The sequence below is a fragment of the Mytilus californianus genome, unplaced genomic scaffold, assembly GCF_021869535.1.
Source record: "Mytilus californianus isolate M0D057914Y unplaced genomic scaffold, xbMytCali1.0.p SCAF_9, whole genome shotgun sequence".
Lineage (NCBI taxonomy): Eukaryota > Metazoa > Mollusca > Bivalvia > Mytilida > Mytilidae > Mytilus > Mytilus californianus.
In genome coordinates, this window is record NW_026262745.1 from 49,986,878 (window position 1) to 50,058,966 (window position 72,089).

At 34.2% G+C, this 72,089-nt stretch overlaps 3 protein-coding genes across 3 annotated transcripts; 2 read left to right on the forward strand and 1 right to left on the reverse strand.

Annotated features, from left to right (window-relative positions):
- The first annotated feature begins 19,858 nt into the window (after positions 1–19,858).
- On the forward strand, positions 19,859–34,478 carry LOC127714831 (uncharacterized). The gene is made up of 5 exons (XM_052220863.1): positions 19,859–19,920; positions 29,074–29,229; positions 30,038–30,119; positions 32,808–32,992; positions 33,684–34,478. Exons 1-5 carry the CDS (start codon positions 19,918–19,920, stop codon positions 33,771–33,773), a joined length of 516 nt encoding a protein of 171 aa, XP_052076823.1. The 5' UTR covers positions 19,859–19,917; the 3' UTR covers positions 33,774–34,478.
- Positions 34,479–36,145: 1,667 nt separating this feature from the next.
- On the reverse strand, positions 36,146–45,790 carry LOC127714842 (ceroid-lipofuscinosis neuronal protein 5-like). The gene is made up of 5 exons (XM_052220878.1): positions 45,693–45,790; positions 41,337–41,514; positions 40,299–40,521; positions 39,002–39,091; positions 36,146–36,754 (listed from the first exon to the last, which is right to left on the reverse strand). Exons 1-5 carry the CDS (start codon positions 45,788–45,790, stop codon positions 36,303–36,305), a joined length of 1,041 nt encoding a protein of 346 aa, XP_052076838.1. The 3' UTR covers positions 36,146–36,302.
- LOC127714845 (COMM domain-containing protein 6-like) lies at positions 45,692–58,075 on the forward strand. Its single transcript, XM_052220880.1, has 8 exons — positions 45,692–45,879; positions 46,780–46,838; positions 47,706–47,771; positions 53,038–53,114; positions 53,857–53,968; positions 55,943–55,993; positions 56,877–57,029; positions 57,817–58,075. Exons 1-8 carry the CDS (start codon positions 45,849–45,851, stop codon positions 57,865–57,867), a joined length of 600 nt encoding a protein of 199 aa, XP_052076840.1. The 5' UTR covers positions 45,692–45,848; the 3' UTR covers positions 57,868–58,075.
- The last annotated feature ends 14,014 nt before the right edge of the window (positions 58,076–72,089 follow it).

Here is a 72,089-nt window from a genome sequence, read left to right on the forward strand (position 1 = left end):
TAAAAATTTTCCTACGGCAATACTTTTTTCCACACTAGGTGCAAATGAAAGTTGGGACCCTTAGGCGTGCTTGACTAAAAAATCCAGGTGGGGTATAGCACGGATTTTTTTTAAAATTGGTCCAAAGTTGGGGTCCGACACCCTACCCTACCCTAACTTTCAAAGTTAATAAAAATTTTCCTACGGCAATACTTTTTTCCACACTAGGTGCAAATGAAAGTTGGGACCCTTAGGCGTGCTTGACTAAAAAATCCAGGTGGGGTATAGCACGGATTTTTTTTAAAATTGGTCCAAAGTTGGGGTCCGACACCCTACCCTACCCTAACTTTCAAAGTTAATAAAAATTTTCCTACGGCAATACTTTTTTCCACACTAGGTGCAAATGAAAGTTGGGACCCTTAGGCGTGCTTGACTAAAAAATCCAGGTGGGGTATAGCACGGATTTTTTTAAAAATTGGTCCAAAGTTGGGGTCCGACACCCTACCCTACCCTAACTTTCAAAGTTAATAAAAATTTTCCTACGGCAATACTTTTTTCCACACTAGGTGCAAATGAAAGTTGGGACCCTTAGGCGTGCTTGACTAAAAAATCCAGGTGGGGTATAGCACGGATTTTTTTTAAAATTGGTCCAAAGTTGGGGTCCGACACCCTACCCTACCCTAACTTTCAAAGTTAATAAAAATTTTCCTACGGCAATACTTTTTTCCACACTAGGTGCAAATGAAAGTTGGGACCCTTAGGCGTGCTTGACTAAAAAATCCAGGTGGGGTATAGCACGGATTTTTTTTAAAATTGGTCCAAAGTTGGGGTCCGACACCCTACCCTACCCTAACTTTCAAAGTTAATAAAAATTTTCCTACGGCAATACTTTTTTCCACACTAGGTGCAAATGAAAGTTGGGACCCTTAGGCGTGCTTGACTAAAAAATCCAGGTGGGGTATAGCACGGATTTTTTTAAAAATTGGTCCAAAGTTGGGGTCCGACACCCTACCCTACCCTAACTTTCAAAGTTAATAAAAATTTTCCTACGGCAATACTTTTTTCCACACTAGGTGCAAATGAAAGTTGGGACCCTTAGGCGTGCTTGACTAAAAAATCCAGGTGGGGTATAGCACGGATTTTTTTTAAAATTGGTCCAAAGTTGGGGTCCGACACCCTACCCTACCCTAACTTTCAAAGTTAATAAAAATTTTCCTACGGCAATACTTTTTTCCACACTAGGTGCAAATGAAAGTTGGGACCCTTAGGCGTGCTTGACTAAAAAATCCAGGTGGGGTATAGCACGGATTTTTTTTAAAATTGGTCCAAAGTTGGGGTCCGACACCCTACCCTACCCTAACTTTCAAAGTTAATAAAAATTTTCCTACGGCAATACTTTTTTCCACACTAGGTGCAAATGAAAGTTGGGACCCTTAGGCGTGCTTGACTAAAAAATCCAGGTGGGGTATAGCACGGATTTTTTTTAAAATTGGTCCAAAGTTGGGGTCCGACACCCTACCCTACCCTAACTTTCAAAGTTAATAAAAATTTTCCTACGGCAATACTTTTTTCCACACTAGGTGCAAATGAAAGTTGGGACCCTTAGGCGTGCTTGACTAAAAAATCCAGGTGGGGTATAGCACGGATTTTTTTTAAAATTGGTCCAAAGTTGGGGTCCGACACCCTACCCTACCCTAACTTTCAAAGTTAATAAAAATTTTCCTACGGCAATACTTTTTTCCACACTAGGTGCAAATGAAAGTTGGGACCCTTAGGCGTGCTTGACTAAAAAATCCAGGTGGGGTATAGCACGGATTTTTTTTAAAATTGGTCCAAAGTTGGGGTCCGACACCCTACCCTACCCTAACTTTCAAAGTTAATAAAAATTTTCCTACGGCAATACTTTTTTCCACACTAGGTGCAAATGAAAGTTGGGACCCTTAGGCGTGCTTGACTAAAAAATCCAGGTGGGGTATAGCACGGATTTTTTTTAAAATTGGTCCAAAGTTGGGGTCCGACACCCTACCCTACCCTAACTTTCAAAGTTAATAAAAATTTTCCTACGGCAATACTTTTTTCCACACTAGGTGCAAATGAAAGTTGGGACCCTTAGGCGTGCTTGACTAAAAAATCCAGGTGGGGTATAGCACGGATTTTTTTTAAAATTGGTCCAAAGTTGGGGTCCGACACCCTACCCTACCCTAACTTTCAAAGTTAATAAAAATTTTCCTACGGCAATACTTTTTTCCACACTAGGTGCAAATGAAAGTTGGGACCCTTAGGCGTGCTTGACTAAAAAATCCAGGTGGGGTATAGCACGGATTTTTTTTAAAATTGGTCCAAAGTTGGGGTCCGACACCCTACCCTACCCTAACTTTCAAAGTTAATAAAAATTTTCCTACGGCAATACTTTTTTCCACACTAGGTGCAAATGAAAGTTGGGACCCTTAGGCGTGCTTGACTAAAAAATCCAGGTGGGGTATAGCACGGATTTTTTTTAAAATTGGTCCAAAGTTGGGGTCCGACACCCTACCCTACCCTAACTTTCAAAGTTAATAAAAATTTTCCTACGGCAATACTTTTTTCCACACTAGGTGCAAATGAAAGTTGGGACCCTTAGGCGTGCTTGACTAAAAAATCCAGGTGGGGTATAGCACGGATTTTTTTTAAAATTGGTCCAAAGTTGGGGTCCGACACCCTACCCTACCCTAACTTTCAAAGTTAATAAAAATTTTCCTACGGCAATACTTTTTTCCACACTAGGTGCAAATGAAAGTTGGGACCCTTAGGCGTGCTTGACTAAAAAATCCAGGTGGGGTATAGCACGGATTTTTTTTAAAATTGGTCCAAAGTTGGGGTCCGACACCCTACCCTACCCTAACTTTCAAAGTTAATAAAAATTTTCCTACGGCAATACTTTTTTCCACACTAGGTGCAAATGAAAGTTGGGACCCTTAGGCGTGCTTGACTAAAAAATCCAGGTGGGGTATAGCACGGATTTTTTTTAAAATTGGTCCAAAGTTGGGGTCCGACACCCTACCCTACCCTAACTTTCAAAGTTAATAAAAATTTTCCTACGGCAATACTTTTTTCCACACTAGGTGCAAATGAAAGTTGGGACCCTTAGGCGTGCTTGACTAAAAAATCCAGGTGGGGTATAGCACGGATTTTTTTTAAAATTGGTCCAAAGTTGGGGTCCGACACCCTACCCTACCCTAACTTTCAAAGTTAATAAAAATTTTCCTACGGCAATACTTTTTTCCACACTAGGTGCAAATGAAAGTTGGGACCCTTAGGCGTGCTTGACTAAAAAATCCAGGTGGGGTATAGCACGGATTTTTTTTAAAATTGGTCCAAAGTTGGGGTCCGACACCCTACCCTACCCTAACTTTCAAAGTTAATAAAAATTTTCCTACGGCAATACTTTTTTCCACACTAGGTGCAAATGAAAGTTGGGACCCTTAGGCGTGCTTGACTAAAAAATCCAGGTGGGGTATAGCACGGATTTTTTTTAAAATTGGTCCAAAGTTGGGGTCCGACACCCTACCCTACCCTAACTTTCAAAGTTAATAAAAATTTTCCTACGGCAATACTTTTTTCCACACTAGGTGCAAATGAAAGTTGGGACCCTTAGGCGTGCTTGACTAAAAAATCCAGGTGGGGTATAGCACGGATTTTTTTTAAAATTGGTCCAAAGTTGGGGTCCGACACCCTACCCTACCCTAACTTTCAAAGTTAATAAAAATTTTCCTACGGCAATACTTTTTTCCACACTAGGTGCAAATGAAAGTTGGGACCCTTAGGCGTGCTTGACTAAAAAATCCAGGTGGGGTATAGCACGGATTTTTTTTAAAATTGGTCCAAAGTTGGGGTCCGACACCCTACCCTACCCTAACTTTCAAAGTTAATAAAAATTTTCCTACGGCAATACTTTTTTCCACACTAGGTGCAAATGAAAGTTGGGACCCTTAGGCGTGCTTGACTAAAAAATCCAGGTGGGGTATAGCACGGATTTTTTTTAAAATTGGTCCAAAGTTGGGGTCCGACACCCTACCCTACCCTAACTTTCAAAGTTAATAAAAATTTTCCTACGGCAATACTTTTTTCCACACTAGGTGCAAATGAAAGTTGGGACCCTTAGGCGTGCTTGACTAAAAAATCCAGGTGGGGTATAGCACGGATTTTTTTTAAAATTGGTCCAAAGTTGGGGTCCGACACCCTACCCTACCCTAACTTTCAAAGTTAATAAAAATTTTCCTACGGCAATACTTTTTTCCACACTAGGTGCAAATGAAAGTTGGGACCCTTAGGCGTGCTTGACTAAAAAATCCAGGTGGGGTATAGCACGGATTTTTTTTAAAATTGGTCCAAAGTTGGGGTCCGACACCCTACCCTACCCTAACTTTCAAAGTTAATAAAAATTTTCCTACGGCAATACTTTTTTCCACACTAGGTGCAAATGAAAGTTGGGACCCTTAGGCGTGCTTGACTAAAAAATCCAGGTGGGGTATAGCACGGATTTTTTTTAAAATTGGTCCAAAGTTGGGGTCCGACACCCTACCCTACCCTAACTTTCAAAGTTAATAAAAATTTTCCTACGGCAATACTTTTTTCCACACTAGGTGCAAATGAAAGTTGGGACCCTTAGGCGTGCTTGACTAAAAAATCCAGGTGGGGTATAGCACGGATTTTTTTTAAAATTGGTCCAAAGTTGGGGTCCGACACCCTACCCTACCCTAACTTTCAAAGTTAATAAAAATTTTCCTACGGCAATACTTTTTTCCACACTAGGTGCAAATGAAAGTTGGGACCCTTAGGCGTGCTTGACTAAAAAATCCAGGTGGGGTATAGCACGGATTTTTTTTAAAATTGGTCCAAAGTTGGGGTCCGACACCCTACCCTACCCTAACTTTCAAAGTTAATAAAAATTTTCCTACGGCAATACTTTTTTCCACACTAGGTGCAAATGAAAGTTGGGACCCTTAGGCGTGCTTGACTAAAAAATCCAGGTGGGGTATAGCACGGATTTTTTTTAAAATTGGTCCAAAGTTGGGGTCCGACACCCTACCCTACCCTAACTTTCAAAGTTAATAAAAATTTTCCTACGGCAATACTTTTTTCCACACTAGGTGCAAATGAAAGTTGGGACCCTTAGGCGTGCTTGACTAAAAAATCCAGGTGGGGTATAGCACGGATTTTTTTTAAAATTGGTCCAAAGTTGGGGTCCGACACCCTACCCTACCCTAACTTTCAAAGTTAATAAAAATTTTCCTACGGCAATACTTTTTTCCACACTAGGTGCAAATGAAAGTTGGGACCCTTAGGCGTGCTTGACTAAAAAATCCAGGTGGGGTATAGCACGGATTTTTTTTAAAATTGGTCCAAAGTTGGGGTCCGACACCCTACCCTACCCTAACTTTCAAAGTTAATAAAAATTTTCCTACGGCAATACTTTTTTCCACACTAGGTGCAAATGAAAGTTGGGACCCTTAGGCGTGCTTGACTAAAAAATCCAGGTGGGGTATAGCACGGATTTTTTTTAAAATTGGTCCAAAGTTGGGGTCCGACACCCTACCCTACCCTAACTTTCAAAGTTAATAAAAATTTTCCTACGGCAATACTTTTTTCCACACTAGGTGCAAATGAAAGTTGGGACCCTTAGGCGTGCTTGACTAAAAAATCCAGGTGGGGTATAGCACGGATTTTTTTTAAAATTGGTCCAAAGTTGGGGTCCGACACCCTACCCTACCCTAACTTTCAAAGTTAATAAAAATTTTCCTACGGCAATACTTTTTTCCACACTAGGTGCAAATGAAAGTTGGGACCCTTAGGCGTGCTTGACTAAAAAATCCAGGTGGGGTATAGCACGGATTTTTTTTAAAATTGGTCCAAAGTTGGGGTCCGACACCCTACCCTACCCTAACTTTCAAAGTTAATAAAAATTTTCCTACGGCAATACTTTTTTCCACACTAGGTGCAAATGAAAGTTGGGACCCTTAGGCGTGCTTGACTAAAAAATCCAGGTGGGGTATAGCACGGATTTTTTTTAAAATTGGTCCAAAGTTGGGGTCCGACACCCTACCCTACCCTAACTTTCAAAGTTAATAAAAATTTTCCTACGGCAATACTTTTTTCCACACTAGGTGCAAATGAAAGTTGGGACCCTTAGGCGTGCTTGACTAAAAAATCCAGGTGGGGTATAGCACGGATTTTTTTTAAAATTGGTCCAAAGTTGGGGTCCGACACCCTACCCTACCCTAACTTTCAAAGTTAATAAAAATTTTCCTACGGCAATACTTTTTTCCACACTAGGTGCAAATGAAAGTTGGGACCCTTAGGCGTGCTTGACTAAAAAATCCAGGTGGGGTATAGCACGGATTTTTTTTAAAATTGGTCCAAAGTTGGGGTCCGACACCCTACCCTACCCTAACTTTCAAAGTTAATAAAAATTTTCCTACGGCAATACTTTTTTCCACACTAGGTGCAAATGAAAGTTGGGACCCTTAGGCGTGCTTGACTAAAAAATCCAGGTGGGGTATAGCACGGATTTTTTTTAAAATTGGTCCAAAGTTGGGGTCCGACACCCTACCCTACCCTAACTTTCAAAGTTAATAAAAATTTTCCTACGGCAATACTTTTTTCCACACTAGGTGCAAATGAAAGTTGGGACCCTTAGGCGTGCTTGACTAAAAAATCCAGGTGGGGTATAGCACGGATTTTTTTTAAAATTGGTCCAAAGTTGGGGTCCGACACCCTACCCTACCCTAACTTTCAAAGTTAATAAAAATTTTCCTACGGCAATACTTTTTTCCACACTAGGTGCAAATGAAAGTTGGGACCCTTAGGCGTGCTTGACTAAAAAATCCAGGTGGGGTATAGCACGGATTTTTTTTAAAATTGGTCCAAAGTTGGGGTCCGACACCCTACCCTACCCTAACTTTCAAAGTTAATAAAAATTTTCCTACGGCAATACTTTTTTCCACACTAGGTGCAAATGAAAGTTGGGACCCTTAGGCGTGCTTGACTAAAAAATCCAGGTGGGGTATAGCACGGATTTTTTTTAAAATTGGTCCAAAGTTGGGGTCCGACACCCTACCCTACCCTAACTTTCAAAGTTAATAAAAATTTTCCTACGGCAATACTTTTTTCCACACTAGGTGCAAATGAAAGTTGGGACCCTTAGGCGTGCTTGACTAAAAAATCCAGGTGGGGTATAGCACGGATTTTTTTTAAAATTGGTCCAAAGTTGGGGTCCGACACCCTACCCTACCCTAACTTTCAAAGTTAATAAAAATTTTCCTACGGCAATACTTTTTTCCACACTAGGTGCAAATGAAAGTTGGGACCCTTAGGCGTGCTTGACTAAAAAATCCAGGTGGGGTATAGCACGGATTTTTTTTAAAATTGGTCCAAAGTTGGGGTCCGACACCCTACCCTACCCTAACTTTCAAAGTTAATAAAAATTTTCCTACGGCAATACTTTTTTCCACACTAGGTGCAAATGAAAGTTGGGACCCTTAGGCGTGCTTGACTAAAAAATCCAGGTGGGGTATAGCACGGATTTTTTTTAAAATTGGTCCAAAGTTGGGGTCCGACACCCTACCCTACCCTAACTTTCAAAGTTAATAAAAATTTTCCTACGGCAATACTTTTTTCCACACTAGGTGCAAATGAAAGTTGGGACCCTTAGGCGTGCTTGACTAAAAAATCCAGGTGGGGTATAGCACGGATTTTTTTTAAAATTGGTCCAAAGTTGGGGTCCGACACCCTACCCTACCCTAACTTTCAAAGTTAATAAAAATTTTCCTACGGCAATACTTTTTTCCACACTAGGTGCAAATGAAAGTTGGGACCCTTAGGCGTGCTTGACTAAAAAATCCAGGTGGGGTATAGCACGGATTTTTTTTAAAATTGGTCCAAAGTTGGGGTCCGACACCCTACCCTACCCTAACTTTCAAAGTTAATAAAAATTTTCCTACGGCAATACTTTTTTCCACACTAGGTGCAAATGAAAGTTGGGACCCTTAGGCGTGCTTGACTAAAAAATCCAGGTGGGGTATAGCACGGATTTTTTTTAAAATTGGTCCAAAGTTGGGGTCCGACACCCTACCCTACCCTAACTTTCAAAGTTAATAAAAATTTTCCTACGGCAATACTTTTTTCCACACTAGGTGCAAATGAAAGTTGGGACCCTTAGGCGTGCTTGACTAAAAAATCCAGGTGGGGTATAGCACGGATTTTTTTTAAAATTGGTCCAAAGTTGGGGTCCGACACCCTACCCTACCCTAACTTTCAAAGTTAATAAAAATTTTCCTACGGCAATACTTTTTTCCACACTAGGTGCAAATGAAAGTTGGGACCCTTAGGCGTGCTTGACTAAAAAATCCAGGTGGGGTATAGCACGGATTTTTTTTAAAATTGGTCCAAAGTTGGGGTCCGACACCCTACCCTACCCTAACTTTCAAAGTTAATAAAAATTTTCCTACGGCAATACTTTTTTCCACACTAGGTGCAAATGAAAGTTGGGACCCTTAGGCGTGCTTGACTAAAAAATCCAGGTGGGGTATAGCACGGATTTTTTTTAAAATTGGTCCAAAGTTGGGGTCCGACACCCTACCCTACCCTAACTTTCAAAGTTAATAAAAATTTTCCTACGGCAATACTTTTTTCCACACTAGGTGCAAATGAAAGTTGGGACCCTTAGGCGTGCTTGACTAAAAAATCCAGGTGGGGTATAGCACGGATTTTTTTTAAAATTGGTCCAAAGTTGGGGTCCGACACCCTACCCTACCCTAACTTTCAAAGTTAATAAAAATTTTCCTACGGCAATACTTTTTTCCACACTAGGTGCAAATGAAAGTTGGGACCCTTAGGCGTGCTTGACTAAAAAATCCAGGTGGGGTATAGCACGGATTTTTTTTAAAATTGGTCCAAAGTTGGGGTCCGACACCCTACCCTACCCTAACTTTCAAAGTTAATAAAAATTTTCCTACGGCAATACTTTTTTCCACACTAGGTGCAAATGAAAGTTGGGACCCTTAGGCGTGCTTGACTAAAAAATCCAGGTGGGGTATAGCACGGATTTTTTTTAAAATTGGTCCAAAGTTGGGGTCCGACACCCTACCCTACCCTAACTTTCAAAGTTAATAAAAATTTTCCTACGGCAATACTTTTTTCCACACTAGGTGCAAATGAAAGTTGGGACCCTTAGGCGTGCTTGACTAAAAAATCCAGGTGGGGTATAGCACGGATTTTTTTTAAAATTGGTCCAAAGTTGGGGTCCGACACCCTACCCTACCCTAACTTTCAAAGTTAATAAAAATTTTCCTACGGCAATACTTTTTTCCACACTAGGTGCAAATGAAAGTTGGGACCCTTAGGCGTGCTTGACTAAAAAATCCAGGTGGGGTATAGCACGGATTTTTTTTAAAATTGGTCCAAAGTTGGGGTCCGACACCCTACCCTACCCTAACTTTCAAAGTTAATAAAAATTTTCCTACGGCAATACTTTTTTCCACACTAGGTGCAAATGAAAGTTGGGACCCTTAGGCGTGCTTGACTAAAAAATCCAGGTGGGGTATAGCACGGATTTTTTTTAAAATTGGTCCAAAGTTGGGGTCCGACACCCTACCCTACCCTAACTTTCAAAGTTAATAAAAATTTTCCTACGGCAATACTTTTTTCCACACTAGGTGCAAATGAAAGTTGGGACCCTTAGGCGTGCTTGACTAAAAAATCCAGGTGGGGTATAGCACGGATTTTTTTTAAAATTGGTCCAAAGTTGGGGTCCGACACCCTACCCTACCCTAACTTTCAAAGTTAATAAAAATTTTCCTACGGCAATACTTTTTTCCACACTAGGTGCAAATGAAAGTTGGGACCCTTAGGCGTGCTTGACTAAAAAATCCAGGTGGGGTATAGCACGGATTTTTTTTAAAATTGGTCCAAAGTTGGGGTCCGACACCCTACCCTACCCTAACTTTCAAAGTTAATAAAAATTTTCCTACGGCAATACTTTTTTCCACACTAGGTGCAAATGAAAGTTGGGACCCTTAGGCGTGCTTGACTAAAAAATCCAGGTGGGGTATAGCACGGATTTTTTTTAAAATTGGTCCAAAGTTGGGGTCCGACACCCTACCCTACCCTAACTTTCAAAGTTAATAAAAATTTTCCTACGGCAATACTTTTTTCCACACTAGGTGCAAATGAAAGTTGGGACCCTTAGGCGTGCTTGACTAAAAAATCCAGGTGGGGTATAGCACGGATTTTTTTTAAAATTGGTCCAAAGTTGGGGTCCGACACCCTACCCTACCCTAACTTTCAAAGTTAATAAAAATTTTCCTACGGCAATACTTTTTTCCACACTAGGTGCAAATGAAAGTTGGGACCCTTAGGCGTGCTTGACTAAAAAATCCAGGTGGGGTATAGCACGGATTTTTTTTAAAATTGGTCCAAAGTTGGGGTCCGACACCCTACCCTACCCTAACTTTCAAAGTTAATAAAAATTTTCCTACGGCAATACTTTTTTCCACACTAGGTGCAAATGAAAGTTGGGACCCTTAGGCGTGCTTGACTAAAAAATCCAGGTGGGGTATAGCACGGATTTTTTTTAAAATTGGTCCAAAGTTGGGGTCCGACACCCTACCCTACCCTAACTTTCAAAGTTAATAAAAATTTTCCTACGGCAATACTTTTTTCCACACTAGGTGCAAATGAAAGTTGGGACCCTTAGGCGTGCTTGACTAAAAAATCCAGGTGGGGTATAGCACGGATTTTTTTTAAAATTGGTCCAAAGTTGGGGTCCGACACCCTACCCTACCCTAACTTTCAAAGTTAATAAAAATTTTCCTACGGCAATACTTTTTTCCACACTAGGTGCAAATGAAAGTTGGGACCCTTAGGCGTGCTTGACTAAAAAATCCAGGTGGGGTATAGCACGGATTTTTTTTAAAATTGGTCCAAAGTTGGGGTCCGACACCCTACCCTACCCTAACTTTCAAAGTTAATAAAAATTTTCCTACGGCAATACTTTTTTCCACACTAGGTGCAAATGAAAGTTGGGACCCTTAGGCGTGCTTGACTAAAAAATCCAGGTGGGGTATAGCACGGATTTTTTTTAAAATTGGTCCAAAGTTGGGGTCCGACACCCTACCCTACCCTAACTTTCAAAGTTAATAAAAATTTTCCTACGGCAATACTTTTTTCCACACTAGGTGCAAATGAAAGTTGGGACCCTTAGGCGTGCTTGACTAAAAAATCCAGGTGGGGTATAGCACGGATTTTTTTTAAAATTGGTCCAAAGTTGGGGTCCGACACCCTACCCTACCCTAACTTTCAAAGTTAATAAAAATTTTCCTACGGCAATACTTTTTTCCACACTAGGTGCAAATGAAAGTTGGGACCCTTAGGCGTGCTTGACTAAAAAATCCAGGTGGGGTATAGCACGGATTTTTTTTAAAATTGGTCCAAAGTTGGGGTCCGACACCCTACCCTACCCTAACTTTCAAAGTTAATAAAAATTTTCCTACGGCAATACTTTTTTCCACACTAGGTGCAAATGAAAGTTGGGACCCTTAGGCGTGCTTGACTAAAAAATCCAGGTGGGGTATAGCACGGATTTTTTTTAAAATTGGTCCAAAGTTGGGGTCCGACACCCTACCCTACCCTAACTTTCAAAGTTAATAAAAATTTTCCTACGGCAATACTTTTTTCCACACTAGGTGCAAATGAAAGTTGGGACCCTTAGGCGTGCTTGACTAAAAAATCCAGGTGGGGTATAGCACGGATTTTTTTTAAAATTGGTCCAAAGTTGGGGTCCGACACCCTACCCTACCCTAACTTTCAAAGTTAATAAAAATTTTCCTACGGCAATACTTTTTTCCACACTAGGTGCAAATGAAAGTTGGGACCCTTAGGCGTGCTTGACTAAAAAATCCAGGTGGGGTATAGCACGGATTTTTTTTAAAATTGGTCCAAAGTTGGGGTCCGACACCCTACCCTACCCTAACTTTCAAAGTTAATAAAAATTTTCCTACGGCAATACTTTTTTCCACACTAGGTGCAAATGAAAGTTGGGACCCTTAGGCGTGCTTGACTAAAAAATCCAGGTGGGGTATAGCACGGATTTTTTTTAAAATTGGTCCAAAGTTGGGGTCCGACACCCTACCCTACCCTAACTTTCAAAGTTAATAAAAATTTTCCTACGGCAATACTTTTTTCCACACTAGGTGCAAATGAAAGTTGGGACCCTTAGGCGTGCTTGACTAAAAAATCCAGGTGGGGTATAGCACGGATTTTTTTTAAAATTGGTCCAAAGTTGGGGTCCGACACCCTACCCTACCCTAACTTTCAAAGTTAATAAAAATTTTCCTACGGCAATACTTTTTTCCACACTAGGTGCAAATGAAAGTTGGGACCCTTAGGCGTGCTTGACTAAAAAATCCAGGTGGGGTATAGCACGGATTTTTTTTAAAATTGGTCCAAAGTTGGGGTCCGACACCCTACCCTACCCTAACTTTCAAAGTTAATAAAAATTTTCCTACGGCAATACTTTTTTCCACACTAGGTGCAAATGAAAGTTGGGACCCTTAGGCGTGCTTGACTAAAAAATCCAGGTGGGGTATAGCACGGATTTTTTTTAAAATTGGTCCAAAGTTGGGGTCCGACACCCTACCCTACCCTAACTTTCAAAGTTAATAAAAATTTTCCTACGGCAATACTTTTTTCCACACTAGGTGCAAATGAAAGTTGGGACCCTTAGGCGTGCTTGACTAAAAAATCCAGGTGGGGTATAGCACGGATTTTTTTTAAAATTGGTCCAAAGTTGGGGTCCGACACCCTACCCTACCCTAACTTTCAAAGTTAATAAAAATTTTCCTACGGCAATACTTTTTTCCACACTAGGTGCAAATGAAAGTTGGGACCCTTAGGCGTGCTTGACTAAAAAATCCAGGTGGGGTATAGCACGGATTTTTTTTAAAATTGGTCCAAAGTTGGGGTCCGACACCCTACCCTACCCTAACTTTCAAAGTTAATAAAAATTTTCCTACGGCAATACTTTTTTCCACACTAGGTGCAAATGAAAGTTGGGACCCTTAGGCGTGCTTGACTAAAAAATCCAGGTGGGGTATAGCACGGATTTTTTTTAAAATTGGTCCAAAGTTGGGGTCCGACACCCTACCCTACCCTAACTTTCAAAGTTAATAAAAATTTTCCTACGGCAATACTTTTTTCCACACTAGGTGCAAATGAAAGTTGGGACCCTTAGGCGTGCTTGACTAAAAAATCCAGGTGGGGTATAGCACGGATTTTTTTTAAAATTGGTCCAAAGTTGGGGTCCGACACCCTACCCTACCCTAACTTTCAAAGTTAATAAAAATTTTCCTACGGCAATACTTTTTTCCACACTAGGTGCAAATGAAAGTTGGGACCCTTAGGCGTGCTTGACTAAAAAATCCAGGTGGGGTATAGCACGGATTTTTTTTAAAATTGGTCCAAAGTTGGGGTCCGACACCCTACCCTACCCTAACTTTCAAAGTTAATAAAAATTTTCCTACGGCAATACTTTTTTCCACACTAGGTGCAAATGAAAGTTGGGACCCTTAGGCGTGCTTGACTAAAAAATCCAGGTGGGGTATAGCACGGATTTTTTTTAAAATTGGTCCAAAGTTGGGGTCCGACACCCTACCCTACCCTAACTTTCAAAGTTAATAAAAATTTTCCTACGGCAATACTTTTTTCCACACTAGGTGCAAATGAAAGTTGGGACCCTTAGGCGTGCTTGACTAAAAAATCCAGGTGGGGTATAGCACGGATTTTTTTTAAAATTGGTCCAAAGTTGGGGTCCGACACCCTACCCTACCCTAACTTTCAAAGTTAATAAAAATTTTCCTACGGCAATACTTTTTTCCACACTAGGTGCAAATGAAAGTTGGGACCCTTAGGCGTGCTTGACTAAAAAATCCAGGTGGGGTATAGCACGGATTTTTTTTAAAATTGGTCCAAAGTTGGGGTCCGACACCCTACCCTACCCTAACTTTCAAAGTTAATAAAAATTTTCCTACGGCAATACTTTTTTCCACACTAGGTGCAAATGAAAGTTGGGACCCTTAGGCGTGCTTGACTAAAAAATCCAGGTGGGGTATAGCACGGATTTTTTTTAAAATTGGTCCAAAGTTGGGGTCCGACACCCTACCCTACCCTAACTTTCAAAGTTAATAAAAATTTTCCTACGGCAATACTTTTTTCCACACTAGGTGCAAATGAAAGTTGGGACCCTTAGGCGTGCTTGACTAAAAAATCCAGGTGGGGTATAGCACGATTTTTATTTCAAAATGGTAATATAGCTTATTAGTAACGTCCTTGCACACCATACTTTGATTACTTAAAATAAACCCTGCTTGTCATGAAAACTAAGCGATACCCACTGCTACAGAAAGAGAATAATTTGCGAAAACAGATTTTTCTGACATGAAAGTATTAAAGTACGAACGCAACTTTGTATTCTTGAAGCGTAGAAATATTTTTACTTTTTAGGAACTATTTTACAGGATGCCGAGAATATGGAAAGCTATTTCACACAATATCGCACAAAATTTTCTGATGGACAAGTCGATACCATGTAAACAGAAAATTTGGCCAACATTTAAATAATGTGATGTTTTCAGTGTTGACAGTTGAAGTAAAGTCTTAAAGCGTGCAGCACCTGCACGATGTAAAAAGGACATACTATTGTTTTTAAAATATTGGAACAGGAAATGAAATTTCCAAATTCATTGAAGAGTGTTTTCGACGGCTAAATTGAAGTTAAAACAGATATTATAGTGGTAATATAAAATAAAAACGTTTTAGTAAGTTTGAATCTTATGCAACTTTTGGGTTTATAGACATATCTGAAAACTGGCTGCTAGCGGAGTGGCTGCTAGCGAGTGGCTGCTAGCTTGAGTCTAGCATAAATCGTCCAAAGTCTATAAAAATTATGAACAGATTACAAAGACACAATAAAAGATCTGCCTTTAACACATTTCTTTTAACAAAAAAAATTTAACATATGACATAGAATAAGCATTGACAGAACTCTTGACTTAGGACAGGTACATGAATATATGGCTGTGTTAAACATGTTAAACTAGATATTTGATACCTCAATCCTCGATCGTCTTCTTTTTATCTCGATCGGTGAACTATATGTATGTCTTCTAATCACATTGTACAATCGGGCAGAGGTTAGAACCGAGATTTATGGCAAGTCGTTTTACTATGTATTCTAACTTCAAGATATCTAATTAACTTTATAAGATATCTCATATAAACTATATGAGATATCTTTTAAACTATATAATATATCTTATAAACTATATAAGAAATCTTATAAAAACTAAATTATACAAGATATCTAATAAACCTTGTAAGATATGTTATAAACCTTAGAAGATATCTTATAAAGTATATAAGATATCTTATAAAGTTTATAAGATATCTTATAAAAACTAGATTATATAAGATATCTTATAAAGTTTATAAGATATCTTATAAAAACTAGATTATATAAGATATCTAATATATTTTATGAGATATCTTATATACTATATAACATATCTTATATATTATATGAGATATCTTGAAGTTATAATAAATAGTAAAAGGGCTTGCCATAGAGATTACCCGAAGTTAGGTTGCTATTGCAAAAACTACAATGATTATTTCCTGCATGTACCCTATAAGATGCTAAGTTATACATCTTTTGCAAGTTTTGGGGCGTCCTGATGAAGGTCCAGAAAAGCGCCTCTGATCTGAGATTACTATTACACATTGTGTTATAGTAATCTCAGGTCGTATGTACCCAATTTATAAAGTGTTATTTTCATTTCCAAACTTGGCTTCTTGTGTTGATATATGAGGGTCTGGATGGAGTTTACAAAATAGAAAATAATGGGTAAAATGTAAAGAATAAAGGGCAATAATTTAAAGAAGAGAGAAAATTAGCAAAAAAAAAAAGAATATATATATGCCAGTTGTTTATATATACTTCCGTTATATTGACAAAATTAAATGAGCAACTCAAACAGATATAATATGTTATTGTGACAATAATTGGGATCCAGTAGACAAAACTGTGTAAACATACATAACAGACATAAAACACAACTGACTAAAAAATTCAAAGAAACCTACAAATTAATCTAACAAAGACGCCAACAAAAAAGTTGTTGTAGTTGATAGCACATAACGTATATAGTAAGCGCTTTCTTGCTGAAGTGCAAATTTAGTAAAACATAAATACAAGGATAAACAAAACGAAAACAACACTGTAAAATCCGCTTGCGTCCGAATTGCACCTTAGGATGCACCTGCACCAGCAACGCCCAGAGTCAAAAATTAGATAGCGAGATGCATAAATACCGAGTCACGCCAAAAGAAACATATTAGCACGAGGACAAATAAAGGAAAAAAATGTCAAGTAAATGAATAGATACACAACTTCAGCACCTTGAATCTATAACTCAAGACCATCTTGTATTACTTGTGAAGTAGACACTGACTATTTATCTATTAGGTCTTGGTACTTTCCCATGAACTTTTTGAGAAAAAGGACGAGACGTTTCATAATTGAAATAGTCTCATTTGTCATAGATTCTGGTACTGAGATGACCGCTGTTGTCAAATTCGAGGTAAATGTTTAGAAATAAGGCTGAGGGAGCTGTATTTGTGGTTTCTTTATCTCTAGTTCAGGAGGATACATTAATTGATCAATAAATCAGAAACGTTTGGATTGGTAATGGAAAGAATATCATCAACATAACTGTGTGTGAAATTAAATGATCTGACTTTTTTTATCTTCTTGTTTTTTTTACAAGTGTCTGAAGGAACTCCAACTAATATGAAAATAAGAAAGGTCAACCAGGAGAGGTGTACAACCTGCAGGAAAATTCTACTTCCAAATTCAACAAAATAGGTCATCAATGAGAAACTCCAGCATACTGATCACTTGTTCTTCTGTGTAACATGTTTAAATGAAAAGCAGAAATCATGAACGTTGAACGCTAAATTTATAAATAACGAAGTTGAAACATGATCACTGAATGTGCCGAAACATGATCAAAATCCGCATTTCATTTCTTCTTCTTTGGATCAACAAGGCTTCAATACTGAAGAATACATGTTGTTGCGCATGCGTGATTGACGAAAAATTATACCAATTCATAAAAATATTTAATAACAATTTATTTAAGTGTTTGTATATACAGATTGTAATTAAAAATATAACTTTTATGTACATATTTTGGTTCGAACTTGTTTATTTGAAGCTGGAGAGAACAGCTGATGTTAGCTGATCTCTGAAGCTGTCAACAGAGATGGTTTCGATAATAGTTTGAGGTAGCAAATTCCATTGTATGATAGTCCGCGGGAAATATGACCATTTGTATGTGTCCTTGGAAGTTTGGATATGTCTGAATATCTGTGTATGGTTTTGTCTTGTTCTGCTTTCTGTTTGCTCAAAAACATGCGATGGAATGGCTACAAGATAGTGTATTACTTTATAAAATAAAATAAGTCTGGTTTTTAAACGTCTCTCAGCTAGTGGTGGCCATTCTAACTGATTTAACATGTGTGTGACACTGCTCGTGTAATCGTAGTTGTTGTGTACGTATCGAGCTGCTCTTCTCTGTACCTTTTCTAATTTTATTTGTTGGTCTTTCATATGCGGGTCCCAGACACTACAACTATATTCTAGTTTGGGTCTTACTAGTGCCTGGTATGCTCTTGATTTTATTTCTGTGTTTGCAACTTTTAAATTTCGTTTTAAAAAACCAAGTGATCTAGTCCCATTTGATACTATATTGTCTATATGCTTGTTCCACTTTAGATTAGATTGTAGGGTAATGCCGAGATATTTTACAGATGTTACTGATTCGAGAATGTGGTTGTGAAGGATGTAATTGTGCCTGTAGTTATTTTTCTTTTGTGAGATAGTAAGGTTGGTACATTTATCAGGGTGAAGTGCCATGAGCCATTCTGATTCCCATCGTGCTGCTGAGTCTAGATCGAGTTGTAGTTTATGGCAATCATCTTGTGTTTTTATTTCCCTGTAAATTATGCTGTCATCCGTTGATTTTTTGATTATTGATAATCAATGTTATCAGTTTTACCTTTATCGTTATTTATGTTTTATTATTCGAAAAAGTGATAATGTGTTATCATGTTTCATTTCTTTTTTTTTCATCTTAGATGATCATGTTTTGAAAAAAACTATCTCATTTTCTCATTTGCTCGCTTGTCTCTCCTTCTCCCCCCTTTTTCTCCTTTCTCTCGCCCCTTTTCTCCTTTCTCCCACCAATTCTTCCCTGTCTACCTTCACCCTGTCTGCCCCTCATCTTCCGTTATCTTCAGGGGCGGATCCAGGATTTTGGAAAGGGGGCGTAGTATTAAAGTTCGCCGAGCGGAGCGGGGCGAATAATTTTTTGGACTTTTTTTTTGGCTAAAAAACATAAAATAAGTGAAAAATGCATTTTATAGTTAAAGTGTAGGGGTTGGACATTTTTGGTGCCGTATTCTCTCCATTAATTGTCTATTATAGAATGATTGGATGGATCCAAAACTATGTACTAATTAATATATCTGATGTGGGATTTGTCAGTAAAAAATGGAGATGGAAAATTCTCGTTTGTTGTATGGTTAGTTAGCATAACCTCACAGATTTCTTGTTGTAAACAAGATATACGGCTATTCAATGAAATTTACAATACGACCGACACGAAGAAAGACAAACAAGCAATTTTTATCCAAATGTTTGGTTGAAATGTTTCAACCAACAAGGGAAGTGAGGGGTTCCAAATCAACCAAAGGCTATGAATGAGTTGGAAATGACAATGAAGTTGTGAATAACGGTCGACACATGGAGACATATAGGCCACACCCAGCAGGCAGGTTGCAGTCGGGCCTTGAAAAAAGTATTCAGTATATCAGTTCGGCGAAACAGACATTCCGGTCAGATATGGGATTCACATGCAACCCCCCCCCCCCCCCAAAAAAAAGAAAAAAATTACGCCCGTTTTTTATTCATCATGTTCATTTAATGCTAAATAATTTTGTTGAAAATATTTTTTTCTAATAGCAATAAAGTGGACAAGATTATTGTTTTCAATCCAGATACGGCCCGAATTTTTGTTTAAGGCAAAAATTAGGGTCAGAAATGTTTCTCTTAAATATCTCAGACTGCCCCCTCAAATCAAATCGTCCGTATACCTTAGACTTTAAATCTATATCTAGAGCTTACTGACTGGGGATCACTATTCAGCAATGTTATCAATGGGCTGGGGCGTGTGGGGTTAAACATGTTTTCGTAGGTAAATAATATTGCTGTGGAACTTTTTTTTTTCATGAGAGTGTAATAGAGTATTACTTTCTGTTGGGTGGAATTGTGAAATAGAAGTCAGTACGTTCTTGCTCAATACTTTGTCGCTTTGAAGGCGTCATGCTTGTCATCCTCAGCCTAGAGCAATGCACGTGTTACTGTAATTTGAATTTCAAAATGACTGAGTGACGTTTTTTTCGACGTACTGGTCAACTCCACCGTAGCGAATCACACGACTTTGACATAATCAATAATATATTACAGTAAATACGAGCGAAAAATATTTTTATAAGTAAAGACGGGAAATGGCAAAGTTCGCGAAGTCTAGTCTGATTAATAATTTTACCAAAAAAAAAAAAAGTGCAAGCAAAGGGGGCGTACGCCTTCTACGCCCCCCTCTGGATCCGCCACTGATCTTTGTAAGAACATTACGACACGGATAGCACTGTTACGTTTAAAAGAACCGCGCCTGTAACTTAAATTACATAAATTTTAAACCAATCAGATTTCTCAAAATAATTCAGTTCGTTGTAACATCCGGGAAATCAGCGCTTGCCCGTTTCGAAGATCAACAAAAACAGATAATGGTATGTTATTTATATAAAATGGACAATATTATACACTATTTTGCCTTTTTTCTTTCCATAATATTCATCTCCGAACATGTTAAAAAAGAACAGATGATAAGAAATCTATGAGACAAAAATAATGACTAACAAGACATGAACTTAATTTTGAGCAAGACTGAGCTTGCATGAGCGGCACAATGTAATTTTGTGTGTGTCAATTAACCACTTTTCACTTTCTGTAAAAAAAATATTGTATGATGCAGGTGTTGCTTGTAAAAGAGGAAGAAGGCTGTAAACTTGCTATGTGCAACAGTTTTACCTTTTTAACAAGATTGAAGAACATATATGCATTTTTTAAAACAAATAATTATTCAAGTTATTAAACTCTCAACATGTAGAAAAGAGTTTACAAAGCTATATGATATAGGGCATTAAAACTGGTATATTTATGGTTTTCTTCTTTCTCCCGTTCACGTTCGCACCCTTTTTATTGGTTTTGTGTTGAATACATTTTTAATTGTGTTTAAATAAGGGTAGTGCTATAAACAATTTTATTTTATTGTTTCCTAAAAATAAAGTGACATTCTTAAAACGTAAACACGTTTCCTTTAGCGTTTTATTAATTATTTTGAAGAAATGAATCATGAATAAAAGATTGTCATGAAGATTAACTGATTAAGGCAAAGTTCATTCATCTAACAGTCTTAAGACTTTTATTAAAAAGAAAGGCAGAAGATACCAAATCTTCATTGAGTTTACTCATACCAAGCTAGCTACAAAATGTACATGAAGTATTTACATCAAAGCTAGTTATAACAACAATCATGATTTTCAAACACAACAAAAAATACTAAATTTGTCTTTGTCAATACCAATTTAAAACAAATCAGTTTCATACATAATAAACATTTAATAATTAATCATCAAATCACAAAAAAAAAATATTTCATTTAAAAATTCCAGAATTTTTATTATTACAGGGTTGGCAAAAACCCGGGTTTTATGAGTATTGCCCAGCCCAGTGGGAAATACTGGGAAAACCGAGTTTTACTGGGTAATATGAAATACTGGCCTGAATTTTAAAGAGGATTCAGTGATTAATCACAAACGCAATACATTAAAGTCGAAGAATTCAATTTGGTTTTTTTAATCATGTTAATAAATATAATTAATATTAAGAATTAACAATTCTATGTAACATGTGTAAGGAAAATTACTTTTAAACATTTTTTGTTCATTACTAAAAATGTTTACTAAGTCTTAGCATACATGTATGTTTATGTACATCATGTACATCACTAATTAATAAGTAATTATTCAGATTATAATACATATTTGTTTATATAACAATAATCAGCCTTTTGATTTCTATAAGTGTTCATGGTCTGTCCCCTTAGGGTGTTAATTTAGCAATATGATTGTATAACAATTAAAATTTACAATTCAATAAAACACTGCAATAAAATGCATTTTTTCAACTTGGATTTAATATTGAAACAAGCTTGGAAATTAACAAGATATCCTGAAATGCCCAAAACTTGTATTCTGCCTACATAGAATTAGTGGAGGAAAGGAAGAAATTGAATTTTCAATCTTTAGGAATGACTCTCAATGGTTATCTGTATAAAATGTATATATTTAGCTATAATACTATTAAACTACAACATGTACAACAAGTCTTTGCTATTTTGAGTAAAAATTAGCTTGAAAAATCATATTACCCAGTATTACCCGTTTCTAGGAGTATTGCCCAGCCCGGGAAACCCCAGGTTTTCCCGCCCGGAATATTACTTTGCCAACCCTGATTATTAATGAAAATTAAAATTTTTTGATAAATACATCTAAAAACATCTAATAATTCAACCAGTATTTGAATAAAATAGGGGGCGAACGTCTATTGGGAGCGAACAGACCCGATACCGAGCACTACCCATAGGGTATATTGTCATGTGTTACTCATTGATGTGGCAATATTCTTTTTTCTTATCTTAGCTGTCAGGACCCCTTTTTCTCTATGTATTTGTTAATACACATTTTTTGATACAATTTAGGCTTAAATTAAAATATTGTTTGTTTGCAGTTTACCGACCGACCTTCGAAAATCCGCCCGACTGTGAACCTTTTATTGCTTTTAATTTGAAGAAATTATTTTTAATACTTCTATTTACTCGATCCGGAATTTCGGGTCGTTTCCGGAATTGATTTCGAGTCTAGGTCAATTACATGTTTGAAGTTTGGTTTTTCTTCCCTTTCTGTCAAGCGTTCATCAGACCCTTTAATGGTAAAGCACATGGAGATTGTTTACAGGTACAGTACTACCTGTGACATTATCTTAGGCTTAAATTAAAATATTGTTTGTTTACAGTTTACCGACCGACCTTCGAAAATCCGCCCGACTGTGAAAATTTTATTGCTTTTAATTTGAAGAAATTATTTTTAATACTTCAATTGACTCGATCAGGAATTTCGGGTCGTTTCCGGAATTGATTTCGAGTCTAGGTCAATTACATGTTTGAAGTTCGGTTTTTCTTCTCTTCCTGTCAAGCGTTCATCGGACCTTTTAATGGTAAAGCACATGGAGATTGTTTACAGGTATCCACGAAGTCATGGCCACAGACCACAATTAAATTCCCCTATTAGTTCTTTATAACGTTTTGTTTCATTGAAAAAATTGCACCATGCATTTTTGTCAAATCTTTTGTGTGTGTAATGTATAGAACTAGTCCAAAAATATATACAAAATTCAGAAAGATTGAACCAATGACTCTCACAAATTTAGCCAATACACATCCATACCCCTATGGACAAGTCAAGAGATGTTCTGAAAACTGTAAATATCACCTTTTTGCACCTGGCCTAATCACTCTTTCCATATCAAAATCAGTTTAAATACAACATCCAAAAGTTTATTTCACCTCTCTTCTTTTATTTCCACCAAAAAAAAACTAAGAAATGAGTGAGGAAAGGAAAGAAAAAAAATTAAGAAAAAATACACTCTGATTAAAAGGAACTATATTCGTAAGCGGGATCATTAATTGTGGTCTTGGGCCTATCATGGAGGAGTACTTTATTCTGTCGTCTTCTGTCAAGTTTAAGACAAATAATACACAGAAAAGTTTCATAGTAAACTGTTTATACTGATTCAGGCAGAATTGCACACAGAATGATGTCTTCGATGATATCATTGACGATGATGCAGCGGATATTCATAAAACCGACACGATAACCGTTTCTGTCTCAAACAAATCGGATACAGAATCTTTTGAGACTGACTTTATGGAACCAATATCAGTGGTTCAATAATTTGACAGCATCTTGAAGTATGCCATATTTTCTTTAAATCGTTGTGAAGACGACTAAGAGGAAACAGACTCCTCCGTGACTTCATGGATAACTGTAAACACGCCTGTACGGTGGAAGGACGCATTTGAAATGTTAAATCAATAAGAAGCCACACTAACTACACAAAGATGTACATGATGTAGAGAAAATGAATGGTTGGCTTGAGAAATAAATATATTCTCTCTGTATCAAATCTATCTTCGATTGCAATGAGTATGCTCCTTTAGGATAAGGGGGGCTGTCCCACTCATTGCAATTATTCTCTCTCTTACAATATTAAATATACCCAAAATGTGTGGCCTGTGTGAATTGAATTGAAATATGTCCTTAGCTAGGAGCTATGATGCCAATTTTTTATGCAGTCAAACATTTCAGTACAGACCATTTACTTTTAATGGGGTGCTATGAATTTCACCCCAAAGCTAGACTTAAGATTTTTGTTTGTTTTAATTAAAGCCTGGCATCAACATATCTTTCCAAATATAACCTTTATGTCAGATGTCTTATATATTTTTTTTTAAATTGTCTTTTTTTTATAATTGAGGAAGATTCAATCTTTTTTTAACACACTCCTAAATTGTCTTTTGAATCTTTAATATCTACATTTTTCTGATGCAAATACTCTACTCATGAAAACTTCTAGTAAAGATGCATATATATGTCAGTGAATATGTTTCTTTACAACAATTCTAGTCATTCCTTGTTTATAAGTGTTCCAGTATTTCATAATACCATAAATTTATGTCATAAATTGTATAATGACACTATGTTAAGTTTCAGTTTTGGTTAAAAAGGTGTTAACCTGAAAATGCCTGTTCATTTCATGTTGGTTTTCAGTGTTTGTTGTTTTAAAATTTTTTTTTCTTCACAAGAAACTTTGTTTGTGTTAAACTACTTGTTTAAACTTTATTCTGGCTGATAAAATAAAATATTTTTCCTACCTACCGACCCTGCAGTCTGAAGGTACAGTCGGAAAACTGCAAACAAACATATTTTTAAGGTTGGCCTTATTAATGGTGGCCATAAAAAATATGGTCACCATGATGGCCCTAAATGTCCATCATTATACCTCCTGTTGCTTAATTAATACACAAAAGGGTGATAAAGGGAAATCATGACTGCATCGAAGTGTTAAAATTATATAACTCACAGGTAAAGTGTCTCAGGTAAAATATATGTGTTTGTCAAATTTAATAACTGTGATTATGACAAGAAAATTCTAAAATAAAATGAAATAAAAAAACTAGTTGAACATATAGCTTCCTAACTTTTTTTTGGTAAAAATTTTCTCATGACTGTTTGTTTTGATGTTATACCTTTTAAATAATTCTATTAATTAAAGTTATTTTTTACATGTATTTTTTGGCAAGTGAATAATAAATGAGTATCATCTTCTAATATAATGCAAACTTTCACATCGCCTGCCTTTTTCCATTGAACGGGTGTTTCTCAAATTAATTTTCTAAAATCAAAATTGTTTATACTTACTGCATTTAACATGGTTAAACAAATGTTTAAGATGATCTTTAGGACTTATTCTAAATAAAATTTGGGCAATTCATTATTTTTCTATTGAATAAATACATGTATATTCAAAATATTCATTACAGAAAAAATTGATAATATTTTTGTTGTCATATAAACATATTACAATTTAATCAAGTTTCTGACAAAAAAACCAAAAACAATCATTATAATGCAAAGAAATAACAATTTTATAAGAAATCAAAACACATGGAAAAAATAATTAGGTTTTACCTTCAGTTCTAATGACTTTTTTTTTATAAAGGAGAAAATATTTTAAACATGTTCCATGTTATAGAGGTTTAGCATTTCTTTTACTTTTTGTTCTTGGTTAAGATTTTATTCATAAGATTCAAGATTTTATTCATAAGATTCAAGATTTTATTCATAAACTAGTCAGAGACATAATTATGAGAAAGTAAACAATTTTCAAATAGATTATCTCTAAGTTGTTATGTTAATTTTACAAACAATTCTATCCTTTATAGGAACTTTTATCCACCATTTTCTATTTCTAAATTATGACCACTAATTCTTTACTGAGTGAAGCATTTGAGTTTACTGTTTTCATCATAAGTTTTTATTTTATTTTCAAAAATATTCTTATTTTTTTTCTTAAAATTCATTTTTAATCAAGGGCTTTAAAGAATCTAATTCATTCAAGTCCCTGCAATTATTAACTTTCTCTAAAAGGCCCTAGTTGAGTGAAATATTCTTTGCAAATGTATACCAAGAATATGTATCATGGATATGCCAGCCATGCAGTTTAGACAATATAATACACAGAACACAAAAAGTGATTTAATTAATAGACCATAAAAATGTCACAATCTATATAGAAGTGTACTTTATTTTTTCTGGAGACAAATTTTGCCTGTTAACTGACAAAATTAGCCAAACTGAAGATAACATATTTGATAAGTTTACAATTATTTCAAAAAGCAAGACAATTTTTTCTTTAAATAATTTCTTTTCATAAGATTTACTTTATTCAGATCAATATACAGATAAGAAGATTTTTCATTATGAATAGCATATATATCAAAATTTGATGATAACTAGATAGCCATTTGGAAAATTTAAGTCTCTAGTGATTCTTCATGCACAACTCCAGTTTTGAGATTTTGAAAAATATAAAAGATAAACAAAGATAGTTTATTCCTATACATGTACCATATAAATGATATTTTTAGTTTTCCTGAATAATAATCATGAAAATAGATTGTACAACTTTGTTAACAAAATTTATTGTAAAAGGATTGATATTCATGATATTGATAGTTTTAATTAGTTAAGAAACAGGCTTGTTAAATTACTTGCTTCATGGTTCCTTTAAACATATCATTTGCATGATTATAAGTTATAATTAATAATAATTCATTTAGTAATGCAAACAAACAATTGAATACCATGTACATCATGTACAATAACTTTTTTTTACTGTAAAAATAATTATTTAAAGGATTCTCTGTTTTGTTTTCAAATGCTAGTCAATAACTTTACTTTTATCTTTGAATTTTTTTCATTTCTACTCAAGATTCTTTCCAAGAAGAAATTAAAAGAATAAGAAGCCAAAAAAAACAAATAAAACATAAAAAATGACATTATAAAAAAAAGGAAAATATGTAAATTTAAAGACAGAAAAATCAACAAATGATATGAATAAACAAAGTCTTAAACAACATTCTATTCTACATTTTAAAGAAAAGGTGATATGTCAATTTGAGAAAAAACCTGAGTTACCTGTACAGGTAAATTTTAATGAAACATACAAGCTGAAAACCTAAACCCTGATTGATTTCAACAGGTAACATAATTAGATATAACATTAACCTATGTTTTATGACCCCAGTAAATGGCCAACATTCGATGGTGACCATACAAGAGGGTGGACATAACTAAGAGGAAGTCACAGGTTGTACTGTATCCATGAAGACATGGAGGAGTACTTTATTCTGTCGTCTTCTGTCAATTTTAAGACAAATAATACACAGAAAAGTTTCACAGTAAACTGTTTATACTGATTCAGGCAGAATTGCACACGGAATGATGCCTTCGATGATATCATTGACGATGATGCAGCGGATATTCATAAAACCGACACGATAACCGTTTCTGTCTCAAAAAAATCGGATACAGAATCTTTTGAGACGGACTTTATGGAACCAATATCAGTGGTTCAACAATTCGACAGCAGCCTGAAGTATGCCATATTTTCTTTAAATCGTCGTGAAGACGATAAAGATGAAACCATTCCTCCGTGACTTCATGGATACATGTAAACACGCCTGAACGGTGGAAGGACGCGTTTCAAATTTTAAATCAATAAGAAGCCACACAAACTACACAAAGATGTAGAGAAAATGAATATTTGGCTTAAGAAATAAATATATTCTCTCTGTATCAAATCTATCTTCGATTGCAATGAGTATGCTCCTTTAGGATAAGGGGGGCTGTCCCACTCATTGCAATTTTTCTCTCTCTTACAATATTAAATATACCCAAACTGTGAGGCCTGTGTGAATTGAATTGAAATATGTCCTTAGCTAGGAGCTATGATGCCAATTTTTTTATGCAGTCAAAGCATTTGATTTCAGTACAGACCATTTACTTTTAATGGGGTGCTATGGATTTCACCCCAAAGCTAGTCTTAAGATTTTTGTTTGTTTTGATTAAAGCCTGGCATCAACATATCTTTCCAAATATAACCTTTATAACAGTCAGATGTCTAATTTTTTTTTTTTTAAGTTGTCTTTTTTTTCAATTGAGGAAGATTCAATGGTTGATTTTTTTGTTTTTAACACTCCTTTGAATCTTTAATATCTACATTTTTCTCTCTCTACTCAAGAAAACATTCTAGTAAATATGCATATTTGTCAGTGAATATGTTTCTTTACAACAATTCTAGTCATTCCTTGTTTATAAGTGTTCCAGTATTTCATAATACCATACATTTATGTCATAAATTGTATAATGACACTATGTTAAGTTTCAGTTTTGGCTAAAAAGGTGTTTACCTGAAAATGCCTGTTCATTTCATGCTGGTTTTCAGTGTTTGTTGTTTTAAAATGTTTTTTCTTCAAAAGAAACTTGGTTTGTGTTAAAATGGGTGTTTAAACATTATTCTGGCTGATAAAATAAAATATTTTTCCTACCTACCGACCCTGCAGTCTGAAGGTACAGTCGGAAAACTGCAAACAAACATATTTTTAAGGTTGGCCTTATTATATGTCACTGCTGAAGACAAGTGTAAACTATCAGTCTGCACCGTTAGCCACTAGTCTGATGCCCCAGACTAGTGAAATTTTATTCTGACTAATAAGTTTTTGCTAAACTTTGTTCAGCCACATAAGAAAAATGTTGGAAATTGAAGTTCCAACATTTGTGGACAAAATGTTGCTTGAATCAGTGATTTAGAAATCATTCATTTAAGTAAGTCCCCTGACTGGTAACTACTATTGTTGCATTACTCTAAAGGAGAGACTGACAGCGATCCAGTTCGCACATATACGAATGCACAACAAGGAAATTTCATTTTAAACACAACAATGTTGAAAATAAAACTATTGTCAACATATCGATCCCTCTCTAAAACATTTTTTTGTGATTTTCAACAATACACTTTGGGGCAAAGTAGCCGGCTGATTTCCGTGCTATAGACGGAGAAAACTGCAGGCTACCGGCTTCTATTGAAAGCCCTACATTATTTTAAGCTTTTAATTTATGCTGATATTTTCATTTTTGTTTTTTTTTTATATATATTTTCGAGGTCGTATCCAACATGTCCAATATGATCATTTTCTAATTATAGCACTTTTTGACCTGGTTTGAGGATGGAAAATTATTGTGAAAATCTGAAATGACAGATGCCTTACACTAAAGAAATGAACATGTACAAATAAAAGAAAGAAAAAAGGGGATGATAAAGTGTACTTCATTGTACTTAACATTGTTGGCAAACATTAGATTCCTATAAAAATATATGCATATTCCTAACTTACTGATCATTTATTGTGTTTCGCCATATTTTGAATATTGCTGAGTGTATAAATCAAAACATGACATCACAATCATACAAAACTAATGTTCAAATGTTTAAAGGTTTTTTTCTTGTACATGTTATATTATAATATAATTCTATTTACAACATTTGTACAATGTATGTATTTATATATAGCCTCATGATGTTAACACATTTTTTTGCTGGTACATTAATTATTTATATTGTAATCATTTGATAATTCAAATAGCAACATGATGAGTTTATTTACAAGGTAACTTAGAAAACATTTATATCTTTTGTAGTCTAGCTACGGAAAAAAGACAGCTCTAGCAGGAGGGGGTAGAAAAAAGGGAGGTGCCAAACCAGATTTGACAGAAGAACAAAAACAGGAAATTAGAGAAGCTTTTGATTTGTTTGATACAGATGGATCAGGAACAATAGATGCCAAAGAATTAAAGGTAAAATACAGCATGTACAAACAGTCTGCACCAAATTCTTTTCCGACTACTAGTCCAAAGACCAATATTCCCTTATTTTTCTTATGTATCTAAACAAAATTTTGCAAGTACTTACTAATCTGAATAAAGTTTTACTAGTCTGGGGCATCAGACTAGTGGCGAATGGTGCAGACTGTACAGATGTTCCATCTTGTGTCTGAATATTCGTTCAATTATTTCAAATATCTTGAGCTTCTGGTTCCAACGTCTTAAACCTTGGTATATTTTGTAACTAATTATAAGGCATCATACATGTATATATGTAATATTTTTGTAGGTCTGTAAACTAAAGATTATGATGTAAATTTTAGGAATCAATTATTTGAAGTCAGACAATTTTCTTACTTTAATATACTGCAGTTTATGGGGTTAGTTATTATTCAAGGGATACTCATTTTCGTGGGTATAGATAAACCCCAAATTTAAATGTTCAACAAAGTACACATTTCCTGAAGGCATGTATGTATACACACTCAGCAATACATCAAAATCAAATATCCATGAAATAAAATAAAACATGATATAAACTGAATCCATGAAAATAAAATAAAACATGATATATTATCAAAATTACATAAAGGTGAGACATATCTCTGTGTCAACAGATAATTCAGCACAAGCCTGAATACAGTATAATTTTGACAGCAAATAACTGGCACTTTATTTAAACTTATGATAAAATAGTTACGAATGCTTGAAATTGCAGAATTTAACATACATAATGTAGAAAGCAGTGGAGCTAATAAATTACAAGTGTTTTATCTTATAGGTAGCCATGAGGGCATTAGGATTTGAACCAAAGAAAGAAGAAATAAAGAAAATGATACAAGAGATAGATAAAGATGGATCAGGTTTGTTAGCACATCATTTCACATATGATCTGACTTCTTATAGTATATGAAATTGGTTTAATTAAGGCAGCAACACAAATTAAATTGTATAAACATGGTGAAATCACCTGTTTAATAGCTGTGTAACCCTTAAACAAGTATATATACCTATTCTAATTCTAAATCAATTCTGATCATTTAACATGCTATCCAGAATAGTTTATTACTAAGTACTTTTTACCTGTGTGTACAATCAAATAAAAACAAATTCTTATTTATTTTAATTATAAAGAAGGGTTTACTCCATCGTTATTTTTAATCTGTGAATTACTGCTAGTAATTTATACATTTTGTACCAAGCTGTTTATAATACCTAATAATTAACATGATTAAAAGTCATATGTGGACCACTGACTACACATAACATCATCTCAGTTCAGAGTTCTGATAATTATCCCCCTAATTTGCTTACAAGGATCTGAAAACATTCTATTCTTTCTGTTTTAAGAACTTTCAGAATCCTCTGGTTTTGTCTGATTTATACACACCTTCAAAAATTTGAAGGTTGAAATTTCATTGGCTGATGAAATAATTACCATAACAAAAAGTAAAACAGAGTGATTTTAGATTTTGTAAGCAAAGCTTAGACACAAGATCTGTATTTTATCAGATTGACATAAAAAAAAGACATTCTGACAGGAAAATTCAAGTACATACATGACATATAGTAGAAGAAAAAAGTTTCTTTTAAGACTGGGGAAAAAATATTTTGCGTTTAGTCAGGGGTACTACTTGTACAAGTAATCTTTATTTACTTGAAGAAGTAAATTATATTAACTTATATAAGTTAATTATAATGTTTGAATAATCTCCCCTTAATTTTCTTAAAAATTTACTTGTATAAGTAATTTTTTTTTTACAATCCCACAAAAATTCTCAAGTTTTGAGATGTAAAAACATGCCTTTAACAATTTTTCTCAGGTTAGCTCATAATTTTTATGCCCCCGCCGTAGCGGTGGGGGCATTAAGTTTTACCCTTGTCTGTACGTACGTACGTATGTACGTCCGTCCGTACGTCCCAAAATTGGTTTCCGTTCTCTAACTTGAGTTTGCCTCAACCAAATGTTATGAAACTTATACACAATGCTTATTTTCACAAAACACAGATCAAGTTTGAATTTTGGTGGCATCATTTTAACCGTTCTAGAGTTATGCCCCTTTATAAATGGAAAAATTGCAAAATTTTTAGTTTCCGTTCTCTAACTTAAGTTTGCCTCAACCAAATGTTATGAAACTTATACACAAGGCTTATTACCTACAAAACACAGATCAAGTATGAATTTTGGTGGCGTCACTTTAACCGTTCTAGAGTTATGCCCCTTTATAAATGGAAAAAATTGCAAAATTTTTATTTTCTTCTAAATATCAAGTTATTTTTAAAATTGGAGTTATCTTCCTTTGTCCATGATTATAGTTGAATCAACTACAATGAATGCTTTATACAATGCAATGTTTAATTTTGACTTCCACTGATAAAACACAGATCAAGTTGAATTTGGGTAGTGTCACTTTAACCATTATTGAGTTATGCCCCTTTAAAAATAGAAAATTGCTGAATTTTTAGTTTCTGTTCTCTACTTAAGTTAGCCTCAACCAAATGTTATGAGACTTACACACAAAACTCAGATCAAGTTCAAATTTGGGTAGCGTCACTTTTACTGTTCTTCAGTTATGTCCCTTTATAACTATATGATATGCAAGCGGGGGCATCATCTGTGTCCACATGTGGACACTATCCACATTTTTTATTAGAGTTCAATGTTTCATCTCATTAATTCAACAAAGAAACTGATTGCGCAAAGATCTTAAATATTTGTGCAAGGCCTTCAAAAATTGCCCCTTGGGGGCTTGTAAATGAGCAGTGTTCTGAAGATAACAGACAAATGAGATTTTCATTGTCCATGAAATTACACTTAAATGATTAGTAAAGACATCTGCAAAGGACAGACAATTCAAAATTCTATTAGAGCAAAGAAGTCCTAAGAATTCAAGAAAAGAAGATAGGATGACTTTTTTACTTGTATAAGTAAAAATATCTGAATGTCTAAGGGACATAACTAAGCCAAAAAAAATTTACCTATACAAGTAAATAAAATTCACTTGTATAAGTATCCTACAAATTTACTTATATAAGTATATTAATATTTACTTCTTCAGGTAAATAAAAATTACTTGTACAAGTAGTACCCCTGACTAGTGATGAGCCTACACATGGGTACAGTTGTTCAATGATTTTTAAAAATATCCAAACTCTTTTCTGTGAACTTATGTATTATATTTATGTATATATATGGAATATAATAGAAATCTGAGTTACCAGTCTGAAGTTTATATTTCAATTTTTGTTGACCTTTTTTGTAACATTTTTATTCCATGAGTCATGTATGGTATATGTAAAAGGGTTTTAGAAGAATAGTATGAAAATCAGTCAAACCTAGATTTCTGGAACACATTTAATGTACTTCATATGATGAAGACATAATCTTTCAATCAGTTTAATTGAAGTCTGGAGCTGGCATGTCAGTAACTGCTAGTAGTCCTTTGTTAGGAAAAAACCCTGATGTTGCTAAACTTCTGTTGCAACATGCACAAAGTATGGTACAAAATATTCATATTTCTAGGTTTTTTATTTTTCAATTTTTTTTTCAGGTACAATTGATTTCAATGATTTCCTCACCATCATGACACAAAAAATGAGTGAAAAAGACGTGAAAGAAGAAATTCTAAAAGCTTTCAGGTTGTTTGATGATGATGAGACAGGCAAAATCTCATTCAGAAACTTAAAAAGGGTAGCAAAAGAATTAGGGGAAAATCTCACAGATGAAGAATTACAGGTAATTAGCATTGTCATACGATTATTGTCATTAATGTCCAGTGGCAAATATATCATAAAATAAGGAGATTTTGTATGAAAGCCAATGAGTCAACAATCAACCAAAGACACAACAACAAGGATTTAGACAACTACAGGTTGCCACACTGCCTTCAACAATGAGCAAAACGAATGCATAAGTGATAAAGTAAGCTATAAAAGGTCTTAGGATTACAATATTCAAAGCAATTCAAATGAGAAAACCACTACCTGATTTAAGCTTATAACATTTAACAAAAAAAACAATTATGGTTTAATTGTAATAAATGGCAACCACTTGACTACAGGCTCCTGGTTTTGGATTTCCATATATGGTATGGTTGAATATGAAAGTGAGCACTCCTAACCACAACCAGTCAGGGGCATTACTGACATTACTTAAAAAAGATACTTTTCAAAATTACCTATATATATGAAGTTATATTGAAAATGAACTCCATTGGTTATAAAAATATGGTAATGTTGGCTTATTCCTGTCTGTCAGTAAACCTTTGCTAAAGTGGGACTAAAAAAACCTTGCATATGTGTGTCTGAATAAGTTTTATTGGTCTTGGAAGTGTCTGAAGCCTATAAAATTTGGTACTTTCACCCTGGGGTGAGATTAAAACAATACTGTTTAGATGAATTTTAATTGGTCCTGAATTTTATTATAGGAGATGATAGATGAAGCTGACCGAGATGGTGACGGTGAAATCAATCAAGAAGAATTCCTCAAAATCATGAAAAAGACAAGTTTATATTAGAGACATTAGTGTCTATTGTTAGATCTGACTTATCTCACTTTCAAATCATTTTAAAAAAATATTGTGAAGCATTTACCACTATTTCAATGGGACCAATGCATGTGTGATATGATTGTGTTGTTTGAGTGAGTAAATGGTGCTGATAAAGCAATTCTGAGTGAAATTTCAATACAAAATCCACGACTATGTTATATCAATTGCTAGAATAGGTTTTTGTTATGTATTTCAAATAATTCTTTAAATGATCATTTCCCAGTCAATTTCACTCAACATGCAGTTTTATATTGTTTCCTTTAATATTTTTCATTCTGCTTTTAAAATACTGCCATTTTATAATGAAAAAAAAACAACTAAAAATATGGAACTGCACAAAGTATAGTAAAAATGGGAAAAAAATCTTAAAATTATTTTTATGGTTGGTTTTCAATCACAGATTTTTTACCAGTCCTCTATACAAAGAGAAAACTTGATTGAACAAATGGCTTTTTGACTTTCTATTCTATCTTGAATGAAAGAACCAGGTGTGAGCTGCCAGCAAACAGATGCAATTGGACTTCACATACTTTGTTTAGTTTAAATGTCATCTGAATTAGACATTTCCAAGTTATTTTATTTATTTCATATATATAAATTTGTACTTGTTATTGTATATGTGTACTTTATTGTAAATAAGTAAAAATAAATAAATTTTTAATGAAAAGTCAAGGAATTTAAGTTTTTGATATATAAAACATATACATGTAACAGGAAGTACCAAAAATATTGGACATTACGACACTATCCACCAATTGATAGACATACACACAACAAACAAACCTTAGTCAAACCAGAAAGCCTGACTTGGTAAAGGCACATACATATTGATTACTCTTCTTGTAGGTGTTCAATTTACTTATCATGCTAATGAAACAGCACTTCGATTATGAAAATCAGTCAAACCTAGATTTCTGGGACACATTTAATGTACTTCATATGATGAAGACATAATCTTTCAATCAGTTTAATTGAGGTGTAGAGCTGGCATGCCAGTAACTGCTAGTAGTCCTTTGTAAATTTATGTTATCATTGTCATTTTGCTTAGTTTCTTCTGTTACCTATTCTAATATCGGACTCAGACTTCTTTTAAATGAGTTTTACTGTGCTTATTGCTGTGTGTTTGTTTATTCTACACTGGCTAAAGGTATAGGGGGAGCGTTGAGATCTCACAAAAAATGTTTAACCCTGCCGCATTTTGCGCCTGTCCCAAGTCGGGAACATCTGGCCTTCTTTAGTCTTGTATGTTTTTTTTATTTGATTCATTTATATGTTTCGGAGTTTAGTATGACGTCCATTTTCGCTGAACTAGTACACATTTTTGTTCAGGAGCCAGCTGAAGCCCGCCTCCGGGTGCAGGATTTTCTGGCTGTGTTGAAGACCCATTGGTGGCCTTAGGCTGTTTTCTGCTTTTTGGTCGGGTTGTTGTCTCCTTGACACATTCCCCGTTTCCATTCTCAATTTTATTATTTGTGTTTTATTCTTTACTGTGAAGTTCATTAATTACAACAACCTAACACGATTTTATGACACCATTTTTATTTTCATTGCACATACACAAAAAATAAAAAACAGTTGGAGAAGAAAGACTTTAGGTATTAAGGGACATAACTCTTAAAAATCACTAATACACTTTTGAGGATTATTTATAGAATAGATAATTTTGGACCAAGACCACAGAAAAATGGGCCTAAGTAATAAAGAATAATGAATACTGGGCTGCTTATATAAAAGATTAGAGAGTAATTGGCAAAATGAATATAGAAAAGAGAAAAATGGCCTAAACATTTAAAGAATACTGAAATAAAGATTCCCTCATCCAGACTCATACTCGTGTCAACCATTTTGAAAAACTATTAAGCTTCTCAGTATGTTAAAACACATAGAAGAAACTGTTTAACAGAAACACACTACAGCTTAAGAGAGATATCACCTTTAAGTCCAGTGTAAAAAGACTGTCATTTGAATACCCAGAGTTTAAAAATACTATATAAGAAATGGCATAATAATTAGTGTGCTACAAAATCAAACAATTTACATGAAATACTATCTACTATGAATTACATTTAGTCATTTGTGTGCTGATATTGGTTGTTTTTTGGAAATCACATTTTGATTTTCAAATCAAATGAAATGAATATTTTTTATGAATTTGATATGTAAAATTACATATTCTAAACCCAGAAATTGCTCTTTGTCAACAAACTATAAGCCTGGTGAAAATTGATATTCATCATTTCTTTCAAATACTTTTATATTATATGCTGTATCTGCTACATTGCAATTTTGTGTTTCAAGTATAAAAATGAATAAAGACAAAAGTAGGATCATTTGTTTATATTACTTTATTGAAGATCTCAAACTTCACCACATAATTCTTTAAAACCTGTCTTCCGTTGTAGAATCTTTTATTTACCAATCAAATATGCTTCTATTTACAAAATACTGAAATCAGAATTTCTTTGGTGAAACATTTTCATTGTTACTGTAATATACTCATGGATAATGTTTTTCAAAGTATAACTTGTTATCTATCTTTCCTGGTTTAGGTAAAGGACTTTCTTCATAAGTCAGTTTTGCTATTGGAGATGTCAAATTGAGACGCCAGTAGGCATCATTGTAGTACAAGAAGAAAGGATCATTTCTTTCAAATATATCATATAAATCTTCTAATATTTCTATAGCTAATTCTTCCCATTTTTTCTGTGACTGGAATTTAGTGTAAAACTTCACTATATTTTGTGCAAAAGTCTGCATTGTTTTATTTGCATTTTTATCAAACACTTCTGCAGAAGTTCCTAAATATTCTGGTTGAGCAGAATAGAGATTAATTTTGGTATAATTCAAATTAATACTTTGATTAAAACTGACACCAAGTCGACCAAATTCATCCAAGGCACGTATCACCCAGCTAGCACAGTCAAAAGGCTGAAACCAAGTATTCCCATCTGAAACAAAACAAAAAATTCCAAGTGAAATTTGAATAATGAAATACATGTACAGTAAATTATTGAGAATTGTTTCAAATGATCTCACATTTTATATTATGATAGTAATAGAGTGGAGAATGGAAACGGGGAATGGGTCAAAGAGACAACACTCGACCAAAGAGCAGAAAACAGCCACAGGCCACCAATGGGTCTTGCATGCAGTAATTTCTAAAAAAATGATATCTTTGATGGCTTATCTAGCAATATGTAATGTTACGCTTACCTCTGCTATTCATAGCATATATGAATGAAAGAAGTTTTAGGGTTCACATCAATGAAACAGTCCCACATATATCTATATTTGATGCAAGAAGACAGTGTCAATCTTACTTCACCAGATGTGCACTATAATATGTTATGTCTTTTTCAGTGTTGCTTAAGTAAATCAAAAACCTATTACACTGTTTAAGAGCTGATAAAACCAAAAAAAGGACCCACTGTGAAGCCAAACTGGGACATGCAATCTGAGTTGTGCATGAGGCAGCTGCGGAACCATAGCTCTTAGGTCCTTATGTTATTTTTTGACTATTTGCAGACCTCTTAGGTCTTTATGTTATTTTTTGACTACATGTATTTGCGGACTGCAAAATAAAAAAAAATATAAAAAGGACCATAAGAGTTACGGTTCCGCAGCTATGCATGGGGAAGATACATTTCTAAATTTAAAATGATTTTCAAAATTTTATAACCGCAAATTTCAATAATGCCAGTAGAGCTATTGGGTTGGTGGAAAGAATAAAAATAAGATGCGTCCGCTAGTATATATTATTAAACAAATAAGTTATGCTTCATAAATTCTAGGGCAACACATAACTGTTTTACTTGATTACAAGCATAATATTGAAACTTCTTTATTTTTTATGAAAAAATATCAAAATAGAATATGGACTTGATTTATTGTATGTTACTTTGAGTTTCATTTTTAGAATTTATGAAAAAAATAGATTTTTATAAAAATTTTGCGGTCGTATATTGGTATCACGTCATCGTCGTCGTCAGTGTCGTCCGAAGACATTTGGTTTCTGGACAATAACTTTAGTAAATGTAAATAGAAATCTATGAAATTTAAACACAAGGTTTATAACCACAAAAGGAAGGTTGGGAATGATTTTGGGAGTTATAGTCCTAACAGTTCAGGAATTAGGGGCCAAAATAAGCATTTTTCTAGTTTCCAGACAATAACTTGTGGAACGGTGTATGGATCTCTCTGAAATTATACCACAAGTTTCCATACCACAAAGGGATGGTTAGGATTGGCTTTGGGGGGTTATGGCTCAAACCGTTAAGGAATTAGGGGCAAAAAAGGTGGAAAAACAAGGGTTTCCTGGTTAATGGACAATTAAAAAAAAGTACAATGTTATGTTTGGATTACCTCCTTTACACTGCTTTTAAATTATATATAAAGAAATGTTGGATTGTCTTGAGGTGATTAGCTGTCAATTTATTTTTAGAAGTTACTATGTATTTAAATGGGTAATTATGGTTGCAAACTCCATCGGAAATTTGAATTGAGATTATGACCATATCTTGAGGGAAAGAGTTTTTTTTCTGGAAAAAGGGGTGGGGGGGGGGGGGGGGGGTGTGAAAAAATGGGGGGAGGGGAATTGTGTGGGGGGGACAATTTTTTCTCATTTAAGATTTCAGAAATTAATTTTTTTTTTTGCCAAAGAAAGGGGGGGGGGGTTAATTTTTATTTATTTTTTTGGGGGGGGGGGGTCAATTCGCAACAGCATAGTGTATTGCACAAACGCAAAAAATTGAATATAAATTCAAATCATATAACCAATTCTAAGTTTGACTACAGTTATTCTGTGTCAGAAACCTATTATGTTTCAAATATTTAATTACAATCCAAATTCAGACCTGTATCAAGCGCGAATATTGTGTCCATTCTTTGTCCCAACTGTTCAGGGTCGGACCTCTGCAGTCGAATCCAGCTGCGCTCGGCGAAGCAATTTATTTCTTATCGAATGGAGACTACTGTAAATTCAGAATTTATTGCGTGCATTTATTTTTGCGATTTTTGAAAAATTACCAAAAATGCGAATTTTGGAAAAGCTACATACAGATATATGTTTTTGATATCAGAATGCGAGTTTTTATTATTGCGATACTCAAGTAGTCGCGTTATTCGCATTAATAAAACCCTCGCTATAATTTCTGAATTTACAGAACCTATTTGTTATCTATGATTTAAGTACAAACCTGGTTTATCTTTCACAGTCCATGTTTCGTAGAACAGACCAGTCCTGTTATCCCAAAGCACCCAGTCAGAAAAACTATTGAAAACTGATCCTGAATATAGAAATACAAAATACTGAATACGAATATACAGATGATGATGATGGATGGCTGATTAACGTCCAGAGGCAAATTAATATGCATATTCAGGACGAGAACATGTTAATGTAATATGAATATTAACCCTGCTCTGTACTAGACCGACACGCTGAGCCGGATTTAATTATAACGTGCTTGTTCACAAGGTAACAGTCCGCAGGAAAACAAGTTACCTTACCCGGACACATTATTCTGACTCCGAGCCGACCAGTCTTTGCTCTTTCTCCTTAATGTCGCGTGCTTAGCGGAGAAGCAGCCAATAAATTATCACTCTTTTGGTCCTTATTATGCTTTGAAAATAAGAAATTTGTAAACTTAAGAATACAGTTTTCCAGTAACTTTAAAATTTACCTTGATGTTCATCTCACAATTTGACTGTATCACCGATTACATTTATTAGACAGCACTAATAGGGAATGTTTTGTACCATTTTGACTAAATGAATAAAAGAGTAAGTTTAAAACAAAATACTCTGTGTAAATATCCGCCCCTGTCCATCTTTGCTAGCCAAGACGTAATATTCAGCCCCATGAAAGAGGAGGCGAGCGGATCATAACCCTTAGCTAGCAAAGATTGTCACTGTCCTACATACACTGGTTTTCCAATGTTAGACTTAATTTCCCGTCCTTTATCCTGTATGACCCACTTTGCAGGATCAACCTATTAAAGTTCTGGCTAATTTGTTCTTGCCTCAAACATGCATGTGAGCCAAGGCTCCGTATTGAAGGCCGTACTTTGAACTATAATTGGTTACTTTTAAAAAAAAGTTTTTATACATTGTGACTTGGATGGAGAGTTGTTTCATTGGCACTCATACCACATCTTCTTATTTATATGAACTGTTTACTGCTGGACGTTATGCAAACAACAATCAATTTTGCTCATGCTGGTACTTTATTTAAGTGAGTGTTTGCAGTGTCGAGTCCTTGAATTAGGGCGAACTCCTCTCCCCTGTAAGAAATGTGTGTCTTAGTGATTTCAGTCGGATTTTTTTCTGCTCCTTTCATTTTAAATCTAGACCTCTACTGTTTTGCGATAGCTATTGTCATAGAAACAGTCTGTAACACATCTCTACTCTGAAACTATATGCAAACAGATTGTTTTGGGGTTGCTTGTCATTATATATTAATCCTACAGAATCCTGTTTTCGAACGCTTAGTACCTGTAGTTGTTGCTATTTTTGCTAATGTTCCATTTTCCGACCACAATCTGTCCTTGATTCCAGGGTAGATGCACACAGCTCCTTGATTACACCACTGTATTGTCTCATTTTTAAGCACATGTGCAAACGTACAGTTCATCAGTTGAAATAGCTCATACCATTCCATGGTGTAATTCATACCAGTGTTTACATTTTTAAATCCTAAAGCATCGTGCATTATGTTCTGAAATTGATAAAGTGAAACCAACCACACATTTTATTGATGTAAAACCAAATAAACTACATGAATGCGTATTGTTAATACTTTTCTATAATCACAGTAAATATCACATTTCATGTTTGAGTCGCTTACTGAAGAGTGTTTTGCATTGATATCAATTTTTCCCAGAAATGCGAGATATATGTAGCTGCGATGTGGACATGCGGTTCTGTCTTACATCATGTACATCAAAAAATTTGTGGATAGAGTTGAAATGATTTTAATTTGTTCTTCTCTCTGCATGCGGCAAAAAAAAAAACAAAAAAAAACAACTTTACAGCAACAGTTACTAGTCAACAAGGACTTATTTGGTGGCCGATTGGAATGCAAAATGTAATACTTAAAGCAGACAAGAAATTTATGATGATTATAGAAAAAAAAAACATATCATGTATTTCTTTCTTCAAGCGAGTCCCTCCCACTATCTTCTTTATTCGATATTTTAAGAATAGTCATTTATTTTTTTAGTTTCACATTAGAGTTTACTCCATATTTGTAAACAGATCTAACAAGACTTGAACAACGTTCGAGTCGTTTATAATTGAAATTCAGTTTCAACGTTAACTTGGTTAAGGTTAGACTTGAACTTTAAAATATATAATAAGCATCCTGCTGTTCTTACTGCAATGAACATGATTGTGCTATGTCGCCTCTGGTACTTCAAATACTGCAACTTAGATTAGCTATGTTTTGATTCTGAATTTTAGGTACACCATTTTGTTGTTGAGAAAATAGAAAAGTAGATATACTTATGTGATAAATGATGTAAATTAACTTACTAATTTTCCAAGGACATCACCAAATTTAAATTGCCAGACGGGTTTCTTCAGAGCATATATTTCTATGACATCACCGGGATTGAATTCGGGCATGATATTATCTGGCTCGCCCGTCGGGCAGAAAGAAATGACACCTGCATTACAGTATGGGTTCGACTGAGGTCTTACAGTATAGCGTCTAGAATTATATAACATATTAAAATTTGAATAATACATACTAACAAGTCAATTGCGATGATTACACGATTGAGGCGTACGTTTCATTGGATTGATATGGCATACTCTATTATCATATATATCTTTCCATGGCATCTTAAACATACATTTTTAATTTTCAATTGCCTCCTTAACTGTTTTACTATTCGGACTTATACCTAGCTAGTGACATATTTCTGACTTTCTTATAGCTGGCACAAAGTTTTGAAATTTTACAACATCTATAATTGAACTATTTCATGATGCTGAACAGTTATTAAACAGTTATCACACAAAAACTCATCCTTGTACTCTGTATAACACAGTTGACAAACCTTAAACTTCTCAAAGGAAAAATGGTTATGTTGATGTTCTTCATCATAACTTGCCTACACCATCACCCCCGTTATGCATGTTTAGGTGACCGTCCATCGTGGCAATTAAGTTCCGAACGAACGGCCCACAACCCACAAGTTTTATAGTGGAATTCTATGCAAGATGATCGATCGACAATGCTACAGTTTGTTCATTATAAAATGTTGAAGACTACACGTGTGCGATGTAGTTACGAACTATAAATATAATGCCAAAAACAAAACTGGGCCGGAAGAAAAAATTAAAGTACTGTCAAAAAAAGCTTATTGTTTATTCACGGAAATGACCTCTGGATGCTATCGGTCATGAGAGTCGACGACTACATAATGTTTTATCATATTTTAAACCACTTAACTGGATTCTTAGTATGCGAAGTATTTTATGCAACCAGCTAAGTTAACTCTATATCCCCATGTCTCTTACATCTAGACAATAGATACAAATCATTTTATTCCTTTTAGACTTCTCTAAGTTAAATCTTATATTTTGAAATCATCATGATCATTCAAACTCACTTTTTTAAGATTAAATTTAATACTATTGAAATTTCAAAAAAAAAAATTAGATTTTAATTCACTCAAAAAATGAGGGTTCCTACGCAATATATAAGGCCCTATATATATATATATATATATAAACAAGTCTAAATTGAAAACAACGTTCAAACCTATGATTGCGTTGGATAAAAACCGCAATTTTTATACGTGTGCATGCAAAACAAATTTCTTGTTAGAGGGGTCTAAATACAGCACAAACAACATTTTCCAAAAGACCAAAAAAGTGAAAAAGTATATTTTAACAAAACGCATTTGACTAACAGGTCGAACAACAAATGTTCTTAAACCCTGCTGACTGCCATTGGCGATTGCCAAATAAACGGATCACCGATGTAATAAATGGATCTTAATTAAAAATTTAATACTAAACAGAAAACAATAAACTTGCGGAAAAGATGATATACCGCAAACAAAAGGTGCAAAGGTTTTTGTACACCATATCCGGATTTCGACAATTAATGTCTCTTCAGTGATGTTAGGAATCGAAACGGTATTTGGAAAGCCATACAATTTACCTCAATTTAGGATAGACTCTTGAATTTTGAGGAGTCAAAATAGGATGAACGGATCATATAAACCCAAAGGCAAATATAATACAAGCCCAAACGAAAAAATATAAACAAGTCTAAATTGAAAACAACGTTCAAACCTATGATTGCGTTGGATAAAAACCGCAATTTTTATACGTGTGCATGCAAAACAAATTTCTTGTTAGAGGGGTCTAAATACAGCACAAACAACATTTTCCAAAAGACAAAAAAAGTGAAAAAGTATATTTTAACAAAACGCATTTAACTAACAGGTCGAACAACAAATGTTCTTAAACCCTGCTGACTGCCATTGGCGATTGCCAAATAAACGGATCACCGATGTAATAAATGGATCTTAATTAAAAATTTAATACTAAACAGAAAATAATAAACTTGCGGAAAAGATGATATACCGCAAACAAAAGGTGCAAAGGTTTTTGTACACCATATCCGGATTTCGACAATTAATGTCTCTTCAGTGATGTACGTTAGGAATCGAAACGGTATTTGGAAAGCCATACAATTTACCTCAATTTAGGATAGACTCTTGAATTTTGAGGAGTCAAAATAGGATGAACGGATCATATAAACCCGAAGGCAAATATAATATAAGCCCAAATGAAAAAAAAAATAAACAAGTCTAAATTGAAAACAACGTTCAAACCTATGATTGCGTTGGATAAAAACCGCAATTTTTATACGTGTGCATGCAAAAAAAAATTCTTGTTAGAGGGGTCTAAATACAGCACAAACAACATTTTCCAAAAGACCAAAAAAGTGAAAAAGTATATTTTAACAAAACGCATTTGACTTACAGGTCGAACAACAAATGTTCTTAAACCCTGCTGACTGCCATTGGCGATTGCCAAATAAACGGATCACCGATGTAATAAATGGATCTTAATTAAAAATTTAATACTAAACAGAAAACAATAAACTTGCGGAAAAGATGATATACCGCAAACAAAAGGTGCAAAGGTTTTTGTACCGTGTCCATATCCGTATTTCGACAATTAATGTCTCTTCAGTGATGTTAGGAATCGAAACGGTATTTGGAAAGCCATACAATTTACCTCAATTTAGGATAGACTCTTGAATTTTGAGGAGTCAAAATAGGATGAACGGATCATATAAACCCGAAGGCAAATATAATACAAGCCCAAACGAAAAAATATAAACAAGTCTAAATTGAAAACAACGTTCAAACCTATGATTGCGTTGGATAAAAACCGCAATTTTTATACGTGTGCATGCAAAACAAATTTCTTGTTAGAGGGGTCTAAATACAGCACAAACAACATTTTCCAAAAGACCAAAAAAGTGAAAAAGGTATATTTTAACAAAACGCATTTGACTAACAGGTCGAACAACAAATGTTCTTAAACCCTGCTGACTGCCATTGGCGATTGCCAAATAAACGGATCACCGATGTAATAAATGCATCTTAAGTAAAAATTTAATGCTAAACAGAAAACAATAAACTTGCGGAAAAGATGATATACCGCAAACAAAAGGTGCAAAGGTTTTTGCACACCATATCCGGATTTCGACAATTAATGTCTCTTCAGTGATGTACGTTAGGAATCGAAACGGTATTTGGAAAGCCATACAATTTACCTCAATTTAGGATAGACTCTTGAATTTTGAGGAGTCAAAATAGGATGAACGGATCATATAAACCCGAAGGCAAATATAATACAAGCCCAAACGAAAAAATATAAACAAGTCTAAATTGAAAACAACGTTCAAACCTATGATTGCGTTGGATAAAAACCGCAATTTTTATACGTGTGCATGCAAAACAAATTTCTTGTTAGAGGGGTCTAAATACAGCACAAACAACATTTTCCAAAAGACCAAAAAAGTGAAAAAGTATATTTTAACAAAATGCATTTGACTAACAGGTCGAACAACAAATGTTCTTAAACCCTGCTGACTGCCATTGGCGATTGCCAAATAAACGGATCACCGATGTAATAAATGGATCTTAATTAAAAATTTAATACTAAACAGAAAACAATAAACTTGCGGAAAAGATGATATACCGCAAACAAAAGGTGCAAAGGTTTTTGTACACCATATCCGGATTTCGACAATTAATGTCTCTCTCTATATATATATCCATTAGTCAAGACTATGAAACCATGTAACGTTTAGTATTGCAACTGGAAATGTTTAACTGCATGCAGATAAAGCAAACAAAAGTCTTATCATCAAAGAGTTTTATCCATTTTAAAATAATATAAGTTTTATAATTTCTTGTCAGACGGATGTACATGTGTACAGTGTAAATACATGAAATTACCATTTTACCTTTGTTTTATTCAATTAACATTTAACTATATTAACAAGGTAAATTGAATCAAATTAAATTTATTTTTAAAATAAACGCATATATTTTTAACGAGGTGACTCTGCAAATACGGTGAAGAAGAAGAAGAAGAAGAAGAAGAAGAAGAAGAAGAAGAAGAAGAAGAAGTTTTTTTCTTTAATTTTTGAAATAAGTAACAGTAAAAGTTCAATGATAAGTTAATATTGACATTAAAAGACCTTCGAACAATTAAAGGAATGTTGAGATCCCCGAGCCCGAAGTGTTTGTATTGATATTAAAACACACCGATCCTGATCTTCATGTTATCTTTTCCGTATATTTTACCTGGCCATATCCGATTACAATACAGATTTTAGAATTAACTTACTTGTATGGAGCTGGCCAAGGACCTGCAAGCGAAGTTCCTGCTAAAAATACCATAACAAAACAAACTAGTATCCCATATTTATCCAGAACTGTATCCATTTTGCCAATTGTTTATTCGGAAGTCATAAATGCTCTATTTATGATTTAAAATCGGGTTATGGCGGAAGTTCTTCAGAATTTACCACAAGGTTTTGATCACAGTTTTGTTATCTTTAAGTTTTCGTCACAATTAGTGTTACAAAATCGTATAACTATCTTAATCAGATTATAGGTAATCAAATATTGTCACAAGATTGTCCTGTATTCATCACGTGGTGTACATAGGTCAGGACTGCTGGTTATGTACAGGTGTCTAATGTTATCAGTGGGACAGCCTAATTTAATTATATACTGACACTGCAGTAGTCCAATGTCAACGCCCATTATGTCTACACCTTAAGAGTATTACATGCCAGTATTAGCACACTTGACAACAAGGGAGGGTCCTGAAAGGTTTCAGGGATGGGTGGGTGTCACAAATAGGAACCAGATGCAGATCCAGGATTTTGAAAAAAGGGGGTATACCGGTACCCCCAAACTAGGCAACAATAGGAGTAGATCATATAAAAAGTTTATGAATTAACCATGTATGTAGCTCTATTAGGGGGCTTTGTCTGCCCATAAAGCCTCCTGGGGAACTTTCAAAATTTTACAATTATATAGATTGCCAGAAATAGAACCACATAATTTTTATTTAGAACAATATCCCACTTGGCCTTTAACAATGGAATTTATTATGGATAATATTTGTTAACAATAATGAGAATGAATGATAAATCATTGGAATTTTGGCATCACCATGACCACAGTTGCAAAAAAAAAATGATGTTCAGAATAATAAGTACATACGATTTAACTATTTTAAAACATCATCATAATCATGATGATCATGATAAATAAAATTGGTTTTAGAAATACACAAATTTTTTTTTAGTGAGAATTGTCTCTTCATTTTCACATCTCCACATCAAAGGAGTGAAATTAAATTTCTGAAATTTACTTCACATTTTTAATAACAATGAATACACATGGTAATTCTTATCTTTTAGGATGTGATCACACAATTGATATATTAAACAGACTACCAACTGAAGTTTTCTCAGATATTGTAAGTACTTTAGGACAGAAAAAATAAATTCTGAACAGAAATCCCATCCATTTCGGAAATATTTTGAACATTTTCATAAAAAAAGAATTTATCTTTTAATGTGAAAAGTTTGAATGCATGGTACTTACATGACTTATGCTGATTAGCTGGCCATAATAAACATGATAAAGAGATAAGAAAATATTTAATTATGTTATGTTTATCTGTATATGATATGCAGGTGCACACGACTCCAATCTTAATTGACTAGGATTGTCAGTTTTCCTACTGAAAGTCTGTTGTTTTTTCTGGGGACTCCGACTTCCTCCACCAATAAAAACTGACCACCACAAAAGAGCACAATAGTGTTGAAAGTGGTGTTCAACACCAATCAATCAATCAATCTGTATATGATAAAGTGTCATATAGGAAATATTTGTAAAAAATTCAATGATTGTAATGATGATTATGAGGAATTACAGACAAAACCATAGCCAAAGGAAAATGACAAAAGACTAAGTGCAAAATCATTATTCAGAAAACAAAAAATTTAAAGAATTCAACATGCTTGTTGAAGGTATTTTAATAAGCATACAGTTTTTCCATGAGGGAAAAGAATTAAAAAAAGAATTAATCTTGAAAGTTCAATAGAGTATTTAACATAGCCTTCAGAAAATCACCAGGGGAGCCTTGCAATAATTGTTTACATTATAAATATTAGAATAAGGAGATGGGGTATGATTGCCAATTAACAAGCTATGCATTGGAGACCAAAGGCTTCAAGCTCATGGTGACCAAAGAAGGATTGATGTACTTTAAAGAAATAGTATAAAGGTACAAAATTTGATGTCTCCCATTGAAAAATAACTTTTCACTTTTATTTTTCAGTGCCATGATGTTTTATTTTTCGTACAGTTAAAAATTCCAGCAATTGATGTTGAAACACTAAGAGAAGTAAGTTTTTTTTTGTATGAACCTATATGTTAGATGAATAGGAATTTCTAGATTCTAATTGTCGCATCCACTTCATTTATGTGCATATGACCAAACTCAGTAAAGACATGTCATTGTTACATTTGGTTGATACTTTCAACAATACCTTCCGTTATCTAGATGATATTTTTTCGTTAAACAATCCAGAGTTCTCTAAATATACTACAGAAATTTACCCAAAAGAACTTACTTTAACTAAATCTAACATAAACAGCAGTAGTTGTCCTTTTCTGGATTTGGACATTTCAATCTCTAAAGGAAAACTCCATACTAAAATTTACGACAAAAGAGACGACTTTTCATTCCCTATTGTTAATTTTCCTTTTTTAGAAGGCGATGTTCCTTTGGCTCCATCATACAGTGTTTATGTATCCCAACTCGTTCGTTATGCCCGTGTGTGTAGTGATGTCATAGATTTTAACGAACGTAATCAATGCATCACTGGTAAATTATTAAGTCAGGGATTTCGTTACCATAAATTACGTAAAACTTTTACTAAATTCTTTCATAGATACAAAGATTTGATTAGTAAATTTGGCTGTATCTGTAGAAAACTGATTAAAATTGGTATTTCACATCCTAAATTTTACGGTAATATTGTACTTAAAGCGTGGAAATCACTATGTGATCCGTGTAAACTCATCGAACCTTTAAACAAACTTATTAGTAAAGGTTATCTTACCAATGTTGTAATTAGATCTTTGAATATCGTTTACATTGGCACTAATATCGATTTTGTCATCAGCAAATTAAAACATAACTAAATTTGTATTCTTTTCAAACGGGATGTATAAGACACACCCACGTTCATTTTGATCTATAAAGAGGTTAAACTCCTAACTATCTTACTGTCTGTCGATACATTTATTTTTGGCATTGCACAAGTCATGTCTTCTTTGACTGTCCATGACGTTGAAATACTAAATCCCTGGGATGTGTTTTAGTTGATTTTAGTCTTTGATGCATGATTTTTTATTGGAAAATGACGCTATCAGCGGCATGTTTCCGATACCATTGACCAGAACTAACGGAAGTTGATTATGCCTCCGCCTACCGCACTCGGTTTCATATTTACTATTTTACATACTAACTTGAATCTGCGTGTATTACGCTACACTCGAACAAAGTCTTTGTTAAAGTGTTGTAGTCGGACGGGAACCAGTTTACATACGTTATTTTATTTACCAAAAAGATATCTTGACCTGTCCATATGTTTTTTTGTTATTAAATGGTATTTGGAGCTATCCCTTTGTTATATTTTTCATATTTATTTGAGCTTTCACTTTTATGCACATGTCTTACAATCGTAAACAATCGGTATGTATACATGATAAATAGATCCGTTTTGTTATGGTGTTGGACTTTTTACCCTCCAATGATCAGCAATCGCTAGACAAAATAGTTCTCCTAAATAATGTCAGCCTTTCATGCCATTTCAACTTTACAATCATTAAAAAAGTAATAATCGGAATCATTTTGATATCCATTGGATAGAAACTGGTCTTTATCAAGATTTACGAAGATTTTAATAATCGGAAATTAGTAATACGGTTATACCCACGCGGTGCGTATGAATCTTTGTTCACAAAGTTATAGCAGCAGAGTCTGTAACTGTATCATTATTAATTAACTACACTGTTATTGTACTTAAAATGATGAAAACTGCATATGCAATATAAGATGTCAACTCGGCCAATACAGATTTTTTTCCGTATTGGCCGAGTTCTGATCCGGCCAAAACAGGATTTCGGAACGTCTCTAGTTTTTAGATCGTAAGTCACGATAAACTCAAACTGAAAGTAAACAGTTGTTTGTACGACGCAGTTTTTATTTACTCACCATAAACAAGCTGAAACGTTCAGTATGGCATATATTTTAGGTTAAAGACGGTCCCATTCATTTGAAAAGCATGTTGAAAGTAGACGATGGAAATATTTTAGGTTTAGGGAACGAGTAAATTATCACAAAGTTCATTTCTTGACGACCTCATAATTTCATCATGTCGATTTTTACTGTTCACTTTCGCTTCTCATGTTTTGTAAACGGTCTTTTATTTTTAAACCCGAACCAGGCATATGCATTCTGTAATTGCGCAAATCTTCGTTCTTTGGTCAATTGGCTTATGGATAGTTGTATCAATTTCAACTCTTACATTATTTTTTTTAAAAATATATTTGCATTACTCATGCAATGGCAGTACCTTTCCAATTACTATTTATGTGTTGTGTCTAAATTGAAGTTGTAACACTTTATAGTGACTGGAAAGGGTAGAAAAATTCATCAGATGAGAAAAGGCTGAAGATGCATGGAAACGGCACCAAATCATTAGATATTGCATCTTATAAAAAGAAACTGAGATTTGGATAGTTCCACTTCAAGGTAAAAATGTTTATCTCTTGTGAAATGAAATAAAAAAATATTGTAACACTGTAGTTAATTAATAAAGATACTATTACATGTATTTCTGTATTGGCCTTATTGTTGGTCCTCGGCCAGCAGTATTGGCCTTCGGCTTCGCCTCAGACCAATACACCAAGACATGGACCAATAACAAGGACAATACAGAAATACTTACGCAATAATATTATAGAATGACAGTATGGTTCAATAGCGGGAATCAGCCCCTCAACTACTTTTTACATAAATATTAACTTCTGGCTTCAACTCCTTGTTCGTCTTGTCTGGAGATCTTGTTGTAGTTCCAGTTAGGCAAGCATTTTAGAGACGTATCCCGTCCATCCTCTCTTGACTTGTAATTTCTGGTGATAGATTTTGCCGCTTGACGTTGTATCTTTTCAAGCTTGTTTTTTTTTTGTTACCGTGTAGGGGTCCCATACTATGGCTCCATATTAAATTGTAAGATCCATTCCTAAAGGTCTAGATCATTGTTCTAATCTGACACAAATTTCAATAACTGGAATGCTACCTGAGTTGAATATATGGTGACCTACTATAACAGCATTATCACTATTGGAATTGTGTTTAATACCATGATTGTTCAATGTCATTAACTTAAATGGAGACAGACATTTGACCTGAAAGGTGGTGTGGGAGTGCAAAATCAAAAACTAACTGACTATGATATATGGTTAAAGAATGAATATCAATTACATGGGTCAACATGGTCAAGGGCAGAGTTGTTATGAAATAACAATATGGCAGAGAAGTGGTTTCAAGTTTCATATAAAGCGACCTGACTGACATGAAATAAAAAATCAAAGGAGTATCCCTATTTGTCTAATCTTCAAGGTGAAATAAAACTAGTAAAACAATATTATACTATTGTCTAAATCTACAGAAATATAATTTGCTTCAAGTAACAGAAATAACTAGGTCACTAGAAACTTATTTAATGAGTATGTGGGGTACAAGAGCTTGATAACAACAGGCTCTTCATAATCATTTGGTTTGAAAAGGATTCTAGTAGTCTATATTCTTGATTTAGAAAAATGTAATTGCAAGACAAAAATCACATTACTTAGAATACTTTAGATCATTCAGGTAGTCTTTATTTATATTTACAAAAGAACAGCCAGTAGTCATTGGATATTGTAGATCATTCAAATAGTCTTGACCTATTTATTAGTACAAAAGAACAGCCAGTAGTCATTGGATATTGTAGATCATTGTGGTAGTCTTGACCTATTTATTTATAGAAAAAAACAGCCAGTAGTCATTGGATACTGTAGATCATTCAGGTAGTCTTGACCTATACATTTGTACTAAAAAAACAGCCAGTTGTCATCTTCACATAACACACACATATACGAATATCAATTATATGCTTATGAGACATGTTGGAATGTTAAACTAATTACGGTATGTGAAAATCAAGACTTGCATAAAAAATATCACAATATTAGAGACAGTGGCGTCATTTTTCCTCAGAGCTTTCAGCTCTTTGATTATTAATTGTTTTGGCTTTTAACTAGCTGTCAGTTACTGCGAGTACTCTCAAATCATACTTTCTTGTTTATTTGACCTGTTGTTACTAATTGTAATGCTTTTTTGTTATTTAATGTTATTCAGGGTTATATCTGGTCTATATACCAGCTTTGATAAGTATTTGGTATTACTATAAATTTTCACTTTGTACTATGAACATCAAAATTATTTATTTTGTAAAAATATTTCCTTGCTGTATTGGAACTGTACACGTATACCTAACAACAAAATTATTTTCATTTACCTGTGTTTAAAATAATTGCAAATGGCTGATATTTTTGTTTGAGCATATTGTTTTTCTTAAATTGTTTAACATTTCATACCGATATAACATTTTACTTTTATTATTCTTCCCTTAGTTTATTTATTTTGTATTTGCATTGTATCATAGGTCAAATTTATTTGTTCATTGTATGTTCATTGGTGTAAATATGTCCTTTGATTGAGTTAAGCTATTTCAGTTGATATTTTATAGTGTGTCTTTCTATGTTGTGATGTTACACTATTGTTTCAGAAAAAGGGTGAAGGTTTGGTACCATTAAAACGTTTAAACCCGCTGCATTTGTTTGCACCTGTCCTAAGTCAGGAATCTGATGTTCAGTAGTTGTTGTTTGTTGATGTGGTTCATAAGTGTTTCTCGTTTCTTGTTTTTTATATAGATTTATCTGTTGGTTTTCCCGTTTGAATGGTTTTACACTAGTAATTTTTGGGGCCCTTTATAGCTTACTGTTCGGTGTGAGCCAAGGCTCCGTGTTGAAGACCGTACTTTGACCTATAATGGTTTACTTTTTTAAATTTTGACTTGGATGGAGAGTTGTCTCATTGGCACTCATACCACATCTTCTTATATCTTTATACTCTAGACTTGAGCATTGTTGTGTTATTGTGTGTAAAAGAAACTGCAATTTCAGTATGAATTATTCAGTCGGTACTGAAAAATATAGAAAAGACTTGGTACAGTCATTTTCAGAAGAAAATGGTGGGTAAAACCTGGTTTTATAGCTAGCTAAACCTCCCACTTGTATGACAGTTGATGATTGTTCCGTTATATTGACAAAATTAGGTAAGCAACCCAAAGAGACATAATTAGTTAACATGCGAATAATTTGGATCCTGCAGCCAAAACTGTGTAAACATGCATTGCAGACACACAATGCAGTTTTAGGACAGTAAATATTGAGCATCTAACCATCCTGTGTCTGATACTTCAACTTTTTTAAGAGTCTGTTAACAACATTTTTAAAAAGAGTCTTTATTAATGACCAAATATTTTTTTCTTCAGAAATTTGAAGAGAATAGCATTCATATTGAAGATAAAGATCTACAAAGTATCCTACACATACTCAAATATATTTACAGGTATACCATGTTTAAAAAGACCATAAATAAGTAGTTGTATTTTGTTTGCTCAATGTTCAGTGGCAACTATTTCATGTATATTCAGACATGTATAGATGTATAGGGACAGAAATTGTGCCATGCAACATGTCCTACTCTACAAAATACGTTTGAAAGTTGATTATGGGCTTACAGATCTTTGATGAGATACAAAAGGATACAGGTAAAATCTATTCTCAAATATGACCAAACCTGCAGCCTTGACAACAGAAATTATACACGTTTATGAGAGATAAATTTATATGCAAGATATATCTATTATATGGTGATATAGTGACAGCTTTTCAAAATTATCGTTATTTTTGTTAATTACACACACATGGACCATAAATGCTGTGATATTATTAAGCTTAGTCTGCCTTGCTACAATTTAAAGAAATCGTTTAAGATAAGGGGACTATATGTAGCACTGTATTTTTTTCATTAGAAATTACTCTTTTAAATGCAGATTTTGTTTCACCATAAAAGTTTTTATCACACAAATGAAACACATGAAATTGACTTTCTTGTATGATTTAATCCCCCATTTTGATTTTCCAAGGCAAGAAGGCATAATCAGAATACCTGGCAAATAGAATAATTCCTGCTGACTCTGCAAAATGACACGTAGATTTTGGTATCTTTTGGTTACTGTATTATTGAGATATACACCATTTAATTCACACCAATGATCATTCTCAGTTATTTCTATTAATAATTTCAGATCTGCAAGTAAACTGAAAGTTCACCATGACAGCTTGAAGAAGCAACTTCTGTCCAGTTTGAAATTTACAGAAGAAACTTCTGAGAATATAGCTTGTAATTGGAAAGAATATGTAAGGACAATAATCTTCTTGATAAGATATATTTCAGTTATGTCTTACTTTTCATTAGAAAAGGACTGCTAAAAGATAAATGCAACTCCTTTGTCGTTCTGAAAAAACAGATTTTCAGATTCAGACTCAATATTATATGATAGTCTCACCACATACAATTACATGTATTTACACAATAAAATATTCATACAGGTACACAAAACAGTTAACAAGAACATTACATTAACATTGTATATGCCAATCTTAAAAGATTTATGAGAGACTATACAAGCAATATTAAAATACAGTTTTGATAATATACATATTATGTATGATATATATTTGTTTGAGAACATTAAAATTTGCAGCTTCATAAAACAATATGTGTCTAAGATCTTCGTATAGTGGACATTTTAATAAAACATGCAGTTCATCTTCAATACTATTATTACAATAAAAACATGTTATTACATGTATTTCTTTTCTTTCATATCTGCCTGTTTCTATTCTAAGGGGAGCGCATGTCTGCTTATGCAATTAAATGTTCAAAGATCATCAATATTAGAAAATTAATTATTCTTAATTAGCAGTAGTAGATTGTCAATATATTGATAGAATTTCGAATGAAAATAGAAAAAGGCAATAAGAATAGGTCTGAAAGGTTTAACTTCTGGCAGTAACATTAGTCAAAGATATTGAATAAAAATGCCTCAACTAAAAAAAAAATGTAAAGCTTTAGGTTTGGCTATGACCTGTATGAAATTAAACATAGTTTTGATTGATTATAAAAAGATGTGGTATGATTGCCAATGAGACAACCCGCCACAATAGACCAAATGACACAGAAATTAACAACTATAGGTCACCGTATGGCCTTCAACAATAAGCAAAACTCATACCGCATAGTCAGCTATAAAAGGCCCCGAAATGACAAATGTAAAACAATGCAAACGAGAAAACTAATGGCCCAATTTATGTACAAAATAATGAACAAAAAACAAATATGTAACAAAGCAACAAACGACAACCACTGAATTACAGCTTCCTGACTTGGGACAGGCACATACAGAATGTGGTGGGGTTAAACTAGTTAGATGGTGTCAAACCCTTCCCTAACCTAGGATAGTGGTGTAACAGCACAAAACAAGAACACACTATACAAAACAATAAACGACAAAAACAAGTATGATAAAGAGCAACAAACAACCACTCAATTACAAGCTCCTGAATTGGGACAGGCACATATAGAATGTGGCGGGGTTAAACTGATTGTATACATTATTATTGTATGTTTTTAAATGATCATCCACCAGATTTGAGGTTGATGTTCCTTTATAAGTTTTGAAAATGATTCAAAATGTGTCAATAAATTATCTTCCTTTCATAATTTTAAATAGCCTTACTTCAGGTCTGTCATACAAATAATGAACCTATTATGACTTACTTGTGTGTGTTCATCCATCTGTAGTTATCTACTAGGTGAATTTGGCTCAACAAATTTTCACAATTTTTTTTTTACACAATAGAGAGATAAATGAAAGAGTTACCATTAGATTATGAAAATTTATGAATTGCTTCTTTTTTGAGTAATTGAAAAGGTGAGGGTTAATGTTCACAGGATATAACACCACATTAGTTACACCCTCTAAGCAAATGAAATAAACAAGAAAAGTAACAACTTTTTTCATTTGATGATTTTCTGGAGTTATTGGACTTTATTTGTGAAAAGGTATTGTCCATCCTCCAAACAAATGAAAGTGCATTTGGGAGTATAATGCATGATGTATCTTTATTACTGGACTATTTTAGACAAATAACAAGAAAACCCTATTTTACGCTGATAAAAAAAATTAAAGTAAATAAATAGAAAAGAAATGCTGTTTTACGCATTTTTGATAATGAAAAGAATGGACATTTTTTTATATATGTATTTCTAAAAACAGAAAATAAAAAAATCAAATATGAGAATTAACATTTTTTCTCTCCATTTTGTAGGGGGATGTATTGAAGACTGATCATAGATTTCCCATGTTTGATGTAGGAAAGGTAATTTATGTGTTGTTATATATTCTTAGATCTTAAAATTGAGAATGGAAACAGGGAATGTGTCAAAGAGACAAAAACCCGACCAAAGAGCAGAAAACATCCCAAGGCCACCAATGGGTCTTCAACACTTACCAATTATATTTTTTTTTCTTAAAAAAATTGATGGTTGAATTCATTGCCCTGAATTTAGATAATTATTTTTCATTCAACCTATTACAAATTTAAATGTTTGTGATTTCAGAAATTGTCAAAGTGAAAAAGAGTATACAATTTAGGTACTGTAAGTTCAGAAGTTATTGCAAGGTTTTTATTAATTCGAATAATGCAACTGGGTATGTATCACTATAATAAGATCTCTTAGTCTGATATCTGATACATATATCTCTATGCAGCTTTTCCTGAAATCTCAATAATTAATCTTGAATTTTTGTCCATACCTAAAAAATCGCAATACTATATGCACTCAATTATTTCTGAATTAACAGTAATATTGTGGATGTGTGAAAATGTAATAAAAGGATAATTATCAATAAAAGTTGCCACCACTAAGTTGTACAAACATACAAGAATGCCTCATATCACCATTATCACAGGTTACCAGACAGCCTTATACTTTAAGCTCTGTGTTACTCATTGTCAATAACATTTACATTTGTGTGTGTCGAAAGCATAAGTTGGAATTAAAAAAAAAGAATGTCATTGAAAACATTGATCAAAGTTCAATTTATTTTTGAATGTTTTTGAGATCAAATACAGTCATATCTTTAATTTCATTTGTTTATAAAAGAAGCTTGGATACAAGAACAGGTTTTGATGTAAAAGAAAAAAAAAATATCTCTAGCAAAATTAGAACTTCGTATATTATTCAGTTGTTTTATTTTAGCTAATAGATATGCAGTGGAAATTAGGTGTTGCTGTAAGCTCTGATGGGTGCAGGAATCTCAATTCAACATTTGTTTCCATGACTTTAAAAGTAGCAGATACCTCAGGAAAACTAACATCACATGCCTTTGAAATGACCATTCCACAGTTCAAGGTATCAGACTTTATGAAATATTCTTGTCTGAAATAAATATCTGTTGCTCTCATTTACAAATCTGCCTTCCAAGGTGGTTCCTTTGTAGTAAGCTTGTGTAATGGGAAGTAGGTTATGGTTGTAATTTCTTGCCAGCTGAAATTAATATTCCTGAATTCGTATTTAATGTTTCTCTGTAAAGCAATTTGTAGAGAATCCTATTGATATACATGGACAATAGACATCTGCACAACAAAAAGTGATTTAAAACCAGTCGGCACCAAAATCTTTTCCAACAACTAGTCTGAAGACAAATATTCAGACATTTTCCTCTTGTGTCTAAACAAAGTTTTGCAAAAATTTACTAGTCTGAATAAAATTTTACTAGTCTGGGGCATCGAAAATATTTCATTTGGAACAGTTGCAGTATAAATATAGCAACCAAACATTGTCTTATAAATTTTTTTTGTACTTGGCTTGTAACAGCATATAAATGCTCAGCAAATCCATGCATTCTACCTGTTTTCGAGCCTTGAACAAATAACTTTTATATGTAGGACATTGCATAAATATTCTTTATGTGTATTTCATTTTCTTCTACAAAGACATTGCCTTTTCAGTCTGCAATCTTTTCCAACTACTTGTCCAAAGACCAAGATTTCGACATTCTTTTTATGTGTCCAAACAAAGTTTAGCAAATACTTACTATTCCGAAATAAGATTTTACTAGTCTGGGGCATCAGACTAATGGACAAGGTGCAGACTGACTTTTTCAAAATATTTGATTTCTTTTTTGCATTTTTTGCAGAATCTCTCAAAGCAGCTACAAGAGATGGCAAAAAGTATGGAAATGGTATGACATGACTGCATAGGACATTATTTAATTTTAATTTATATCATTTAGATCTGATTGTTTTTATTATATTTGATATAAAGGTATTTAGACATATCATATTAATTAACACAGCTCTTTGTATTCATATTTGTCACTTATGATCTACTGGTATTAAGTAACACCCACATAATTGTACAAGAACAAGAATATATTCAAGTTAGTTTGTTATTTAGTTCTGCCATTTCCATTTTTATAACAAAACTGAACACATTCAAGGGGTCATATTTAAGAAGAAAGGAAGAATGTAAAAAAAGGAAGATACTCAGTCTTCCATTTTTAGAAGGCATTAATAAATATTTGTTCAAACAACAAAACATCATTGGCTTTATATATTAATGGTTTGCAATCACCGACAGTTCAACATAATGTTTTAATCAAGAGAAAAGTGTCTGTAATAAATGTAAATCAATCAGAATCTAGAAAACTTGTGAACAAATTAAAAAACAAGACTACTGTAAATTCAGAAGTTATTGTGAGTTTTTTTATACGAACGCAAAAAAATTTTGCAGTCGTATATTGGTATGATGTTGGCGTCGTCGTCGTCGTCGTCTGAAGACACATTGGTTTTCGCACTCTTATTTTAGTTTAAGTGAATGGATCTCTATAAAATTTTACCATAAGGTTCAATACCACAAAAGGAAGGTTGGGATTGATTCTGGGGGTTATGGTACCAACAGTTAAGGAATTAGGGGCCAAAAATAAGCATTTTTGTAACTTCCAGACGTAACTTGTGTGTTAGTGTATGGATCTCTCTGACATTGTACCACAAGGTTCAATATCACAAAGGGAATGCTGGGATTGATTTTGGGGGTAATTGCCTCAAAATTTTAGGAATTAGGGGCCAAAAAAGGGGCAAAAAACAAGCATGTTTCTAGTTTCATGACAATAACTTGTGTGTAAGTGTATGGATCTTTCTGAAATTGTACTACAAGGTTCCATATCACAAAAAGAAAGCTGGGTTTGAGTTTGGGGGTAATTGCCCAAAACGTTTAGGAAAAAGGGACCAAAAATAAGCATTTTTCTAGTTTCAAGACAATAACTTGTGTTCAAGTGTATTGATCTCTCTGAAATTGTACTGCATGGTACCAAACCACAGAGGGAAGGCTGGGATTGATTATGGGGGTAATTGCCTCAAAATTTTAGGAATTAGGGGCAAAAAAGGGGCAAAAAACAAGCATTTTTCTAGTTTCAGGACAATAACTTGTGTGTAGGTGTATGGATCTTTATGAAATTGTACTACAAGGTTCCATATCACAAAGGGAAAGCTGGGTTTGAGTTTGGGGGTAATTGCCCTAAACGTTTAGGAATTTGGGGCCAAAAAACAAGCATTTTTCTAGTTTCCAGACAATAACTTTGTGTTCAAGTGTATGGATCTCTCTGAAATTGTACTGCAAGGTACCATACCACAAAGGGAAGGCTGGGATTGAGTTTGGGGGTGATGAATCATAAGGGGGTTCAAAAAATTTGGGGGGGGGATTTTTTTTTCCTTTTTTTTTCTTTTAAATTTTCCATTTTAAATTGGTTATTTCTGATTTATATATTAAAGCAAATAATAATGATATGGTTTGAATGGGTAAATTAAAATTTTTTAGGTTCTTAGACCACATTCATTCTGTGTCAGAGACCTATGCTGTGTCAAATATTTAATCACAATCCAAATTCAGAGCTGTATCAAGCTTGAATGTTGTGTCCATACTTGCCCCAACTGTTCAGGGTTCGACCTCTGCGGTAGCATTTTTGTAACTTCCAGACATAACTTGTGTGTAAGTGTATGGATCTCTCTGACATTGTACTACAAGGTTCCATTTCACAAAGGGAAAGCTGGAATTGAGTTTAAGGGTAATTGCCCAAAACGTTTAGGAATAAGGGGCCAAAAAGGGGCAAAAAACAAGCATTTTTCTAGTTTCATGACAATTACTTGTGTTCAAGTGTATGGATCTCTCTGACATTGTATTGCAAGGTACCATACCACAGAGGGAAGGCTGGGATTGATTATGGGGGTAATTGCCTCAAAATTGTAGGAATTAGAGTAAAAAAAGGGGCTAAAAACAAGGATTTTTCTAGTTTCAGGACAATAACTTGTGTGTAAGTGTATGGATCTTTATGAAATTGTACTACAAGGTTCCTTATCACAAAGGGAAAGCTGGGTTTGAGTTTGGGGGTAATTGCGCTAATTGTTTAGGAATTTGGGGCCAAAAAGGGGCCAAAAAACAAGCATTTTTCTAGTTTCCAGACAATAACTTGTGTTCAAGTGTATGGATCTCTATTAAATTGTACTGCAAGGTATCATACCACAAAGGGAAGGCTGAGATTGAGTTTGGGGGTGCTGAATCATAAGGGGGTTCAAAAAATTTTGGGGAGGGGGAATTTTTTTTCCTTTTTTTTCCTTTAAAATTTTCCATTTTAAATTGGTTATTTCTGATTTATATATAAAAGCAAATGATAATGATATGGTTTGAATAGGTAAATTAAAATTTTTAAGTTCTTAGACCACATTCATTCTGTGTCAGAAACCTATGCTGTGTCAAATATTTAATCACAATCCAAATTCAGAGCTGTTTCAAGGTTGAATGTTGTGTCCATACTTGCCCAAACTGTTCAGGGTTCGACCTCTGCGGTCGTATGAAGCTGCGCCCAGCGGAACATTTTATTATTAATTGAAATAATGCAACTGTCTGACTATTGCAATGATAAGAACTCACATTCCGATATCTGATACATATATATGGGTATGCAGATTTTTCTAAAATCGCAATAATTAATCTCGCAAATTTTGTCCATTCTTAAAAAATCACAAAAATAAATGCATGCATGTTTTTTAAATTTTAAAGATCTGCTGCCATTACCAAATTCCCTAAATGACAAGATAAAAACAACATTAAGATGGAACAAGATACAACCACTGATGATGTTCCTGACATTTAGACTGACACGCGAACATTTGATAGGTTTAACTTGTCTTTCTCTCATTTTAAACGAGATCATATGCCCTTAACTTTTAAACCTGAGTTAATAGATATCAAAAAAGGATAGTACAAGCAAAGCAATTGTTAAAAGTACTGTCATGACTGTATACAAAATGCTCACAGTTGATTTTTACAGGCTGAAATATCTTGCTGTTTTACATGACTACTGACTCATATATTTCAAACAGCAGCATCGTACAAAGTACGGGAAAAAAGATCTTATCTTATGACCAAGGTATATTTTGTACAGAAAGTCTATCAAGCCAAAAAGAATGTCTTAAAGGATAGTCCTAAAACCTTTTTGTTTTTCAAATAACATCATTCAAAAAGACTTGTGAATCATCGTTTTCAAAAGTTCCCAAAAGTAGAAACATACCTTATCAATCTTCACACTTGTGATAAAGAGAAGTGAAAGTCTTGACCAACTCATGATAACTATATCCCTGATGCAGTTGTCATAAGAAGAATACAACCTAACATCACCTCGAAATGAAATAAACACTTAATAACACTAACGTCAGATGCAGTTTTCTGGATTTACCTTCATCAGGAACGCCCAAACCTAAAAACTTGAAAGACAGGGAGGTGTAAATACACTGCAACGTTAAGAGCTTAAGGAAAAGAAAATGTACATGGATCAGAAAATGTCATTCTGCTTGTCATTAAATTTATTTTGGTATGCAGATTTACTGATTGAAATTCTCACATCAAAATCTTAGAAATGACACCGACTATTAAGATTTATAGATTTTTTTTGTATATGTCTTTTCATTCATTCAATAATTTTTATACGCCCGTTTACAGGACGTATTATGGGATACCGTTGTCCGTCTGTCCATCCGTCCGTCCGTCCGTCTGTCCGTCCGTCCATCCGTCGTCAACATGTCGGACATTAACTCAAAAAGACTTTAACCAATTTGCACAAAACTTTGGTGAATTGTTTATATCTATTGATGTGAGCTCCCTTTCGTTTTTTTTTTATAAATTTTGGATTTTACATTTCCGAGTTATGGGGTATTATTAATATCTGCAGTTGTAGAAAAAAATCAAACTTGCACGCAGTTATATAATTATTTGATGTTTACAAAGTTTAGCCATGAATTGTAACTAAAGTAAATGAAAATAATACTTTATAAATTATCAAATTAACTTTCATCAGGAGGGTTCAAAACAAAATATCTGAAAGCCAAGGATGTATCTTGAACTTGAATACAGGAAGAACTTAAAAGACGGGACATAAAAGAATAGCAAAATTGATCTAAGATCAACTTCAATCAAAGGAACAAATAATTGGCAAGAGCAGTACAGTATTAAAGACTTTATAAATACTTTATCCCCAAGTTAAAGGAGATATTTAACATTTATCCTACACAAATCAATTGACTTAATAGATATAAGAAGATGTGGTATGAGTGCCAATGAGACAACTCTCCATCCAAGTCAAAATTTATAAAAGTATACTATTATAGGTCAAAGTACGGTCTTCAAAACGAACCTTGGTTCACATAGAACAGTAAGCTATAAAGGGCCCCAAAAATTACTAGTGTAAAACCATTCAAACGGGAAAACCAACGGTCTAATCTATATAAAAAACGAGAAACACTTATGAACCACATCAACAAACGACAACTACTAAACATCAGATTCCTGACTTAGGACAGATGCAAACAAATGCAGCGAGTTTAAACGTTTTAATGGTACCAAACCTTCACCCTTTTTCTGAAACAATAGTGTAACATCACAACATAGAAAGACACACTATAAAACTCTTTTCTTGCCATTCATTGTATAATTCTAATTACTAAAAAAGAAATTGTTATTACCAAAGCAGATCAACTTATGAAATAGGCTATACTTTATCATGAAAATATTATTATGTTCATTTTCTGTAAATAATTTATTTTTAAAATGTTGAATTACTCGAAACACTAAGGTGTGATTACCCCATGCAAAGATTGCCTTAGCCGTATGAACTTTAGCACATTATGAATATTATTTTAAAATTTTATGATGACAATCCTATGAATTAATTATAATATTAATTATTTAGTAATTATTATTGCCTAAATTCAGTCATCTGTATATAATTAAAATTGAGAATGGAAATGGGGAATGTGTCAAAGAGACAACAACCCGACCATAGAACAGACAACAGCAGAAGGTCACCAACAGGTCTTCAATGCAGCGAGAAATTCCCGCACCCGGAGGCGTCCTTCAGCTGGCCCCTAAACAAATAATGTATATAATTAAATGTTTCCTTATGTTTTAAGGTGTATATAGTTGCTACAATTATACCCTATGGGTAGTGCTCCACAATTAATGGAGGAATATACAAGAAACTGACTAACTGACTTTCACATTTTTTTTGATTTTTTGGGTTTTAATGCTCTTCAATTTCGTGTCCGATTTGGCCTTCTATAAATTGATTTGTTTCGAGTAGCAGTGTTGAGTCTATGTCGACGAGACGCATGTCTAGCGTTCCAAAACCTTTTTATGAGATATTACAACCACTCGGTCGATGTCAGTGTTTGTGTACGTTTCGTCCCAGAGGGTATCACCAGCCTAGTAGTCTGCACTTTTGTAGTGACATGAAATATCATTGTTACTTTCATTTTCTGTAAATGAACTGTTGTATACAAATGTTGAATTATTCGAAACGCTATGGTTTATCCCTAGGCATATCTTTAGACGCATTCAAACGTCAAACACAGTAAGTTAAGATTATTTGCAGATGATCGCATAATTTACAAAACAATACGAAACAAAGAAGACAGACAAAAACGGCAAGAAGACCTTTCATCAGCAGCAAAATGGGAGAAGGACTGGCTCATGTCGTTCCATCCAGACAAGTGCTCAGTCCTTCAGATAACAACTCTCAAGAAAAGGCGAATAAGAACATGCATCATCATCTACAAAATCATACACCATCTTATAGCCATATACCCGACAGATCTACTTACCCAATCCGACACAAGAACAAGGCAACATTCACACATTTATTCTTACCGAGCTATACAGACCACTGAAGATTCATACAAATATTCATTTTACCTAAGAGCAATATTACAATGGAACCTTCTACCTGTAGCTGCAGTAAAATGTACTACCGGTACTCTTGACTGTGTCCGAGAACAGATTCCAATATCTGTTATCAACAATCATCTAAACATCTAAATAAAACCTATACTGTATATAGTTTTAACCAAAATGTAAAGTACAAAAACAGAAAAAAGGAATTTCGTTGGAATTTTTATTTTATTTTGTATATATTTAAATAAAGGCAACAGTAGTATACCGCTGGTCGAAATTCATAAATCGATTGAGAAAAAAAAGCCGGGTTACAAACTTAAACTGAGGGAAACACATCAAATAAATGAGACGCACATCAAATATAAATTAACTGTAAATAGAAATTAGATCCCACTCACGCACGGCATAGAAAAAATCAGTGGCCGGCACGTTATCATCAGTATGTTGATGGAGTGCTTAATTATAAAGAAGAAGAAGTTATCGAAGTTGAAAATCTGAATTTTCCATAGTAACCAATAGGAACATTTGTGGCATGATAGCTGTTATATTTGCTAATCGACCGGAACCAAATAAAGGAATTTTCGAAAAGGGTTCTCAGTTATTACTCATGATATTTGCCATTTATTTATGGAGAAGAAACTTGAAAGTTGACCGATTCAGAATAGTTTGATAACAGTGACTTTCGTCATATTGAAAAGTAATAATGATTTATATTTCCTTGATAGAGGGTTGCTGCTCACAAGGGAGGTATTAAACCAAGAGTTCCAAGTGGTGAGGTTGAAATCTTAACGGACGCCATCACGAGTTGGTTGACCGTTAGGGAGTATCTGTTTCACAAATATTTTCCAATTGTAACTACAATCCCGTCCCCTTTTCCCCTTTTCCCCGAATGTGACCTACCGAATTAGACTTATCACCGGATTTGTACTAACATGAGCAACACGACGGGTACCACATGTAGACCAGGATCTGCTTACCCTTCCGGAGCTCATGAGATCACCCCAATTTTTAGTGGGGTCCATGTTGCTCAGTTTTTGGTTTGCTATGTTGTGTTTTGTGTACTGTTGTTTGTTTGTTTGTCTTTTTCTTTTTTAGCCATGGCGTTGTCAGTTTATTTTCGACTTATGAGTTTGAATGTTCTTTAATTTGGTATCCTTCACCTGTTTTTTTTTATATGCAGTACTTTACGTGAATTATTTTTTCAAGGACGTTATATATCAGATAGGAAGAACATTTGAACTCCCATATGATGGCTTTTGGCTGACATGTTTTAGCCATTTATTCCCTGAAGGATTGATTTGCATACAATAGTTAACAAACAACATGAGCAAGAATACAATACAAATAGAATGAAATAAACTTTTAATTACCAGTTACATAGATGTGTTGTGAAATATACATTTAACGAGTCCACTTTCCGTTGTACTGTGCACTTTTTAATAAATGGAGCGACACCATGCATATGTTCAGGCACAGATATTATTCTGATTAGTTTGTCTTTTTATCTAAATTATTAAGATATGGAATCAGATTATAGAATATTTTTTTCTCAAAAACTAGACGTACAGTTTTATTTTGAGACGGGTGAACAAGAAGTAGGGTTCATCTTCTACTCATTTAAACCACAAAATTGGCAAACCCTTTTTTCTCTTCTATTATTTTTAAACCAGCCTTTTAATTTTTCAAAAACATATCATGTTCGTATTTCATAAATATGTCTCCTATTTTTTAAACTTGTTTCTAATAAAGAAAATTTATTTGTGTTGTAATCAGTTTTAATTTTGCTATATAAGAAGATTTGACTATTATTATCAAATTCATAACAGTGCTGTCGAGACCATGCGTTGGCGCGCTCATTTGAAATACATTTTCACTAGCTTCAAAAGTAGAAATGAATGTGTTAGCAATAACCCTTTTCGGACTTCAAAGCGATTTTACAATTGTCGTTTTCTCAAATGTGTATTCATTTTTAGCTCTTCGTAATTTTCATATTTTATCTCGTCTAAAAGTATTCATTTTTGGAACGAATGCATGATAAACTTTAAATCTCGGTGCAATTAAAAAAAAAAACAAACTTTCGTACGGTCTTTTTCGTATTTGCAAAATATAGGACAGTGAAAAGCTTCATGTATTTGGACCTAGCTTAATACAATTTGCATTTACTTTATGATATAGCTAGGAATCTTTAAATTCAATATCCTAATATAATTAATTGTTGAACAATATTTTTTAATCTCAGTGTCGTATTTCTTTATGTCCCAAATCCTTAATTGAAATTGATTATTTTGTTCCTTTTTTTTCTGAATGATTGAGGCTTCAAAGTAACAACACTTGGTCAGCACCTCATAAGGAACATTCATACCATGTTTGGTTTCATTCCATTCAGTGGTTCTCTAAAAGAAGACATTTGTATGTATTTCCCATAGGGTCCCATGTTAAACTAAGTCCCCCGCTGGCGGCCATCTTGGATTATGGATCGGCTTCAAAGTAACAACATTCGGTCAGCACCTCATAAGAAACATTCATGCCATGTTTGGTTTCATTCCATTCAGTGGTTCTCTAAAAGAAGACATTTGTATGTATTTCCCATAGGGTCCTATGTTAAACTAAGTCCCCCGCTGGCGGCCATCTTGGATGATGGATCCGCTACAAAGTAACAACACTTGGTCAGCACCTCATAAGGAACATTCATGCCATGTTTGGTTTCATTCCATTCAGTGGTTCTCTGGAAGAAGTTCAAAATGTAAAAAGTTAACGCGGACGACGCCGGACGACGACGGACGACGGACGCCAAGTGATGAGAAAAGCTCACTTAAAAATATGCATATCCCTCCGAAATATAAATACATTTAATCAAATCGGGTACACTATCATTCATTGGCATACTAACATCCCCGCTTTTAAAATTTGTTTGTTTGCATAATAAGTAATATTTGTTGCCTTAGAGAATTGACCAATCCATTGAATGAGTTGCAATACATGATGGACTTCTACGATCTGTACCGAGAACATGTGTTTTTCAGTGACCAACTCACTTTTTCTTCTTTTGTGTCCATGTTTAAAGAACAAGTTGTATGCTCAGATTAAAATAATAAACGGAGAGCTGATGAACTGTAGCACCTAATAATTTTTGTAGCAGTGTTATAACCCATGTGTTACAATAATCTGTTAAATATGAGGCTTTTGTTTAATTATTGAATTATTCTATACAAAGATATTGTGAACACATTATTTAATTCATGGATAGATTAAAAAAATGTAAGTACACTTAATGTACCTATAATTCTTAATTAGATTGTTGTGAACCAACTGCTGCATTTAACAGGTCGGGACATTTCCAGAGGCGGATTTAACTGAGTGGGGTGGGGTGGGTGGGGCTGTCCCACCTTTTGGAGCTTCATATATGGGTAATGCATGTATAGACATTTTACTTGTCCCACTCCTAACGCTGTCTAGTTCCCCCTTTCAAAATCCTGGATCCGCATCTGATTTCCTTATACGGATATGCAATATTTAGCATTCTAATGCTACCGCCAATGCATGCATGTATCAGTGTTAGTTTACAAATAATGCATTTTTTTCTGGGCGATTTAACTACCAATCCACTGAATGAATTGAAATGCATGACGGACAACTATAAGTTTACAGTTGTTTATAACTGCATGACATACAACGCAATTTTTAACACATAGCCGAAAAAAATGATCTTTATACCTTTTTTTTATTTGTGTTTACATTTATGATACAAAATATGTTGTCTTACGCTCAAATTCACGAATAATCACTTCACTGCTATATATGTGAAAACAGTTTTTTAAATACTCATAGCCGCTAATATTATATGAATGTATACAAAGAAAATTCACGAAAAAAAGCGAAATACCCGAACTACAACCACAAAGACGAACACACAGACTAAATGTATTCGTTCACGAATTAGCAGCCAATTGACAAAGACATTAAAACTCAAAAGACATATAAGTGATGCATTCAGGTTCCGAAAACGGGAGTCACATGAACTTTTCAGTAATCCAGTAAAATTTGGAAAGCGATTGTAAAATGTCCGTAAAATGGACTAAAAATTGAAAACTAATAGTTTTTTTTGTTAATTAGTTACTTCTTTTGATTGTTGATTTACTTATTCATTTTCAATTTCTGTTTTGCTACCAACAAACTGTACCGGTTTCCCCTTTACATAATGCATTATACACTTAGAAAATTCTTTTTTGTTATTCAGATATACCTTTAGAAATATACTTAAATAGAGACAATTGAGTAGTCTAATATACTAGCACTTGAATATCCAAAGCAAACTGACCGTACGAGTCTTCTAAATGACTGAACCTTTTTTTTTCATTATCCTGAGCTCTTTTCACAAACAAATCTTGTCTATTGAATAAACGGTAGGTTATTCTTAAATTTTACCAACGTGGGAGTTTTTTTTCCTTTGCAAGATAATTTTTTTGTGTGAAATAACCCCATAAACTTGAAGTTTTTTTTAAAAATAAAAATCGAAATGTTTTACATATTATATATTTTTCTATTATTTAATGATATTAGCTCTGCAAATTTATTGTTTATTCAAATGAAACTGTTGGGTGTGATGATAAAAAGAATGTTTAAAACAAATTTCTTTTAAATTTGTTGAAAAAAGTTTAATTTTATGTATCGCAATGTGAAACAAGTGATTGTTGACATCCCCACTGGAGGTCCTCTGACAGACTGTGTGAGCGTCATATCATTGTTATCGATAGCCGATGACAAACAAGTTAAAGGTAAATGATTCGCTTCATAAGTATTGGTGTCGTCCACACTGTTACGGGATTGCCTATATCTGTATCGAAAATTAATTTTTCGAAACACGTTTTTTCATAGCCTGTATCTTGTAAATCTTTTACTATTTATATTACTTGCATTGCATATATTTGTCACTAAAGAGAACCATAAAAAAGTAAGGCTAACTTAAGGAACTTGGTCAAAGAAAATACATCTAGAAGAGGATTGTTATTATCACTGAAAAGCCATACGTTAGGTCAAACCTGTCAAAAAGTTTGACAAGTGGAATAACCTCGTCAGATCCACTGAGACTTAAAGTTTATAAGGACGTTTAACATTCACCAGGTCCGCTTGACACATAAGATTTAAAAGTGGAAGGACATTCGACAACTCCGCCCAAGCGAAAACAAATGATGATCGAGGACATGAAATCAAATGTCTAAACAAGACAGTCAAATCCGTCTGAGATCGACTTTGTCTGAGCATGCTGAGGGAACTGCTTCCTTTATTTAAGAATAATTGTACAATCACATATTTTATGAACAAGAAATGGTATTGGTTTATCTGGGACATAATATAGTATACTAGTTCCAGGTTTATGCACTATAAATTATACAATTTGGCTTTCTCATAATGCATTTAATCAACATTTATAGTGCATAAGCCTGGGACTAGTATACTATATTATGTCCCAGGTAAACCAATACCATTTCAATACCAGTTATGTTGAAATTTAAATGCTAAATTATGAACATCGAAAGTTGAATAATGAAAACGAGATTTGAATGATGAATATTGAACGTTGACTATTGAAATTGAATGTTGAATGTTGAAAACGAGATTTAAATGATAAACCACGAATGTTAGAAAACGAAGGTTGAAACAGAATTTCTCTTATGGTTGTGGCCTGTTATCTGTTCCTTACATGAAGAGCTATTTCTCGTATCACACTGCACGAAGTGTGATACTAAAAAGGGACACGAAAACTGCTTTAATTTGATTGGCTTATCCAGCATCATGAGACGATATTTCGACATTTTGATTGGCTATTTGTTAGGTCATTGATTACTTTCAGAGGTTAAGACGATGTACATTTCGTTCATGGTAACGGACATATGTGATTTTTTTAATAATATACAAAACACTAATATGTTTACCTGAAAATCTGTCTTTTGTTAACTTTTATTACATTCTGAAGCTTATAAAAAGTTTTAAAAATGTCTGATGTTCTAATTTGACGCCGGAACAAAACATATTACGTCATACTGGTATGTGCAAAAGACTAGATCAACGATTTGTGGAATTTTAAATTAACACAATGAGAGTGTTGACTTTCAGAGACATAGACTTAACAACGCGTGAGAATTGGATATCGTTTTCCATTCGCTTGATGTGTTTGAGCTTTTGATTTTGCCATTTGATAAGGGACTTTCCGTTTTTAGCTCACCTGGCCCGAAGGGCCAAGTGAGCTTTTCTCATCACTTGGCGTCCGTCGTCCGTCGTCGTCCGGCGTCGTCCGTCGTCGGCGTTAACTTTTTACATTTTGAACTTCTTCCAGAGAACCACTGAATGGAATGAAACCAAACATGGCATGAATGTTCCTTATGAGGTGCTGACCAAGTGTTGTTACTTTGTAGCGGATCCATCATCCAAGATGGCCGCCAGCGGGGGACTTAGTTTAACATAGGACCCTATGGGAAATACATACAAATGTCTTCTTTTAGAGAACCACTGAATGGAATGAAACCAAACATGGCATGAATGTTTCTTATGAGGTGCTGACCGAATGTTGTTACTTTGAAGCCGATCCATAATCCAAGATGGCCGCCAGCGGGGGACTTAGTTTAACATGGGACCCTATGGGAAATACATACAAATGTCTTCTTTTAGAGAACCACTGAATGGAATGAAACCAAACATGGTATGAATGTTCCTTATGAGGTGCTGACCAAGTGTTGTTACTTTGAAGCCGATCCATAATCCAAGATGGCCGCCAGCGGGGGACTTAGTTTAACATGGGACCCTATGGGAAATACATACAAATGTCTTCTTTTAGAGAACTACTGAATGGAATGAAACCAAACATGGCATGAATGTTCCTTATGAGGTGCTGACCAAGTGTTGTTACTATGAAGCTGATCCATAATCCAAGATGGCCGCCAGCAGGGGACTTAGTTTAACATTGGACCCTATGGGAAATACATACAAATGTCTTCTTTGAGAGAACCACTGAATGGAATGAAACCAAACATGGCATGAATGTTTCTTATGAGATGCTGACAGAGTTTTGTTACTAAGAAGCCGATCCATAATCTAAGATGGCCGCCAGCGGAGGACTTAGTTTAACATAGGACCCTATGGGAAATACATACAAATGTCTTCTTTTAGAGAACTACTGAATGGAATGAAACCAAACATGGCATGAATGTTCCTTATGAGGTGCTGACCAAGTGTTGTTACTATGAAGCTGATCCATAATCCAAGATGGCCGCCAGCAGGGGACTTAGTTTAACATTGGACCCTATGGGAAATACATACAAATGTCTTCTTTGAGAGAACCACTGAATGGAATGAAACCAAACATGGCATGAATGTTTCTTATGAGATGCTGACAGAGTTTTGTTACTAAGAAACCGATCCATAATCTAAGATGGCCGCCAGCGGAGGACTTAGTTTCACATAGGACCCTATGGGAAATACATACAAATGTCTTCCTTTAGAGAACCACTGAATGGAATGAAACCAAACATGGCATGAATGTTCCTTATGAGGTGCTGACCAAGTTTTGTTACTAAGAAGCCGATCCATAATCTAAGATGGCCGCCAGCGGAGGACTTAGTTTAACATAGGACCCTATGAGAAATACGTACAAATGTTTTCTTTTAGAGAACCATTGAATGGAATGAAACCAAACATGGCATGCATGTTCCTTTTGAGGTGCTGACCAAGTGTTGCTACTTTGAAGCTGATCCTTCATCCATGATGGCTGCCAGATGGGGACAATGTTTAACAAAGGACCCTATGGACAATACATACAAATGTCTTCTTTTAGAGAACCACATACTGAATGGATTGAAACCAAACATGGCATGAATGTTCCTTATGAGGTGCTGACTAAGTTTTGTTACTTTAAAGCTGATCCTTCATCCATGATGGCCGCCAATTGGGGGGACTTCCTTTAACATAAGACCCTATGGGAAATACATACAAATGCTTCTTCTAGAGGTGCACTGAATGGAATGAAACCAAAACATGGCATAAATGTTTCTTATGAGGTGCTGATTAAGTGTTGCTACTTTGTTGCCGATTCTACTGTTCAAGATGGCCACCAGGATTTTTTTTATTAAATTACAGGACCAATATTAAACCAAATTTGACCTCACTCATTATTAGGATATCTGTTATGATTTTAAT

Coding starts and splice junctions, on each gene's coding strand:
- LOC127714831 (XM_052220863.1), top strand. Junction 30,120..32,807: donor GATAGATAAAGATGGATCAG/GTTTGTTAGCAC, acceptor TTTTTTTTTCAG/GTACAATTGATTTCAATGAT. Junction 32,993..33,683: donor TCACAGATGAAGAATTACAG/GTAATTAGCATT, acceptor ATTTTATTATAG/GAGATGATAGATGAAGCTGA.
- LOC127714842 (XM_052220878.1), bottom strand. CDS start 45,790: ATGGATACAGTTCTGGATAAATATGGGATACTAGTTTGTTTTGTTATG. Junction 41,515..45,692: donor CCTTGGCCAGCTCCATACAA/GTAAGTTAATTC, acceptor ATATAATTCTAG/ACGCTATACTGTAAGACCTC. Junction 36,755..39,001: donor GACTGTGAAAGATAAACCAG/GTTTGTACTTAA, acceptor GTTTTGTTTCAG/ATGGGAATACTTGGTTTCAG.
- LOC127714845 (XM_052220880.1), top strand. CDS start 45,849: ATGGCGGAAGTTCTTCAGAATTTACCACAAG. Junction 46,839..47,705: donor CTGAAGTTTTCTCAGATATT/GTAAGTACTTTA, acceptor TTTATTTTTCAG/TGCCATGATGTTTTATTTTT. Junction 57,030..57,816: donor TGACCATTCCACAGTTCAAG/GTATCAGACTTT, acceptor CATTTTTTGCAG/AATCTCTCAAAGCAGCTACA.